This window comes from Schistocerca nitens, chromosome 2, assembly GCF_023898315.1.
Source record: "Schistocerca nitens isolate TAMUIC-IGC-003100 chromosome 2, iqSchNite1.1, whole genome shotgun sequence".
NCBI classification, from domain to species: domain Eukaryota; kingdom Metazoa; phylum Arthropoda; class Insecta; order Orthoptera; family Acrididae; genus Schistocerca; species Schistocerca nitens.
In genome coordinates, this window is record NC_064615.1 from 1,035,397,181 (window position 1) to 1,035,469,269 (window position 72,089).

General features: G+C 41.5%; 1 protein-coding gene across 1 annotated transcript; it reads left to right on the forward strand.

Annotated features, from left to right (window-relative positions):
• Positions 1-23,393: 23,393 nt before the first annotated feature.
• On the forward strand, positions 23,394-28,440 carry LOC126235520 (uncharacterized). The gene is made up of 2 exons (XM_049944237.1): positions 23,394-23,405; positions 27,754-28,440. The coding sequence occupies exons 1-2, from the start codon at positions 23,394-23,396 to the stop codon at positions 28,438-28,440; spliced, it is 699 nt and encodes a 232-aa protein (XP_049800194.1).
• Positions 28,441-72,089: the final 43,649 nt, after the last annotated feature.

The window sequence follows — 72,089 nt, forward strand, 5'->3', positions numbered from 1 at the left end:
TTGGATCACATCAAACCAAACCTAACACTAATGACTCAAATAAAAAAAGCTTGTTTGTAAATAACAATTCTACGGGATGGAATATATTGTGCAAAATGAACTACATAACCTACTTCAAATTTCGTTTTTCTATGATATGAATAGCCAAGCTGTGTTCTGGACAAAACCAAAACGAGATTGTAAAAAAAGGAAGCCTCAATAACGTGTGTTTTGTATCACGTGATCAATGAGGGGCAGGTGGAGAAGGGTCTAGGTGAAGGGAACAGTCCCATTCCCACTAACGACCTCTTGAACAGACACCTGATGCTCATGATGGGTACAAACAGAACTGCCACATCAGTTACCCACACTAAGGAGTTTAGGGCTGTGGCGACTTATGTTTCTGAATCAGCAAATACAGTTCAACACCGCCTGCACTGCGGTGCATCTACGTTAGCTCCTATTACTGAGGCTGCCCCAAATGTTTATCACAGGTTTCTGGAGCTCCAAGAGTGCAATGGATGTCGAACTTGGTAGGACGAATCCCATGTCGTCGTCGAAACCTATTCCTGCATATAGCCACACGATGGCAATATTTGCTTCTGATACCTATGCAAAGCACATCTGTCTATAATTATGTGACAATAATTTCAATTTATTAACACAAACTTAGCAAGAAACCACTCAAGACTATGGGATTAAAGTTGCAGTTTAATGCCAATGATGCCTAGCTAAGTTTCAGTGAGAACACTACGGCCACCCAAATTGGGCAGCCCATAGTATAACCGACGGAATTTATTGCTTCAGTACTTCAACACTTCAATACTTCAATACTACGAATAATGATCACGGGCACGCCTAAAACCTGACGTCGGGTTGTAAGGAAAACTTGTATAAACACATGATGGGAGTACTTTATTTTCGTGTGCACAATTTTGGAACTGAAATTAGACGAAAAAATTTTGTTCCTGTGATAACTGGAAGACGAATGTAGATATTGCCAATGATTAAGTATCCTCCAGCAATGCATTTATATAATAAGAGTTTAACATGTCAATAGCAAAAAATTCTTACACACATTCACGTTTACTACATTATTAATCACGCGTAATAATACTGTAAACAGTCTTAAATGGGTTTTGCAGCTAGTAACATTGTGTGAAATCACAGAATGATTTTTAAATATTAAATATCGTCAGGAATAATTCTTGTTGCGAAACAAAGTAAACTTTAGTACTGTTATGTGAAGTAGGGCTCTTAGGGAAAGAGTGGAATCAGTTAATGGAGTCTGGGTTAACAGTACACTATTTATCCATTCATTGATCACAAAACTAAGTAGCATCCTACAAGTATAATATTGATTTGTTCTAAAAAAATTCATTCATTAAATTGATTTAAATCGAATAGCATTCTTGCTGTACAAATTTTTAATTCATAGCATAAAAACGAAGGGTAAGAGAATAATGCTTTTAATTTAGTACCATGTTCAATATGGTAATACAAAGGACAAGAAGCTGGTGCAAGCAAATTAATAACTATATTTAGTCCAAGAGCATCAAAAAATTACCATGCAACCGATTCAAACCTCTTAAGAGCAGTAAGAAGATAAATAAAATTAAAATGAAGCTTTCCTTTTCAGGAACCAAGAAGCTTGCCATCTGAATACTGTTATTAGATACAACATGATACTCGAACCACAGTCGATTAACCCAAACATGAACAAGAAATATCTAAGAAACTAATATGAAACAAATCAGTATTACAAACAGAGAAAACCATGTCTTCTATTAGCTACAGGGACTACTACAGGTCTGCATCTGTGCAACAATACCGTTAATTGTACTGCACAAAATGAAGCATCCAAAATGTCCACTGACCACATACACTCGTTGAAGAGCTGTAAAATTCTACAGCAAACGTTACTGTAGGCCACCAATCCAATACATTCATTTTTAACACACTATGGACACACTGCATGTAGGTTGTCGCAAATAATGCCAGACATAGTATCCATCGGATTACAGTACCCATTCACATCTGAATGTTGCTTGCCACACTTATGCACTCATTATGGCTACTATATAACTGTGTTTCTGACCTAAACAGAACATAGACACTTTATCAGTAAATCCATAACCTACAGGTTGCAACGCCTCAAGGGCTCTCAGCTCAGTAACCTCACACTAACTCCATGTATGCGGATCGCCACATATCAACACCTCCTAGCCTAGCTGCCAGGCAACTGCCTCTGCTCTTGTAGCTCTTCGAAATAGTGCCACACTAAGCAAGTACTTCCTCCCTCCCCCCCCCCTCCTCCAACCTAAACCGGCAACCTGCTATGGAGAATCAGACTAGCCCTTAGAACCTGGGTTAATCTCAGAGAGGTGAACCCTAATTTCCTTCCCCGTAAATAGATCACTGAACAAACAAATGAAGGAGGTATAACCTTTTAACCTCCAATGGAACCTTAAATCTGGCAATAATTTCTTGCTCACCCTTTCAGAATTCCTAACAAAAACCTTGTACCAACTCACCTTGTGTTTGGTCACCACATTACAGTGTTTGGCTACCCTCTTGTGTGTATGCTGAATATTCCTTTTAGCCGACCCCCATTGTGCAACCATCTGTTGAACATCTCTCTTTTGAATCAATAGACCGAAATCGCACAGCACAGTCGCTGTACAGTAGCCCAAAAGCAAGGTGATTACTTTCATGAGGAATGGTGTTAAATACCATCGTTAATCATCCACTTTGGTTCCATCGTTAACCATCCACTTTGGCTACTACTGTACTACTGTGATAGGCTATTGGGGCTGTCTACGTTTTCTATGAATGTGCTCTGCATGAGATGGATTAAGGTATCAAGGTTGATGTTATTAGATGACACACTCCCATGCCCATGCAAAATTTATTGAACGTATGTGCAGTAAATGGAGTCGCATTATCAGTTACTATAGATTCCAGAGGTCGAGAGGTACTGAAAATCCCTGTAAACTTTGGATCACTACTTAAGTCGTCACCAAAAGTGTAGGCAATAATCAGACGAAGTCTGATTTTCTCACGTGTCTTATACACTGCTAAATGTGCTCCCACAAGAGAGTCATACAGCTACAGAACCAGATCCTTGGGCACAACTTTCTTAAAGTGATTATTCCTGCATGACGTACAGCATACTACCTTCTACTCTCAAAATAGAATTTCGTATTTTCACCTTTCTGAACCTTCTACTCGAAAGATGCATGTACATAATTTTATAGGTAATTTTCTTGTTTGTGGATGTCTTACGACACGCATGTAATATCTGATCGTTTAGTTACGCGCGCACAGACGCATCAGAAATGTTGCCCTCCACGGAGGCTATTTAGGTCATAATTTTTAGGCAAAGATGCGCCAGTGTTGATCACGGGCAGAGGTAGTAGGAGTTGTAGTGCGGTGTTATGGCAGTTAGCTTGTACAGGAAGAACGCAGAATATGCTCTTGAGAATTATTTTATTGATCTGATGGAAGGTATTATTATTATTATTATTATTATTATTACAAAGGGAGCATTATCATTATTCATTGAATGAGGTGGGTATACTAAGATACACGCTGTTCTGAGAAGAATGGCATTTAAGTTAACAAACATATGTTACTTGATTGCGGCAGCATTTAGTTACGCATTGTTGGTTCAATACAGACACACAAAGCAGGAATTTCTTGCTGTTTTCGTAAATTCTGTCACAATTATTGCTAACGGATCTGAAAAGAAGAAAAGAATTTAATCATTAGCACGATGACTTTTGTGTTAGAGTAAATTGTCATGTTGAGCTACGATTTCGTATTTCTCGTCTTGGTTTTACGTAACTCTAATTTGTAATGAAATATTAGGTTCTTATTGGTTGCCAGCTCTTCAATGGTGAAATTTTGTAAATGGAATTGTGTCAAGAGATTCTTTTGAGATGAAATTTTTTAATACAGTTTCTTGAGAAGAGTTTTCGTCCAGAGAGTAACTCAGATTATCCTGCGTCATTATCCAGCTCCCATTACCCGACGAACATTTTTTGAGAGGTAGATTTTATGAGAACCAAGTTTGCATTGCATGTATTTAAGACCTCGCATTGCAATACACTGATTCTATGTAGTTAGCACTCGCAAATTGAGACGCTCCTTTTCTTATGTTTGTATGAGAGCCATTGAGACACAGTTAAGCCAAATACAGGAGATAAGAGTTTTCAGTTTCACAGGGTCAATTAACAATGTTGAGCATCCTTCAGGTTAGCCGAGAGCGCTAATGCGCTGCTTCGTATGGCTTACACTAGACGCAGACAGCTGTGGTACACTAATTCCGTCCTGGGGGGGAGGGGGAGGGGGGGAGGGGGGGTGGCGACAGGAAGGACATCCGGCCACCCTCTGACATTAACATTGCTAAATCCATAGTAACATGGCCGACCCCGTGTTGAATTGTTACAAAGGCCCAATGTAGGTGAATTAACAATGTTGAATATAATTACTCTCATTAAAGTTCGAAGTTATTTTTTTTTTTTATTGTAACAGACAGTGTTGATTCAGACAAATCATATTTCATTTAGATTCACGCAGTCAGCTTTGGTTCTCATTCTCGCTGACAGATTTAGTTCTTGAGTGTAAACTGTATTTCTTTCCTATTAATGGAATTTTTCGGTATGTAATAGCTTACATTCAGAAAGAGACTGTAAATTCAGGAAGAGGCAATTCAAAACCAAAGCGAACAGGTGCACATTCACATAATCTGTGTTCTCTTTTTTATTTATTTAGTTAACTTTCATCCTCAGTTTCATTAATGCTTTCGTCTTGATCATGGAACTCCCTAATATAATGAAATAGGTGGTGAATCTGAGTCAAAATCGAAGTCAACATTGGACCTGAACAATAGTCCTGCACTAGCCTATCGTATCCTGGGTTTTTCTCACTACATTCAAACCTACGACTTCATGCCAAAATAACTGCCAGAGGTTCCAAATCAGAGTACCTTTTTCCACTCCATTTAATTGCCTCGATTCATAGGCTTTGTCTTCATATTCCCTTCTTGCTCCTGCAGCGGGACCAACTACCCCTAAAAATGCTTGGTTTAATGCCAAAACTGAGACTTCTTGGGATGACCCAAAAGAAATTTACGTCATTTTTTGCTCATGACGTCAGCAAAGAGGCACGTATGAAAAGTAAATTTATTCTGGCGCATATCAAGTAATTGTTATTAATAAATATTTGCTAACAAAAGTTGCCTATTGTCACTAGACATTAGGAGGCGTCTGCTGGTCATAAATATTATCTTTTAGTAATTTTCAATGCCAGGAAACGTTGATAGTTATAAATAAATGAATAGCTTTGGCATAATCGAAGATTTACGAACTTATACGAATTATATCTATTTTAAAATGGCTCTGAGCACTATGGGACTCAACTGCTGTGGTTATCAGTCCCCTAGAACTTAGAGCTACTTAAACGTAACTAACCTAAGGACATCACACACATCCATGCCCGAGGCAGGATTCGAACCTGCGACCGTAGCAGTCGCACGGTTCCGGACTGCGCGCCTAGAACCGCGAGACCACCGCGGCCGGCTATATCTGTTTTAAGCTGAAGTTGCAGACTGTGCGCCATAGTCGGGAGTCGTCGATGGAATGGCTTTCGATATAGCCATGGAGTAGACCATGATCTCGTACCGTTAATAGTTAGCTTATAATCAGTGTGAACAAGTTCATTTTAGGGTGTTTCTTAAATAAACGCACCATAATGGCAGCCAGTGTAAAATTTATTGTCACAAAAATACTTCTTCCCGCTTTATTACGTGAAACATATACAGCACTTTCAGAATGCGGCGGCCCTGCTTCAGCTCTGCAAGGGGAGCACCTCCACATAACAGGTAGGAAGAATTTCTAGGTGCGGCTTACTAAATCAGTCAGAGGGCGGACTGGCCTAATTATCGAAAAACTCGGGTGGGAAAGCGTGGCCACATACTGTACGGCCCTTATACCGCTACCTATGGACTCACCGATTAAACTGAGACATTTCTGGAGGTTTAGTACGAATGGGGGTTCCTGCATCTCTCATGCCTGGCGGGAAATGTATCTCGCAAATTTGGATAGATTACAGTGGATCCTTTTACCACGTCTTCGCAATTTGGACAATTTGTGGTGGATGCCTCTTGCTCTTGACATCTTTTGACTGAACAGAAATAACTTGTGACGGAAAAAACTGATTATTGCAAATTTATGGCCAAATAGGAAGTGCAATTTCGATGAAAAAGAAGCGGGAAGTAAACAATAAATATTAAAAGTGATTGAAATGTGTAACATTAAAACAGTGTGAGTCAGGTAATGTAGGAAGTGTGTCACGTAAAGTGATAAGTCTCACATAGCGAAAAATACAATTCGCGTCACTGGAGTACGAACATTTCGCGAGTGAATAGTAGTGAACGATCGTGGAGAAGAGATCGTAGAAGAAGAAAGAAGACAGCGACGTCCAACATAGTAAGCAAGCCGCGTAACCGGAGGAAGCAACGCGACGCAATGGCACTGCGTTGATAGCAACTCAGCTCAAAACAGCAGCTGAGGAGGAGTGTGCTGGAGGCGCTTCGATGCACTGTGAGTCAGAGGAGCATTACTGCACCCTGTAAAATATATAATTTTAAAAGTAGGTTAAAGTGACAGAATAGTGTTGCATGTAGTCAGTGTTAGAAGTACTAAAAGTAAAATGAGCATACCAAATATTAGCGAGAATGTGGCTTAGGAGACCTCTGACTTATCAGAAACGCATTATTTATTTCCGCTGTAGTCAGGATAAATGACATTCTAGGCAACGAGCGGCAGGAAGTCCCATTAAATGCTTTAGATACCACAGAAAATGCTGCTGAGTCAGAGACTCAGACAATGGTTAAGAAAAATATGACGACAGAAAATGATCGTAACAGAATTAATGGTTCAGACTTTAATATGCAAGCCGTGTTTTCAGTTATGATGAGTAAACTAGAGGAAAGTGCTGGAGAAACTAAACCAAAAACTGGAAACTACTAACAAAAAAACAAAAGAAACTGATCGGGAAACTAACAAGAAAGTACAAGAAAATAACCGATAACACAAAGTAACTAATAATACAATAGAGGAAAGTGCTAAAGATACTAAAGAAGATAAAAATTACGGAAGAAATTAATAGAAACACACATGATAAGCTAGATAAATTTATTATAGTTATTAAGCAAAATTTAAGAGTGGTAGATGAAAAAACTGAGAATATAATCAAAGAACAGCGGGCAGTGGCTCAAAATTATGAATAAAAGTGTCACTGCTGGGGAAGTAGCCGTAGTAAATCACAGTAAATTTATTAAATAGTTACAACAGAATGTTAAAATTTTAGACCAAAATTGTCTTGGAGAGACTGAAGAATATAATGCGTTGATCTCCAAATTGATGTCCGTGCAGCTTCTCTAGAACAAATGATAGAGAAACTGCACGGTCACCAACGGTATCTGTTCTTTCGAGAACAGTTACTATGTTCATATATGGTTGAAGGCTACCCGGCCATTGACCTTCGTCTGTGCTAATGAGCACAGGTTACCCGAACTCTTGCGGGAATCGTCACCTTAGTGGCGCGAGTAATGAGTAGATGGGCAAATATCTATAAAGAACATTACGTACGTAGATTGTGGACAGTTGGGAACGTGAGTCTCACGGGAAGCGTAGCCGGCACGGTAGCTCAGCGTGTTCGGTCAGAGAGCCGGTTGGCCTCTGTAATAATAATAATAATATAAAAAAAACTGAGTGTAAGGATCAAAAGACGAACTTGAACGGATGTCATGTGACGTCAGCAACGACCAAACACAACGATCAATAACGACCAAAATGAAAAAAAGAATAAAGGAAAAAGAAAAAGTCTGCCATATAAGCAGGAGATCCCGGGTTCGAGTCCCGGTCGGGGCACACATCTGCAGCTGTCCCCATCGCGGTATATCAACAACACCTGTCGGGAGCTGAGGGTTTCAATTAATCATCATTTAATAAATATTTGCTAACAAATGTTGCCTTTTGCTACTCGGACATTAGGAGAAGTTTACAGGTAATAAATGTTATCTTTCAGTAATTTTACAACGGCAGGAAACGTTGATATTAATAAATAAATGAATGACTTTGGCATAACCCAAGACGTACGATCTTATACGAACCATACCGACTGCATGCTCAGGTTACAGATTGTGCGCCAAAGTCGGCAGGCGTCGACAGAATGCCTTCCCATTAAGTCATACATTAGATCAAGGTCTCGTACCGTTAAAATTTAGCTTACAGTTAGTGCGAACAAGATAATTTTACGGTGTGTCTTAAAAAAAACACACCATAATGGTATCCCATGTAAAAATTATTCGGGCAAAAAACTTCTTCCCGCTTCATTGCGTAAAACATAGACAGTAGGAGGAGCAGCTTAATTTTCTCAAAACTCGACTGGGAAAGCATGGTCAGTGGTACTGTACGCCCCTTTTACCACCATTTACGGACTCACTGGCTAAATTGAGACATTTCTGGACGTTTAGTACGAGTGGGATTTCTTGCAATATGAATCCTCCAAATAAAACGTTGTAAGTTTCTACTAGCTTGGTATGCTTTTTTATAAAAGTTTTATCCATCTAAGTCTCTATGGTCCCACATTCTTCCTCTTATTATGCAGTTATCTCTCCGTTAATCCACAACTTCAGTTGCCTGTATTTGCCGTATCACCTCATATAATTGAGCCAATGTCTTAGAGCTACGACAAAATACTGCTTTCTGTCTACTCTCGGGATTCAGCCCACTAAAATATATTTTACATCCTGCTCTTCAGTTTACATCAATTCCAAGGTCGTTACACTCCTTTCAACTCGCTCTTCACTATTAAGATTCGTCAGTGCTCGGATTCTACCTTTATGACGACAGATTAACTCTTGTAAAGCTCTGAGCGAAATAAACCAACAAATTCTAACCCAGATTTGTTGCCATGTACTATTTTCCAGTATGCCCCGCAATACTTTTTCACACACATGATCCTTCACCTTAACGACGATAATGTTAAAGCATCTACACCACTCATTTCCAAGACATACTCTGTACTGAAACCCCATAGGCTCGATTAAGAGGTCAACTGAATTAAAAGATAAACGAGAACATTCACATCCTGGAACGGGTTCTCCAACATAGGAAACATAGTGTCAAGGATCATTCACCGCGACATACTGTCGAAAACTCTCTGATCAACTTTACCAAACTCACTCAATTTTTTATTACTGGCTTGGAACCCCTACATTAACAACGTTATAGATCTCCAAACACTGTTCCATATCGTTTAGCTCAATCATTCTGTCCCCATAATGTTTAAAAGGGTCCGGCCACCTCCATACGTACAACCATCCTCATCTTGCATGAGCTGAAACATTTCTTCAACTCAGGCAAAAACTGCATCGGCAGCCAAACTTACCTCACTGGGCGCTGTAAATTGTTGCACCACTGATGAATTTCTATTTTGGCATGCTTGTTCAACCAGCTCACAGACAGTACCTTTAGGTTCTTGCTTTCGTCACTATAATTCACAAATTACCTCGCCATGTCTCAGGAAGCCGGATTCTTTACATCGCCAGGCAATCTGCAAAATATCAATAGCATAAGCAAACGGAAAGCTACATTAATTCCGTAGAAAAAGCTATTACCCTCTCAATCAACCGTGCTCTGCTGCCATATGTTACATGAAGTAGAAGGGTGGAATCGATTGACTGAGTTCGGGTTGACAGTGCAACACTTATTCATTTATCGATAACATAAGTAAGCAGCTTCCTAGAATTATGAATTAAAGCGTAACAATAACAAGATAAATACAGTTAAGAACCAAGCTTCCCCTTCGTAGGAAGCTAGAAGTTTGGCATATACTGCTGTCATATACACTTGTTCAAGGTCTGTAATAATACATCAGACATAAAACACTGTGGACCATCAGATTAATACAGTCAATTGTTAACACAGTCAGTCGAAACAATGTACATAGGTAGTTATTAGATATGCCGATTAGAGTATCCCTCAGATTATAGTAGCCTGCCTGTCCAAAATTGAATGTTACTTGCCACGATCAATTCTACGCAGATTGTGTCCATAATATGACTCCATGTGTTTGACATACACGGAACATAGACACACTATCAGCAAATCCATAACCCACAGGCTGTAGCGCATCAAGACTGCTCAGCTCCACAAGGACACAAGAACCCCGTGCATGGGGCGGCCACATATCCGCAAGCCCGCTCTCAACTCGCGAAACTACGGCCGAGAAATCGCGTCTGTCCTCGCAGTTCATGGCCACCTAGAAGGTTAAGTCAAAATAGGGACACACCTCGGACCGCGGAGCAGTACCTAATAACATTGCTGAAGCCAGTTTGTATTCCCATTTCAAAATAATAAATTATATTGTTTATTATTATGGGTTAAAAATTATTTAAACGGGCAACTTTGCCGAAACCACTCTTAACCCTGACGAAAGTAAGAATTCAAAGTAATCATTGAGAGCTACGCTTTACAAAGTTTGGTGGCATACTTATTGCTGTATGCACATTTTTGTAGCGGATATAATGACTTTAGTGGTTGACTGGTATTTTTCACTTTCTCTTTCAGCGTCTCTGTGGCGGGTTTATGACTGATAACACGTTGTGATAAACATCTCCCTTCGTTATCACAATACATCGCCTCCTCACTATAGCGTTTCTTTTTAAATCAGAAGCTAAAATTTGGCACAGAATTAGTTTCTTTTTATGAGTGCCCGATGTGTAAATGTAAAGACTTTGAATACGGTGCATATTTTTAACTTAGAAACCTGCATGGCTAGATGTACGCAAGCTATTTTTTGTCCACTTTTCTTCGTGTGTCGCTTCCTTGCTCACTCATCTTTCTCTGTCCAATTGTTACACAGGCAATATGTAACAATACCAGAGAAGGAAAGTTGCTACTCACCATATAGTGGAGATGCTGAGTCGCGATAAGCACAATAAAAAGATTCACACAATTAAAGCTTTCGGTCATTAAGGCCTTTGTCAGCAGTAGACACACATACACTCACACACACACACACAAACACATAAACGCAACTTGCACACACATCTGCAGTCTCAGAGAGCTGAGACCACACTGCACTGGCCGAAAGCTTTAATTGTGTGAATCTTTTTATTGTGCTTATCGCGACTCAGCATCTCCTCTATATGGTGAGTAGCAACTTTCCTTCTCTGGTATTGTTACATTCCATCCCGGATCTTCCATTGCTTGATTTTTGCCAGTGGCAATATGTAAGTTATTCTACTGTCACTTACGAAATAATAACTTGAAAAATGCTTCGCGGCGTTTTATTTCTTTATGTCCGGTGACATTCCTTATTTTAATTCATATTTCCTGTATGAAGTATTTTACTTATGTTTATAGAGGCTGTTTTTTTTCAAAAGGTTGTTCACTGATAAAATGATCCGAGCTTTATTTGTCCTCTTTCGTTAAACTTTCTCTTATCAGAGAAAGAACCTGACTTCGTCAATATAGGAATCCGATTATCTTAATTCCTTCATTATTTTAGTGCAAGAATTTTTTTAAATTTTCACTTCGAGCGTTCCTAAGGAATGATGGCAAACAACCAAAACATGTTGTTCTGAGACGTAATACTTTTTATTTTTCACCGATGAGAAACACTGATGACATTACTTTTTTTATATTACGATAGGTTACTCATAAAAAGCGTAAATGCCGAGTATACAACACAATGAAAATCCCACCGTTGTTCTAATGCGCGTTCTTGCCACGACAAAAATATGCACGTGAAATTTTGAATCATTAGCAGTTCTTAACGTTGTTTAGCTGGAAAACTGTTCTACTGTAGAACTTTCTCCTTCGAGTGGGCACATTTCAGCTCATATATGGTATACCTCACGTAGCATCTTTTACTCCAGACACCACAAGCTTACACAGCTGTATCGAGAAAACATAGACTCTCATACAAATCACAGACAAACTCAATGGATCGATAAGTGATTCGGCAATAGTATCGAAAACCAAATGGAGGCCGCAACTGTTTTAGAAAGTGTCTGATTGTGCTACACAGAGAGGTTTCACGAGAGCAGCGTTCTGTTACGGTATGTCTGTACTAACAAACATCAGTTGCTGTTAACAAACAGTTAAGTACAGTAAAATGGGACATTAGCCACTTGCAGTGCGGACACAGAAATGAACACAGTACTTTTACGATAAGCTGCAAGAATATTTTAGTTGAGAAAGAAAAGTCATTATAGTCTAAATTGTGATATCTCAAAGCGCTAGGTGGTAACAGATTTCGGCACTACAACAGGACAAAATAAAAAGCGTCTCAGAAATTGAGATTAAACGTTTTCGTATTTCCAACGGCCAAGAATTTTTATTTTTTTTATTTTCTAGCAGTACACATTCAGAGCAAAACATGGAAGTATCGTCGATTTAAATCGAGCTCTGTTACACTACCGTACATACACTCTAAGACAAAAAAAAAAAGACGCACCACGAAGGAATTAATCAAATGGTACGGAAGCCGGTATATGTGAGCTACATGTACAAACAAACGAATGATTATAATTTCAGAAAAAAATGTACGATTTGTTCAAGAGAAAGAGCTTCACAAACTGAGCAAGTCAGTAACGCGTTGGCGCACCTCTGGCAGTCATGCAAGCAGTTACTCGGCATTGAGTGAGTTATTGAATGTCCTTCTGAGGCACAGCGTGCCAAACTCTGTCCAACTGACACGTTATATTGTCAAAAGTTCGTGCTGGTTGTAGGGCACTACCCATAATGCTCCAAACAGGGCCGTACCCACAGTGCTCCAAACATTCTCAATTCGGGAGAGATCCGACGACCTTTCTGGCCAAGGCAGGCTTTGGAAAACGTGAAGGCAAGTATTGGGAACGCTGGGAGGTGAAGGGCACGGCACAGGAGAGTAAGTCGAGATGGCCGCATAATACCAGAAAGGGAAGCTGACGGCAGGAGAAAATAATTTCTCCTGGACTAGATAATACATTTCTATAACTCGACAGTGCTCTGATCGGTGCCTTTTCGCTCACTGTGACAGAGCTATATGGACAAGGAAGGGAAACCGCAGCTCCAAAACTCTCCAAATATCCACGCAAAGTAGATCCCAAAGAGCGTTCGTTCATAAATTGGCAAGGAAAGGTAACCGACGATGCCCTACAGCTGTTCCCATCTCAAAGAGAATTTTAAGCCACAAAGTGGGTACCATGTGAGGGTACATAGTAGTTTGTCATGGTTGAATTTTAGCCATAGCTCTGATGTGAACTCGTAGGAGATCTCGTAACCGTATGCGGCGAAATACCTGTGAGACTCTTTCTTCCTGTACAGGATGACTTTTGGTGTTACATCGTCCTTGCAATACATGTTAGACAAGCATTGCGCTGCATCACCCAACTGCAGTTTAAGCCCCATTGCAATTGTGCACACTTCCTCTCCCGTATCTTCCACAGGCTCCAAAACGTATGATTGGTTTCCACACGCAGAAGAGTGATTCTTAGTATTGTGTTTAAGTAGGAACTGGGAAGAAGTTGTTTTAATATGCTGAAAATCCAAATCTTATACATGTGCTTATTGATGACACAGTGAAGCACATAATTTTGCTCATGTGCATTGTTAAAATGTTGACGTCGTGAATTTACAAAAAATGGTGCAAATGGCTCTGAGCACTATGGGACTCAACTGCTGAGGTCATTAGTCCCCTAGAACTTAGAACTAGTTAAACCTAACTAACCTAAGGACATCACAAACATCCAAGCCCGAGGCAGGATTCGAACCTGCGACCGTAGCGGTCTTGCGGTTCCAGACTGCAGCGCCTTTAACCGCACGGCCACTTCGGCCGGCGTGAATTTACAGTCTCCTAATTCACCCTAGTGTTTCTTCAAGTATTTAATATATTTTTAGTGTTACCAAAGATCAGTGACTTATGAAAATGGAAAAGGAAGGAAGATTAGGGCTGAACACCTTGTCAACGACGAGATCACTACAGTAAACGCTCTGGCTTAATAAGGACGAGGAAGGACATCGGCTGCGTTCTTCTGAAAAGAACTAGCTTTACATTCGCTTTAAGCGTTCTAGAAACACGGCAGAAAGCTCTGATATGGTTGAATGGATGAGATTTTGAACCTCACTCCGTTTTATATTGGCGACAGAAAAAGAAAGGGGGAGATATTTAAAATGCGATTTGCTTCAATGAATATTAAACTTTAGACATTAAAGTTGGAATGAATGTCACTTAACTGTTAAATTAAATGTTAATGTGCTTCACAAAGAAGCTTTCCTCTTAATTAAGAGTACCTTTTCAATGGATCTAAACTTACAGGACCGCACAATAAGCTTACTTGTGTGATGTAGGTTCGAACAGTCGCCGCATTGATCAAATGGTAGCGATACGAAGCTGTAGCCACCACACTCCGCACCGCTACTATTGCACACCGCTCTCCTGAAAAGCTTATTTATTTCTCACGTTAGTCATGCGTGGCCAACTACACTCATGACACACAGTGGGGTATACGAGGTGTGACAATAAAGTAACGAGACAGATCTGAAAAAAAATGTTGCTTACCGTTTTAGTCAAGATTAGTGTTGTCTCCTTCAAAGTAGTTCCCTTCTGATTGCACGCTATTTTTCCAGCGCTTCTGCCATTGATGGTAACATTTCTGGAACTCATCTTCTGTAATATCCTCCAAGACCCTCGTCATAGCTTTTTGGATAACTTGTGTTGTTTGAAAATTGTGTCCCTTGACTGCCGTTTTGACTCTTGGAAATAGGAAAAGTCGCACAGAGCGATATCTGGTGAATAAGGTGGCTGTGGTGGTACTGAAATTTGTTTTGAGGTTAAGAATTGCTTTACTGACAGAGCAGTATGGGATGGCTCATTATCGTTATGCAGAATCCAATTATCAGCAATGTTGGCACGGACACGAAGAACTCTTTTACGAAGTCTTTCTAAAATTTATTTGTCGTAATATTGGTTAACTGTTTGTCCAGGAGGCACCCACTCTTTATGAAAAATTCCCTTTGAATCAAAGAAGCACACAAGCATGCATTTCACTTTTGACTTTGTCATGCGTGATTTTTTTTGGTCTGGGTGGTCCCTTTCAGCACCATTGCGAACTTTGGCGTTTTGTCTCTGGATCGTACTGAAAAACCCAACTTTCATCACCAGTGATAACACGGTTCAACATTTCTGGATTGATTTCCGTTTGCTCTAACAGATAGGCTGCCACATTTTGCCGTGTTTCTCGCTGTTGTGGTGTGAGATTTTTGGGGACAATTTTTGCACAAATCTTTCTCATACCAAGATCTTTAGTTATTATTAGACGAGCCGTTTCTCGATTGATGTTCAGTTCTTCTGCAATCATTTTCACGGATTATCTTCAATCGGATTGTACGAGATCACGCATCGTGGCCAAGTTGACATCCCTCCGTGAATTTGATGGTCGCCCACTGCGGTCTTCATCTTCAACATTCGTTCTGCCTTCACTAAACATTTTATGCCAACAAAAAACTTGAGCTCTTGACATAACCTCCTCTCCAAAAGCTTTCTGAAGCTTACCGTAAGTTGTCGTCTCGTTTTCACACAATTTAATGGAAAAAGAAATGGCATACCGTTGCGCAATATTATGCGGTTTCATTTCCGTGACGAGAGACACAAACACGTGTTAACTTATTACAGCACAACTCACGACTGAGCAGTTGCATCGATGTGCCGCTTGAACTAGAAGCAGCTTATAGACCAAGGTCAAAGATATCTTGCCTACACAAGCCTGCAGGGTTGCCACATATTGCAAAGAAAATCAGTCTCATTGCTTTATTGTCACACCTCGTATGAATGTGGTCCTCTCAGTTTTGGGGGGAGAAAAATAATATTAAATTACTGTTCCAAAGCAAAGACGGCCTCTTGCGACACGTACAGGCTGAAACTAATACTCATAAAGCCACAGAGACGAATGTCTAGTCATGTGTGTATGTAAACCTGAAGCACAAACTTCCAAAGGGGTTAAAATGGTGAAATTTCTAACATTTGAATAGATATTTAGACAGTAGTTCTCTTTAATCAAACAAATACTTTCGTATTTCTATTCACAAGATATTACGTCTCCATGTTTAATTAAACTTCACTCTCGAAGCAAATGCGTAATGGCTGCCGTGCAATAACACAATTAGATCCGCTCCGACAACACGTCTTTCTAGTCCAGTATTTCAAGCCATAGTACATTATTAATGCAGTGTCAAGGATACTGTATCGGCAAAGAGGAGCACCGGCTCCGCAGAGATAACTCTCGCCGTCTCTTTCATTTGCTGCAGCACATACGTTGATTCTCAAGGGCGCACAGCGCCGAGTTCGTTGAATTACTTCGTGTCATAAAACACTGCCAACACAGCTGATACACACAACCCATCTCAAAATTAGCTGAAGTACAACCAGTGCCGTATAACACTGTCGACAGTGCTGACATACACAACCCATCTAAAAATTAGCACATTTCTCATCTCGTAAGTTGATTCATGTCTTTAGATTCGGATACAAATCATATGGCATAACTGCCGTTTTACCTCACTGTGTGCTGTGACAGGTACTCTGTGCTTCTATGGCGCTTTTTTCAAACACAAACAGGTGGATGTTTCATGGACTCGTACATACAAATACGAGTGGCGTTCAGTAAGAAATGCAACACATTTTTAGATTTCCGCGGTTCAATCTGTTAAAACGGGCTCTTATAGGGTACCTCTGTTGTCCGTATGTCTGTCTGGCAGACAGTTGAGAACCCTATCACTCAGGAACGTGTGAAAGTATGAAGTTCAAATTTATGTCACATATTAAGGTCTACGGTCCCTTGGAAATGTAAATTTTTTAAGCGTCTTACTTAATTCAATCAAAACTTTCGGCCTTTAACGTCAAATATTTTATGCTCGAAAACTCACTCATAAACTTATCGGGTTCTTTCTGTCGACCTAGAATCGTGAAATTTGGCAAGAACCACGTTTCATAGCACAAGTAAAGGGAAAATCCCAAATTTTTCGTTTGTAATCATACCACACGATGGAAAAAGTTTGGGAATTCCTGGTACCGATGTCTCTTCAGTGTCGCAACAGGCAAACACGATGAATATCCTCGCTTTCCGGAATGGATTAACTGTCTACATATATATAATTAAGTTTCTACTGGACAGTTGATTTTCTCGGCCAGTTTCGGTTGAAAAAATGCGGAATTTGTTGTGGGACATCGAGGAATATTCTCGCTTTAGTCCCTAATCTCATGAAGTTCCGATAGGTGGCGGCGCTTTAGGTAGCCTTCAAAATGGTGTCCGCAACGGAGGTGCGTTCCAAGCAGGGAGCTGTCACATAATGTGTTAATCGTGAAACACTATTAGAACAACAGACTAACATGTTATCAGAAGTCAATGTAGCCCCATAAAAAGTCGCTTAACTGTTGGGAACGGTTTATGAAATACACATAGCTATCCTACGATAGGTCCTAGTGCACAAGAATTTATGTTACCTCGCACAAAACCATTATGTAGTGGATATAATGTATTTGCTTTGTGTGGATGACTGTGAACAGCGCCTGGTCAAAGTACTCTGTCCTCTTGGGTGCATATATACAACGAAATAAACAGAGATAATGAAATCTTCTGACTGGTTTGATGTGACACTCCACGAATTTCTCCTGCGCTAACCTATTCACCTCAGAGCAGCAGTTGTAAGCAACGTCCTCAATTATTTCTTTGATATATTCCAGCCTTTGTCTTCACCTACAGATTTCGCCCTCTTCAGCTTTACACGTGACCTGGAAATTATTCCTTGCTGTCTAAACACGTTTACTATATCACCCTGCCCCTCTTCCTGTCACTGGTTTCCACGTGTTCTCTAAGTGTATTCTGTGCAGAACTTCTTCGATTTACACAGAAAATTTTGTGTATAAATGCGTCATGGCCGCAGACCTCTATAGGGAGTTCCTATTCCCCATTATATCTTCGTCATTTTTAAATGAGTTCATCTAATTTACCTTCACTATATGTCAGACGCTTCGATTCTCTTCTTTTCCAGTTTTCACCCAGTCCATGATTCACTTCCATGGAAAGCCGCGCTACAAACGTGCATTCTCAGACTTTTCTCCCTGAGATTAACGCCGATACTAGCAGACTTCTGGTTAGCAGTGGCTTGTTGACCTGTTCTAGCATCTTCTTCATATCCTCTGTGCTTCGTCGTTCATGTGTTATGTTGCCCCCAGGGCAAAGACATGCTTTCGCTTCGACTGCAGTGTGGTCCTCAATTTTCTCGCTAACTGCATTGCTGCTACTCTTTATTACGTTCGTCTTTTTTCTATTTACTCTCAATCTACAGTATGTGCTCACATATTCTCCACTCCTTTCAATAGGTTCTGCAATTCTTCCTGATGTTGTACGTACATATTGCTCATATGTATATAATTACATGTTGTATGTTACCCGTCTTTTCATACAGATCACATCGGTTTTCCTCCGAATCTCAAACATATTACATTGTCGTACACACACACACACACACACACACTAATTATCTTGCGACAATGTTGATGGTTTCATGTGTTCATTTACTAATGATTCGTTCATTTCACGGTTATTAAATGAACATAGGGTATTGCGTGAAGTAATTTCTAAACCAAAACCTGCACTTTATCAGTATTCTTAGTTTTTAATACTCTGCTGCGACGCTACTTACAGTTTTTCATTTGCAATTATATCGGTTTTCTGATTGTCCAACTTTTCTTAAATATAAATCTATCTTCTTTCTTATTCTGAACCGTAGATACAACGGTATTATCTACAAGGAAATTACTTTTATTTTGTGCATATGTAAATAGGTATTTCATTGACATCCACTGAGAATGACGTGTTCTGTTTGCTAGAAGCTCTTCAGTCGAATCACACAGTTGATCCGATATTACGTACGTTCGCATTTTCCTCTTTAAGCGGAATTGAAGAACTGTATCTACTGTCTTACGTAAGTCAAGGAACACGGCATTTATCTGTGCGCCGGTACCTACCGTCTTCTGGATCTCGCACACGAACACAACGAGCTGCATTTTACACGATCGATGTTTTCGGAACCCACGTTGATTCCGTCAGTGGAGATTTTCGGTCTCTATAATGTCATAACACGCGGTCATAAAACATGTTCCAAACTTCTACAACTGATCGACGTCAGAGGTATATGACTGTAGTTGGCTCGACTGTTCGATGAACTTTCTCGAAAACGGGAATGACTTGTACTTTTTCCTAATAATCAGGAACACTTCGCTCCTGCAAAGACCCACGGTACATTGCTGTTCGAAGGAGGGAAAGTTCTTTCGCATATTCTGAAAAAAAATGTTCAAAGTGTGAGTTCTTAAGGGACCAAACTGCAGAAGTCATCGGTCCCTAGACTTAGACACTATTTAAACTAACTTAAACTAACCTACGCTAAGAACAACACACACCCATGCCCGAGGGAGGACTCGAAACTCCGGCAGGACCAGCCGCACAATGAGTGACATGGCGCCTCTAACCGAGCGGGCACCCCACACGGCTCGCATATTCTATGTAGAATCATTTTGGTATCCCATTAGGTCCAGTGTTGAGCGATTTCAGTTGCCTTTCTATCCCGTGGCCACTTATTCCGATATCACCTACTCTGTCGTTCATGCGACGAGCTGAAGGAGATGCTCAGTACGATTTTCCTCTATGAAACAGTTTTGGAAAAAGACTTTTAGCATTTAGGCGTTTTCTGTGTCGTCCTCTGTGTCGACACCATTGAGATCGCAAAGTGACTGGAAAGATGGTTTCCATACGTTTGCTGATTTATCGTAAGACCAGAACTCCTCAGTGTTTCCTGTCAAATCGGTAGCCAGAATTTTACTTTCGAATACATTGGAAGCTTGCTCTCCTTGCGCTGTTTTTGGCTTCCTTTGTTTTTTATTTCTCCGCGAGGCTTTATCTACATTTAAATTTGCAGTGAAGCTGTCTTTGCTCTGGTTTCTAACATACCTGTTGAAGAACAGTCGGTCTTTCTGAGCTCCTCACAATTTTTCTAGGCTCATATCCATCTAAAGCGTATTGTACAAGGGCGTGCTGAAAAGTAATGCCTCTGTGTAAACTCTTAAGGCTTTTTAAATGAAACAGACGTTATTAACATACTACGAGGGGCGTTCAGAAAGTAAGCTCCGATCGGTCGCGAAATGGAAACGACTATGAAAATCCGATAAAGCTTTGCACAGATGTGTTGGGTAGTGTCTCTAGTATAACCCCAGTTAGCATCACGTCGCTCTTCTCATTTCTGAGCTCGCAGTGAGTGCGTAAAGATGTCTAGAAAATAGTGTCTGCCGCCAAGTACGAGGGCCTGGTGAGAAATTTCGCCTGAAGCTATGCAGCTAACATTACATAACTGTCGTGCTGTTTCTTCTTCAAGACAATTCTCAGCCGCATTCTGCAGGGGCAATGAAGATGCTCCTGCATCGTTTTCAAATGGAAATGTGAGATTACCCACAATACAGTCCGCAATTGTCTCCCCCTGGGTTTCATCTCTGGTCACATGAACCGCTGTCTTTGAAGACAACATTTTGACACAGACAACGAGCTGTAGGCCAGCGTGGAGAATTGGCGGAAAGCACTGGCGGCTGCCTTCTATGATGAGGCTATTGAAAAGTTGGTACAACGCTATGACAAAAGTCTAAGTCAGAACGGCGACTACGTAGAGAAGTAGCTGAAAGGAGTAGCTAATTGTTACAAGTAAACATTTCTGATGTTCACTGTGGTTTCAATTTGGCAATCAATCGGAGCTTACTTTCTGAACAGGCCTCGTACATCTTAACTCTTTATACCTACATATTTATTTCTCGACATGTTCGTCCTATCGACGAACACATTTCTCTCAACGAGAGATCAGTTTGTTAACACCGTCACTGTAGAATTTTTTTCGTTGTTGGTGGAGCCACAACCTCACCTCTGCTTGCACTGCTTCATCATTATCAAAACCAATTCCTCGAAAGCGTTCAAAAAAAGTTTTGTAAATCGGATGGGGCCAATTCAGGAATTTATGGCGATTGATCGACGATAGTGGACACAGGGTGTCGCTGCGCTCGTGTGTGTCTGGCAACGTCATGCTGCACAAGCACAGGCGCCGACTCCATGGGGCCTGAGAGAGCCCGAGCCCACTCAAAAATTCGTTTGGGCGAGGGAGAAGGGGGGGGGGGGGTCGGAGCCCCGCCCCAATAATTTAAGAAAATTATTAGTTATATTATCCTTTGTAAAATCACAAAATTATGTCGGAAGCCAGCTCATCGCACACTTTCAAAACCCCAAAGGAATACTACAAAGCTATTTACATTGAAGTTTGTGAAACGGTGCAGTCTTGCTTTAGTGAGCGCTTTGCTTCAACTGGGCTCACACAGATCATTCCAGTTGAACAAGAGTGCCTGCTTTTAGTAAACACAGGTGAAACAAATTTCGAAAAATCAAATGAGTTATTCGAAAATGACCTAGCCATTGAGAGACTGCGCTTACACTTGCATGTGTTAGTCGATATTTGCTAACAAAAAAAAAAACTGGTCTTAAAAAACATGGTTGATGTAAGAAAGTACATTACACAAGATCCTGCAGTTGGAGAAATGTTATATGAAGTAGTGAAGTGCATTAAGCTTCTCCAAGTAGTTACAATCACGACAGCAACAGCAGAACGGTCATTTAGCGCCCTTAGACGTCTGAAGTCATATCTTCGACCAACAATGGGACGGAAGCGAGTGAAGAACTTTGCTGTTCTTCATCACCACCGAGATGTTTTGGATGAACTGGATATCCGACCAGTCATCAACGACCTCATATTCAGTAATCGAGTCAGACGGTCGACATTTGCGCCTTTCTAAAGACACTCTAGCCCTAATAATGGCATTTAGAGCAATATTAAAAATCTTTCTAAAATACATAATGTTAAATTTTCAGTTTCGAAATATTAGCACTAGTTTAATACTGTATTACTATTTTACTATAGTACTGTATTAGTTATTTTGAAATACTTAAATATTTTTAGGGTGTAAGACCCAATTAAAACCCACTATTTACATACTTTTTGACTGAAAGTATTAGGCGTTCTGTATTAAAGCATTAACTTTGAGATACTGTTTTTATTTAATAAACCCTGCGTTTTATTCAAAGTAAGCTTAAATTGGCTTATTCACTTATTAATGAAAGTGCTATTACTGTGCGACAGCAATATATTATGCTTTAGTCTATTAATGATAGTTTAGGATTTATTTAAATATAATTTCAGTCTTTTCAGAGCTACATATTCACTGCTCTGTAAAAGTCTATAAGCATGGTTATTACAGTAAATTAAATTAGCTTTTTACGAAATTACCGTGCGTGTTTAGGTTTTGTTTCTTTTTTCAAAGCCAAAAAATGTGACAGGCTTGTCGAGTTTCCCGGAGTGTTGAGTTATCGAGAGTTCAGTTTTCTGTGTCCTAATATTCATCATATGACTATAAAATACTTAAAAAACTTTAAAACTCACTATTTTTCGCCTAAAATTTAGAATATTTCCCGGGGCAAGACCCCCAGTATGCCCGCACCCTCCCCACAATATTTTATATAAGTCGGCGCCCCAGTGCAGAGGAGGCTGCTCCATGTGTTGAACTCTCTGAATTCCAAACTCAGTTACAGTACACTTTCCCCATGTGCCGACATAGTTATGTCACACACCTCCATGTTACAACCTGCAGTTCTGAGCCCTCTAACGGTAGAGCGCTGCAAATATGTGGGCATGAACAATAAAGACGTAGAATGCTAATAACATTTGTTTCAACTAAAACGCTTTAAGAGTTTTGACATAAAATATTCTGAGCAACTACTTTTCATCACGCCCTCTTCAATTTTGTCTACTGATATTCATCGTTGTTCGGGTCGAGATGGAAGTTTCGTACTGGCCGCTCAGGTAATATGAAATCTGTTTCTTGTCGCTCTTGCTAAGAATAAAGTTCTCCCTGCCTTTCTTTATATTAATATTTACAGCTATATCCAGTGATACACTAACGGCATTGTGATCAGTGATTGCCTGTTTTACGCTAAGTCGAAAAGTTCGCGTCCTTTTGTCACCGGCACATCAAAGATCTAAGATCTTCTTCACTCTCGTATTGACAACCTACTACCTTCCATCGCTCCACTTAGCTTACGTATCAGCGGAGGTAGTTACGTCGCTGTGCAGTTTCTGTGAAACCGGACGCCGTAATTGCGGACTGGTGAGCGTCGGGGATGCGGATGTTGGCCTGCTAGAGGTATAAAAGCTCACCAGCACCTCGCAGAGGCATCAGTCATTGCTCGCTCTCAGCAGAACACACAAGCAGCAATGAGGATCCTGGTGAGTACTGACAGTAAATACGTGCTACAATAGAGCGCAATGTTTAGGATCTATTGCAGATAAGAATGGATACCGAATGAATTGTTTTTGCGAACTAATGCATTTATGTTTTACGTATGTGACCATAATTGAATAGAAATATCAGGGGACACCGAGTGAGTGCAAAGAAGGGCAATGTGAGGGTTCATAGGATTTAATCTGAATAAAAACTCTTTTTGTCATTAGACGTTGTCTCTCGTGATACTTAATAGGAATTATAAAGCCAATATTTTGAGCAATATGCAGCACTGGACCCAGAAGGAGCAAATAGGCTAAAGTTTTTTTGACGGGGAGAGGTGATGGCAAAAATACTAAAAGAACTGAGCTGTCAGAAATTCGAAGCAAAACAGACAACAGAAGCAGAATTCCGAGACAGCCCTTTACAAATAGAAATCAAGATTAGAATTTAGCATAAATTTAACGTTGACGTTTTTAGAACCATGTACTTGCTAAGGTCAATAGAGGAAGAAATGGACCGTGGTTTTTTCTGGCAACCATCTCGGTAATCGTCTTACCAACTTTATCGACAAAAGCACCCTTTGCTTCTGACCCTGAACATATTTACAGTGTACGAAATCAGAGGCTGATATTTGTTCAAGAAGTGAGAATAAACTATTCCTATTGTTTTCGCGTTACTGCTACGTGCAGCTAAAATATACAATGTGAACATCATACATTCTCAGTTTAATTTCATTCGGCTGTTACTTAGGAAAGATGTACTTATATTTCAATAGTGTTAGTCAAGTCTCTGCTTTCATTATTTCACAAAATTTATGCTTCACTATCCCTGTTTGGTGATGGGATAAAAGGACTTACTTTATTGTCTTCACATACACTCCTGGAAATTGAAATAAGAACACCGTGAATTCATTGTCCCAGGAAGGGGAAACTTTATTGACACATTCCTGGGGTCAGATACATCACATGATCACACTGACAGAACCACAGGCACATAGACACAGGCAACAGAGCATGCACAATGTCGCCACTAGTACAGTGTATATCCACCTTTCGCAGCAATGCAGGCTGCTATTCTCCCATGGAGACGATCGTAGAGATGCTGGATGTAGTCCTGTGGAACGGCCTGCCATGCCATTTCCACCTGGCGCCTCAGTTGGACCAGCGTTCGTGCTGGACGTGCAGACCGCGTGAGATGACGCTTCATCCAGTCCCAAACATGCTCAATGGGGGACAGATCCGGAGATCTTGCTGGCCAGGGTAGTTGACTTACACCTTCTAGAGCACGTTGGGTGGCACGGGATACATGCGGACGTGCATTGTCCTGTTGGAACAGCAAGTTCCCTTGCCGGTCTAGGAATGGTAGAACGATGGGTTCGATGACGGTTTGGATGTACCGTGCACTATTCAGTGTCCCCTCGACGATCACCAGTGGTGTACGGCCAGTGTAGGAGATCGCTCCCCACACCATGATGCCGGGTGTTGGCCCTGTGTGCCTCGGTCGTATGCAGTCCTGATTGTGGCGCTCACCTGCACGGCGCCAAACACGCATACGACCATCATTGGCACCAAGGCAGAAGCGACTCTCATCGCTGAAGACGACACGTCTCCATTCGTCCCTCCATTCACGCCTGTCGCGACACCACTGGAGGCGGGCTGCACGATGTTGGGGCGTGAGCGGAAGACGGCCTAACGGTGTGCGGGACCGTAGCCCAGCTTCATGGAGACGGTTGCGAATGGTCCTCGCCGATACCCCAGGAGCAACAGTGTCCCTAATTTGCTGGGAAGTGGCGGTGCGGTCCCCTACGGCACTGCGTAGGATCCTACGGTCTTGGCGTGCATCCGTGCGTCGCTGCGGTCCGGTCCCAGGTCGACGGGCACGTGCACCTTCCGCCGACCACTGGTGACAACATCGATGTACTGTGGAGACCTCACGCCCCCGTGTTGAGCAATTCGGCGGTACGTCCACCCGGCCTCCCGCATGCCCACTATACGCCCTCGCTCAAAGTCCGTCAACTGCACATACGGTTCACGTCCACGCTGTCGCGGCATGCTACCAGTGTTAAAGACTGCGATGGAGCTCCGTATGCCACGGCAAACTGGCTGACACTGATGGCGGCGGTGCACAAATGCTGCGCAGCTAGCGCCATTCGACGGCCAACACCGCGGTTCCTGGTGTGTCCGCTGTGCCGTGCGTGTGATCATTGCTTGTACAGCCCTCTCGCAGTGTCCGGAGCAAGTATGGTGGGTCTGACACACCGGTGTCAATGTGTTCTTTTTTCCATTTCCAGGAGTGTATATCACCTGTGGTGCGCTAATCTACTGGGAAATTATTTCGAATATTTACAAGCGTCACAATCCAGCAACTTTTGTCGTAAATTCTCTTAAGAGTTAACAGTGAAACTAATTATCAATACATACATCATCTATAGAAAAGCTTTCTCTATAGTAAGTCAAGCATTCTTCCTGCCTTCACATCAAGCATTCTTCCTGCCATCACATGAAGAACATCAATTAGTTGTACATGGAAGAAACCACTTAGAAATAGTAGGACTACTCTTTTGTAAGAAGAAATCTGGTTCTAATTACTCTCAGAGAACTTCATCTTGTTCAATAGGTTAATTAAGTAATCTAAAACGGTGAAAATATAGTGAAACAACAGTTTCGTATTTCCTACCAAGAGTCTCAAGTTTCTTTATCATCTCGCAATAAGGCAACATTTTCTCTTTATGCTTGCGTATCTTGAATCGTAAATCTATACTGTGCTCGAAAAGTTGGCAATCTGCTGGGTGCCTATTTTATGTAACATGATCGCCCATAGTGGATGACACCGACTTCATGATTACAAAGGCTCCAACTACGCGAAAGGACGAGTAATCTTGCTGTGTAGCTAATATTACTGTAAATATAAGTAATTTCACACTACAACAGATACGAGCATTTTAAACATAAATCTGTACTTTTCTTAATAACATTTAAAAAGTCTTACGAACAACAGGAGAATGATACAACAATGATATTTTACTGCAAAAGCAGTTCCGAAATGTGTAAATGTGATATTGACAGCAATTTAGTTTCAGCTAGTCCACGTCCAAATGTACAACATTTGCCAGGCATTAGGACTCTCAATTCCGTGTCGTTAGTTTTCCAGACAAATTATGCGAAAAGATACCGTAGAAATCAAAAACTCTCGTTTGGTCCGTCCAATCTAGGAAAATGCAGCTGTAAGTCGGTACACAAAAATTAACGATTGTAAAACTTATAGCAAACTATTCTAAACTTACAATCCACACGTATGAAAGTTTTATCAGTCCAGATGTCTTACTTTCAGACAAAATCTGTTATAATCGTACTACATAGGCTTCCACGACTAGTGTTTACTTCAGTTAAAACTCATGAGCTGATAGGTAGAGGCCAATACATAACATTTTTGCCTGACGTTTCGTCTCAGACTTTCGGGGACGCCTTCGGAGGCAAAAAGGCAACTACCTTTTCCCTCCAAAGATGTCTCCAGCAATTAGGAACGAAACGTCAGGGAATAGTTTTATATGTCTACCAAAAAGACTTTAACCGGCAATTTTAACCGATGGAAATCTGTTATACATCAGATTTCTATTGGTTAAAACTGCCTTAGGTATATAAGGTCCGATCGGTCGCCAAAATGAAAACCAAAGCGAATATCAAAAATTTTTATTCGCGACAGTTAGCCATATATTCCAGCTATCTCGATAAATAATAACCACTCCAACTTAGACATCTGTCGTGGCGTTGTAAAAACTTTCCAGCACCCTCGTCACAGAACGCAGCCGCCTGTGATCTCGCCAATTCTCTACGCTGGTCTGCCTTTCGTTGTTTGTGCCAAAATGTTGTCTTTGTAGCCAGCGTTTCGTGATCACTTCGCGCTCTGAACTGAAAAGAGCAACGGGAAGCGATCGATAGGTACACTACAGACACTGCCCAACACATCCGTGCAAAGTTCCATCAGATTTTCACAGTTTAGTGCCTAATCAGACCTTACTTTCCGAATACGCCTCGTATATACATCCCTCTAAGCTCCACTACAATACACATCTGTTTGGATATGTGTCACAGTTTCTACGTTCTGCGTCGGATTTTCGTAGTTTCATTGGAAATTTAACTGCATACATTATGTCTCATTGAGTGACACTTGCATTTTTTGCATACGGAAACATATGCTTCACGGAAAACAGTAAACATGTAATAGTTACAGTACTTTCTATAGAAAAATGAGAACACTTTTGTAGTGCGTAAGCATACAATGCTACAAATTTGTGTTCACTGCTCTATTACCTATCTGATAGTTTGATTACAAACGTTTGATTCTCAACAGGTGTGCGTGTATCTGTGTGGTCTGGCCCTGTCCGTCCTAGCTGAGGAGGAGCAGCCGGTGAAAGAGAAGCGAGGACTCTCCGGTTCGCTGGGTGGCTATAGTGGCGGCTATGGTCTGGGAGGTGGCTACAGTGGTGGCTACGGAGGCGGCTATGGTGGAGGCTATGGAGGTGGCTATGGAGGCGGCTATGGAGGCGGCTATGGAGGCGGCTATGGAGGTGGCTATGGAGGTGGACTCGGAGGCGGCATTGCAGGCGGCATTGGGGCTGGAATTGGAGGGGGACAACCACAGATCACTGTCAACAGAATCCCTGTCCGGGTCCCAGTCCCTGTGGAGAGAATCGTTCGAGTGCCAGTGAAGGTCCCATTCACGGTAACTGTGGACCGGCCTGTCCCTGTGCAGGTACCACAGCCGTACCCTGTCCCTGTAGACAACCCTGTGCCCGTCCCCGTCAAGGTCCCCACCCCAGTGTCCGTCCCAGTGCCTCAGCCCTACGTCGTTAAGCGTCCAGTGCCCTACGTCGTCAGCGCTGGCCACGGCGGTATCGGAGGAGGACTCGGCGGTGGTCTCGGAGGAGGCCTCGGTGGAAAATTCGGCGGAGGCTACAGCAGTGGCTTTACTGGAGGATACAGTGGAGCTACTAGTGGCTTTGGAGGACTTGGGGGCTATGGAAAATACGGCCACTGAATTCTGGAGCCAAACCCAACAACTTGACCCATACATGCCACCAGTATCCATAGTAATGGAATGTAAAAACTTAAAAAATAAATTTTTCACAATAAAAATTTTCCACATTTGCTTTATTGTCCCGAAAGTACACCTTCATATCCTCTCAAAAAAGTGAAGCAAAGTAAGTTATGTAATCATTCTATCTCATATTCACTGCTTCAGACAACATCAGTTTCATCACTTTATGTACCAAAATATTTGTCGTCGAAACAGTAATGTATTTTTAATTTTTTTGTTGCTTCAAATTATACAAATGTAGCTTATCTGTATTTGGCGCGGATGACAGAAAATTTCAATCGAGTAAATTGAAATCCTTCAAGACATCAGGACAAGTCATGTAAAGTGATCCTCTTGGTGTTGTGGAAGCTAGACTTAGACTGATGCTACGTGCTTATTTGCTTTTTTATGGTTGGAACATCTCGCTTTGCTGATAGCATATTTACTTTATAACTGAGTGGAGACACATTACTTGACATTTATGACAGTTATAGTTCTATTGTGTATGGACACGACCAAAAGACATCACAGCAGCTAAGAAGCAGCACCATGACACACACACACACACACACATCCAGGCCCATGTAAGACTCGAGGCCAATACTCTATGACCTCTGAAAGCACACCAGCGTAGTTAACTGGAGTAGCTGTTAGCCAAAGTATTCAATGTCATTCCATCTGTAGCGCTTCATAGTTCCCATACAGTCTGCAGCTCGTGGTCGTGCGGTAGCGTTCTCCCTTCCCGCGCCCGGGTTCCCGGATTCGATTCCCGGCGCGGTCAGGGTTTTCTCTGCATCGTGATGACTGGGTGTTGTGTGACGTCCTTAGGTTAGTTTGGTTTAACTAGTTCTAGGGGATTGATGACCATAGATGTTAAGTCCCATAGTGCTCAGAGCCATTTGAACCATTTTTTAGTTCCCATACAACATCAGTTCAGAGAATAAAACCTTTAAGAGGTTCCAGTATGAGATAGCTGATATCAATAATTATATGTATACCGTACATGGTTTTCTAAAATTTTTTCAGCACCAACAAAATCAAACACTTCCTGTGTAATTAGGAAGTCTTTGGAACAACTGTTCACGTTTCATACCGTAAAACCTGTATTTAAAATCAAAATAATAATAATAAAATAAACAGTCTGTCCAAACCTGCTTCCCAATTTGATAGTTGCACGTTCCAAGTGTCACTTTTCACGTTAAACAGTAATGTCATGGGACAAGTTAGTTCACAGAGTATTAAAGCAATTGGTATTGAAATACGGCTGTTTCCTGAGCATTTACAGATGAGTTCATATAACAGAATACAATCTTTAATAAAAAAAATAGTTTTTAACACTGAGTACTAAATGAACTATGACGTCAGAGTACACCTTCCATTTTATTAGCAGGAACCATAAAGGGTAACACAGCAAGTGGAATATATTCCACAAATAACTGCAGATATTTGGTGTAACTACTGCTCTGACATGGTGATGTTGGCACAGGAAAGAAGGTCGTGGCATGCTGCGTCACATCATACGGAACACTAAAGACCAAAGGAAAAGAAGCTAGTTTCTAAGTAAAAATTCTTCGGTATAGAATGAATTCGTCAGAGGAATCCACTTAAGCTACTTTCAAATTTAGTTTTTCTGCGATGTGAGCATCGAAACTGCACTGTGGACAAAACTATGATGAAACTGGAGCTTGGTCTGTAATAAAATAAGCCTGATAGCGGATACTGTATCACATGATCGACGAGGTACAGGTGCAGAAGTTTCTAGGTGAAGGCAACGGTCCCAATCCCATTAAGAAGCGCAGGGCAGACACCTGTTGTGCATGACAGTTACAGACAAAGCCATCTCATCAATCACGTGTGCTCTCAGGGTTTCAGTAGGGCTTTGGCGAGCATCACTCTAAGGTGCCTTGCGCCTCATCCCCCTGGGATTGCGCTTGCCCAGCAAGCAATTAGATGCACGCTTGTAGATGCAAGCCTCTTTCTCAATGTGTGCGTGCGAGTGATTACCTTTACGCCTGTGTTCAAACTCAGCGCCTCTACTTACGTGTGGGACAAGCTACAGCTGCACGGCGACTATCCACAAGCCGCACAGATGCAAATGCACCTTAAGTCGGCACTCACTGTCCCTCACCGCCCGCAGTCGCATTGCGCCTTCATCGGCCTGCTATTACTGAGGGTGCACCAAATATTTACCACAAGTTCATCGTGCTGTAAGAGTGCGCTGGATGTTAGACTCATCGTCATCGAACCCTGCTTCTGCTTATAACTTGACGACGGCAACATTTGCTTCTGATACCACAGCGGACAACATCTATACAATTCTATAGTTATGCGGCAGTACTTTGTATCCATTAACACAAACTTAACGTGAACTCAGTCAGGAATTTGTAACCAAAGTTGCAGTTTAATGACACGTCGACCGACTATCCTTAAACTATGTCCGTCAGCTTTGTGGGTCGGAGAGAGAAGGGAGAGGAGTGGCAGGGTTTAGAGCGACTGCGAAATTGAGGGTCTACTGCTGGGCTTATCCTTTGAAACGTCCCCTTTGAACAATTATACACGAGACTGTGCTTAAACTGACACACAATATTTTTGTTAGCGCAACGCAATCTGACTTTCAATAATCCCTACAAAAGAATGGGCCCTGACTAACATTAAACTATACCTTTCACAAATCACTTACCTCACAAAAATCTTCGCTACTCAAGCTACTGCAATACAGCGAGCGCCACTACTGCCAGCTAAATAAAAGATTCAAAGTACTGAAGGCACTAACTACTCATAGGCATAGTTAGCAAATGAAAGATTTTGATAGAGAACAAACAATGTATTTACCTCAAAAGTCATAATATATATAGCAGTTCATGACAAATTTCAAAACTCCGCCATCTCTCTCCCCACATCCACCACTGCTGGCGGGTCACCTCCAACTGCGCAACGCTACGCACTGTTCACAGCCAGCTGCCTAACACTACAATGGCGAGTATTACAACAATGCAAAGCAGCCACAGACTGCACACAGCACAGCCAGTGATTTTCATACAGAGGTGGCGTTACCAATAAAAAAACCTAAACAGCCTACTTACATAGCCCCCATGCTCCCCACAAAAAATTTTACAAATTGTTTTGGGCAGTGCCCAATAATGATTTGATAAAATTTTTCATAATTACAATAACAAAGATTTCAAATGCACACACTTATTGATACTATGTTGGTCAAAAGCTAAAATTTTCTCACAATCCATAAAGACAGTCCTGATCGTTCACCACAGTAAAATATCAGTGTTTTTCTAAAAGTCTGAGCAGTAAAAGAAAATGCACACGGAAGTAGTGGATTTCCATGCAGTCTTGAAGAAGTAGCGTTGTCCTTCCAACGGAAAGACAGTGCTGACTCTTGACATGCAGACAGGTAATGGGCCACAACAGAGCAAACCCACACCAGAGTCAGTCGAAGTTTTGAAGAATATTGGTAGGTAGGTCATCACAGAGTAGACCCACTGTAGTCCTGGTAGAGATTATGGTATTGGTGGGCCATCAGAGGTGCAGACCCACTGCAGTCCTGGTAGAGATTGTGGTATTGGTGGGCCACCAGAGGTGCAGACCCACTGTAGTCCTGGTAGAGATTGTGGTATTGGTGGGCCACCAGAGGTGCAGACCCACTGCAGTCCTTGTAGAAATAATGGTATTGGTGGGTCATCAAAGATGCAGACCCACTGTAGTCCTTGTAGAAATAATGGTATTGGTGGGCCATCAAAGATGCAGACCCACTGTAGTCCATGTAAAGGCGGCCAGCAGCCATCTGTTGCAACTGTGCAGGTGCACAATCACCATCGAAGAGACTTGCGGACAATATAGCAAGTCCATAAACCACCACTTGTGCACTCACAAAGTTTGGAATTGTCCTCAGAACCAGCAATGCTGTTATCCAGTCCCTTGCTGAATTATTAACACACGTGCAAACACTAACAGTCCCTACTTCTCACATATTGTCCATATACTACGACCAACAGAAACGTGTGCACTGAAATGGAACTTACAAGTTACTTAATTTGATGAACTGGTGTCAATTACAATTTTATAACATAAGAATACAATTACAAAGGTACAAAATACACCATTAAAGAACATAACAATACAGATAACTCTGTAGTAGTACAGGCTTTACAAAAGAATAGAAATAAACAGATACATCAGTGTTACAGGAATTATGACATAAGTACATACATAAAGATCAGAATAGCTTTTGAAACATCACCTTCACATATGAGCAACAAAACAGAATAAGTAATGTCTAAACATTTTTACAAAGTAAATAACATAGTATTAGAAAAATTCTACAACATAGCTCTCATCAGCTAAACACATAAAGACAGGAAAAACACAAATACACAAGAGAACACAAACACATAGTGGGATAACACAAGGAAAGTACAGGGTTTGTTTTACTGCAGTATTTTGCAAACAAAACTTTCTTTACTTCTTGGAGATCTCCCTACGTTTTTCATTATTTCCAAAAAGTCCTATCTATACCTGCTTTCTATATTCTATTCATATTTGTTTCAAAATAATTATTTCTCAGTGTACAATACTCATTTTTGCCAAATCTGTTTCTTATAGCTTCTCAATGCATTTCTTCCAATTCATCATAGTTAGTTTCTTATATAGTCAAGCCGGCAAAAGTGGCCGCGCGGTTCTGGCGCTGCAGTCTGGAGCCACGAGACCACTATGGTCGCAGGTTCGAATCCTGCCTCGGGCATGGATGTGTGTGATGTCCTTAGGTTAGTTAGGTTTAACTAGTTCTAAGTTCTAGGGGACTAATGAGCTCAGCAGTTGAGTCCGATAGTGCTCAGAGCCACCATATATATTCTACCCCCTGTTAAGCTAACTTAAATCTACTGAGCTCAGATGCTAAACTAAGGGACGAGGCAATGCAGCAGCAAAAAACAATTAACACAAACAGCAATGACAAAATATTCAAATTCGCAAAGCAAGCAGCAATATTACAACTAATACACTCCTGGAAATGGAAAAAAGAACACATTGACACCGGTGTGTCAGACCCACCATACTTGCTCCGGACACTGCGAGAGGGCTGTACAAGCAATGATCACACGCACGGCACAGCGGACACACCAGGAACCGCGGTGTTGGCCGTCGAATGGCGCTAGCTGCGCAGCATTTGTGCACCGCCGCCGTCAGTGTCAGCCAGTTTGCCGTGGCATACGGAGCTCCATCGCAGTCTTTAACACTGGTAGCATGCCGCGACAGCGTGGACGTGAACCGTATGTGCAGTTGACGGACTTTGAGCGAGGGCGTATAGTGGGCATGCGGGAGGCCGGGTGGACGTACCGCCGAATTGCTCAACACGTGGGGCGTGAGGTCTCCACAGTACATCGATGTTGTCGCCAGTGGTCGGCGGAAGGTGCACGTGCCCGTCGACCTGGGACTGGACCGCAGCGACACACGGATGCACGCCAAGACTGTAGGATCCTACGCAGTGCCGTAGGGGACTGCACCGCCACTTCCCAGCAAATTAGGGACACTGTTGCTCCTGGGGTATCGGCGAGGACCATTCGCAACCGTCTCCATGAAGCTGGGCTACGGTCCCGCACACCGTTAGGCCGTCTTCCGCTCACGCCCCAACATCGTGCAGCCCGCCTCCAGTGGTGTCGCGACAGGCGTGAATGGAGGGACGAATGGAGACGTGTCGTCTTCAGCGATGAGAGTCGCTTCTGCCTTGGTGCCAATGATGGTCGTATGCGTGTTTGGCGCCGTGCAGGTGAGCGCCACAATCAGGACTGCATATGACCGAGGCACACAGGGCCAACACCCGGCATCATGGTGTGGGGAGCGATCTCCTACACTGGCCGTACACCACTGGTGATCGTCGAGGGGACACTGAATAGTGCACGGTACATCCCAACCATCATCGAACCCATCGTTCTACCATTCCTAGACCGGCAAGGGAACTTGCTGTTCCAACAGGACAATGCACGTCCGCATGTATCCCGTGCCACCCAACGTGCTCTAGAAGGTGTAAGTCAACTACCCTGGCCAGCGAGATCTCCGGATCTGTCCCCCATTGACCATGTTTGGGACTGGATGAAGCATCGTCTCACGCGGTCTGCACGTCCAGTACGAACGCTGGTCCAACTGAGGCGCCAGGTGGAAATGGCATGGCAAGCCATTCCACAGGACTACATCAAGCATCTCTACGATCGTCTCCATGGGAGAATAGCAGCCTGCACTGCTGCGAAAGGTGGATATACACTGTACTAGTGGCGACATTGTGCATGCTCTGTTGCCTGTGTCTATGTGCCTGTGGTTCTGTCAGTGTGATCATGTGATGTATCTGACCCCAGGAATGTGTCAATAAAGTTTCCCCTTCCTGGGACAATGAATTCACGGTGTTCTTATTTCAATTTCCAGGAGTGTATAAGGCAATGTGCAGCAAACAATAAAAATAAATCATTAGTAAAACTGGCTTAACAGAATAATACAAAGTCAAATTCAGTAACACTATGCCTGGCAAACAGCAGATATCTAAACATGACATAGCTCAAGCAGAAAAAAATTATTACACTAAAAATGGCCATGTCTAATACCTATGTCACATCTTAACACTAGAGTGATGCATCACAATTTATTCTAGAAAAGAAATTTCCAAGTACTTGAAAAGAAAATTATATATGCCGTTACTGTTATTAGTCCCTTCTTATTGTTCTTTCCATTCCAAGAGCTCCTTTTTCGAAGAATGTGGGTCATAAAATAATTATTTAACAGATCTGTTGACAGAAAGTGTTCACATTAGCAAATGCATTTAATTTTATTTTACGAAACCAATGCTGCAAGACAGCTGGAAACCAGATATCAAATGAAATAAGCAAGTATGTACAAAGTAAAGCATAAAATAATCATTCAGTAGTCATGAGGGATTTCATAAGTTAGTAGAAATTCTCCCAATTCTCGTAGATAGACACTTGTCCTAATCAGGTGTGCAGATGTACGAATGTTTCCAAGTTATGAGCGTGTCGTATTTGCGATGCTTTCTACAAAGGAATGTCAATAGCGAGGATAATGGCCTCCCCCTTTTTTTTCTACCTGTGCATCTGAAAGGCACACGCTAATGGCTTTTTCTTTTTCAGGCGACTGTCGCCCAGCTGGGTGCCCACGACGCATTACGTGCAGGTGGTCACTTAACTTTCTTACTGAAATATTTACAACAGCAGTTTCCGCTACAATGACAGTCTCATATAAAAATATTTTCACAGGTTGAGAATTTGCGTTACAAATGTGTAGAAAATAAAATCCTTTAAATATAACAGTGTCCAAAAAATTTTCGCCGGCATTGTGATACATTCACGCATTTACACACATTTCATAACTCTTAAAGTACGATTCTTGGTTTCCAACATCCTTTTCATAAATCAGAGTCCCTAACCACTTCTCATTATTCCTTACCTTATTACACATATACATATTCGTCGACACTTCTTCAGTATTTCATCACAATAAATAGATATCATAATAAACATTCCTCATATAGCATCAGCTTATTGATCATAAACATACCTTAACAGCAAAATACACATGGTCGTCATAATAATAACGTCATAACACCTCAGTCAAATCTCAAAATCGTCGTAGATTTCTGCAATAATGTCAAAACCTAAAAAAATTCTCTGCTCATTTCAATAGTGTCATCTACCTCAAACGTACTTTAAAATCATGCTCCCATACCAAATACATCATTCAAAGCTCTCATAGTATCACAATGGTTCCGAAAAAATATGAACAGTTCACAAAGTACAGACAAAATACAGTTTCATAAGTGTGAAGTTATCCAACTGTGTAATTGAGTAAACATCTGTCACTGATGTAATAAAAAAAATGTTTGTTTCTCAGTTAAATGATCAGATAGCTGTGTAATTTTGTGTTGGAGAAATATGGTATCGATGTGTAAAGTTGTATAAGCAAATACCATACCAGCTAGGGCTCCTTGTGCTTGCCAAACACATGGTACACAAAGTAAGCGTGGACCCCCCTGAGGATTAATGTAATTATACCCTCAGGTGTTACAGATTACAGCAATGGAATGAAATGTATCACGGAAAACCCTTGTATCATTGTACTTCAAATATCTTAAAAAAATAAATATTTTAAGTGCGAAATTAATCACTCAAATACGTGTACTGTAGCGCTAAACTGTGCGTCATGTTGTAAGATAACCTCTGTGGAAGTCTCGTAGTTATCGTCCTCGGAAAGCTAAGTTCTGCAGAAGTCAATGTACTTACCTCATGATAAACAAAAGTGAAATGCTTTGTGTATAGATATCGTAGTTATTACGCTTATTGTTGTGATGAAGAAAGTACTGTACTGTAACGTATTGTTGTGCCACGAAAAAGGCTGTCTCATTGTAGCTATACCACAAAAGTTACTACTAAAACATGTTTTTCTTTCCAGAAGAATTCAGAAAACTGTGCAGATATAAAACAGAAACACCGCAAAAGCAACATAGTAAATTGTCAGTCATTAGTAGCGTCGTGATAAAATCGTGTAGCTGTCACATAAACTAACCACTGTGTCATCTGATATCTCTCAGAAAGTACTTTAAATCCAGAATGTGTTTTCAAGTAAACCAAAATGTTGCATTAAAATCTCATTAGCAGTACAAGTATATGTTCTAAGTATGTAAGCTTTATAGTCGTTACGTAATCGTGCAACTAACAAGCAAGAATGTACACACACATAACACTGTGTCGTCTGTTCACAATAACAATGCATTCGTAATTTCTGTTTAAATAAGTTCTCTTGGTTCTTGATTGGATATTTAACTTCAAACATTGTTGCATGGTAACAGTTTCTAAGTCTGACAAAGCATACTAGAAATGTGAAGTGAAAAGTTTTATGGCAAAGACAAATTTAAAAAGCAGATTATCTTTCAATAAACGGTTTTACATGTGAAATGTGTCGCAATCCTTTACTCTTCCTAGTGCACAGAGTTTCAACTTCAAAGCAATTATCATGTTGTATACATCAGTAAAGAATGCTAAAATTTTTCTCAAGGCTAGTGTCTTATGTTATTTTTCTCGGAGCCAGCGGGCGCACCCAGCTGCCTGCTGTGCGAGTCATTGTCTGTCTCTTTGTTGGCGCGCGCCGTTATTGGGGTTAGGAGACCTAACTTCTACAAATTCACTCTGACGAGAAGGCCCTGCCCTGTTTAAATCCCGCCAGTTCTGATGCAATTCAGGTCTGTCGTTACGATCATATCGTGTGTCGTCATGTCAGTAGATGCGATAGTTTCTTTCTTGTCAGTCTCGTGGTGGAGAATTTCTCCCTGAATCGTAACTGCGCGCTGGACCGTTGCGTCTAAAGTTATTCTGTCTCCCCTGATTATATTTATTTTGGTTCCCATATTGTCTGTTTCTCTTATTGTCTCTGTGATAGTCATTACCGCGGAGAGGTGATCTTTCCCTGTAATTATTACTACTCTGCCAACGGTTGTCATACGGGTGGTGTCTGTTTTGGTCACGATTTGTGTTGTGAGAATAGCCTTGTCGCGTCCAGTTATTATCGCGGAATTGTGACGGATGTGACCTGTAATTGTTGTGTTCCTGTTTCCGCATTCCGCGATTGTCAGTGTCAATTTCCAATTCTTGTAACAGTCACTGAAAAGCTTCAATGTCGTCTTTGCAACGTCCTGCCAAAATAATGTGTCGTACATGTTCAGGCAATTTGATTAAGCAAATGCGGAGAAGTTCTGAGGGGCTGTATGGGTTTGACAGGTACTGATTCTTGTGCAACATGTCTTCAAAATATTTCATAAGACTGGAAAATTCAGATTGTTCGAAACATTTCATCATTATGATGCTATGTTTTACTCGGTCTTGTGTGGCTTGAGACCAATATGCTGAGAGGAAGGCATGGTAAAACTCTCCTTCACTGTGGCAATCGTGAATGACCGACCGCATTCTTACAGCTGGTTCATTCTCTAAGTAGCCACACATAAATTCTAATCTGTGCTGTAATGACCAGTTGGGAGGAAAACAATGAGAGAATTGATGAAGCCACGCTTGTGGATGAATGTCGTTGCCGGAATTCTTAAATGTTTTGAATTTACTTGTAGTAATGAACAGCTTATAGTCAAAATCATCATGTCGGCGAGTCGCATGTCGGTCATTATTACGTCGTTTCAGCGGTTCCATCTCAAAATTCGGTGTGCCTTGCCAATTTCTTTCATAATTTCCGAAGTGTCCTGTGTTATTATTTTGTGGTTGTTCCGTATTTCTAAGTCCCTCTTCCCGTATTGGAGCGCGAATGGCCTCTGAAATACGTAATTCTTGTATTACCTGAGTCAGCTGATCTTGTACTTCCCGGATTTCTCTTTGGTGTTGCGTATTAATTTGATTCTAATTTTGTTTGAATTTCCTAATTTGTTCGCACTCTTCTGTGTCATTAAAGACTACCGGTTTTGTGTCGTTCAGATTATCATCTACCTTCGTAGATAAGTTAGTGAACTGCTCCGAAAGTTGGGCTACTTTATCCGATAGTGTACTTATTTCCTCAGTGTGTTTTTCTGAACCAAGTTTCAGAGTATCTACTGTGTCCTTTAAGTTTTCCTGAGTTTTTTCAAGTTGCGTAACCGAATCGGTAGATGCAACTGAGTCAATTTTAGCTTGCAAGGTCTCATGATTTTCATGAACAATAGTTTGCAGTTCTTTTATGGCTGCTTTGTGATTCTGTAATGCATTTTCATGCCGCGAAAAAATAGGTTGAAAATGCTCACAAATTTGTGTTTTTACGACATTACAGACTTTTTGACATTTCGATTCAATGTTATGTAACTTAGTAGTTAAATCTTCACGTGTTTTTTCAAGTGTGGTGTCTAACTTTTGAAGCTTTTGCTGTGTTTGTCTCTGATTTTGTTCCATTGTGTCTAACTAGTGAAGATTTTGTTCTATTGAGTCTAACTTTTGAAGATTTTGTCCCATTTGTTTCTGATTTTGTTCAAGCTTTGTGTCTAACTTTTGTAGCCTTTGTCCCATTTGTTGCATTAATTGTAATAACAATGCACTGGTGTCTGAAACATGTTCCTCAGTGCTTTTAGGCAGTGAAGTTGCACCGGCATCATTCACATTTTGACAAGCAGAAAATGTGTCTTGACTCATTTGAGAAAACGGTGAGAACCCAAAACCTGAGTCTACAGTATTTGCAATATTGTGCTCTGTTAATCCCCATATTCCTGAGGCGAGCTGTTGCCGACCGATCGATCGATAATGCTTCCCTGTTCACTACCTGTTTCACTGTCTACACCATTATTTGACGCCCGCTCCATTTCCCTATGCACAGTTACAAAATTACTACTTTGAATATTATTTAATTCATTACATGGTGGCGCTAACACACTGCTTTCGTCTTCACTGTCATTTCTCAGTTTACTTTGGAGCCTAGTATTACGTTTTTCACACGCCATTATTGTCACAATATTTCACACGATAACACAGAAAAGCACAATTTGAAAAGCAAAAATAGAAGAACACATAAACATAGCACTGAAAAAAATATCTAGTTAATTGCAAGCGCAGCTGCGAAATACTTGGTGCAAATTTACATGCATGCCACAACTGTTTTACTGTACAACAATGAAAGACTGCAACTACAAAAAGATTCTCTCTACAATTACGCGCTAGCAAACTAAAGCTACACTAATTACACAAACTACAAGAAAAAAATCAGAAGATTCCAGTGAGGTATCCTCGGCTAAGGGTCGACATATGAAACGTCCCCTTTGAACAATTATACACGAGGCTGTGCTTAAACTGACACACAATATTTTTGTTAGCGCAACGCAATCTGACTTTCAATAATCCCTACAAAAGAATGGACCCTGACTAACATTAAACTATACCTTTCACAAATCACTTACCTCACAAAAATCTTCGCTACTCAAGCTACTGCAATACAGCGAGCGCCACTACTGCCAGCTAAATAAAAGATTCAAAGTACTGAAGGCACTAACTACTCATAGGCATAGTTAGCAAATGAAAGATTTTGATAGAGAACAAACAATGTATTTACCTCAATAGTCATAATATATATAGCAGTTCATGACAAATTTCAAAACTCCGCCATCTCTCTCCCCACATCCACCACTGCTGGCGGCTCACTTCCAACTGCGCAACGCTACGCGCTGTTCACAGCCAGCTGCCGAACACTACAATGGCGAGTATTACAACAATGCAAAGCAGCCACAGACTGCACACAGCACAGCCAGTGATTTTCATACAGAGGTGGCGTTACCAATAAAAAAACCTAAACAGCCTACTTACACCTTCACACGTTCGTAATGACGCCTTGGTCCATGCACTGACTGATCAAAACAGTCTAGACACCTATTATTGAACGTAACTCTTTGTCTTTATGATGAATTCTGCTAGCGATATTTTTTTAATATGATTTCCCTAGGAGGTCAAATGAATTCGGTACATCGATTTCAAGTACCGGTATTCAAAAAGTCAGTATAAATTTGAAAACTGAATAAATTACGGAATAATGTAGATGGAGAGGTACAAATTGACACACATGCTTGAAATGACATGGGGTTTTATTAGAACCAAAAAAATACAAAAGTTCAAAAATGTCCGACAGATGGCGCTTCATCTGATCAGGCTAGCAATAATTAGCATTACATAGTAAGACAAAGCAAAGATGATGTTCTTTACAGGAAATGCTCAATATGTCCACCATCATTCCTCAACAATAGCTGCAGTCGAGGAATCATGTTGTGAACAGCACTGTAAAGCATGTCCGGACTTATGGTGAGGTATTGGATGTTGTTTTTCAGCACCCCTAGAGATGTCGGTCGATCATGATACACTTGCAACCTCAGGTAAACCCAAAGTCAATAATCGCACGGACTGAGGTCTGGGGACCTGGGAGGCCAAGCATGACGAAAGTGGCAGCTGAACACACGATCATCACCAAACGACGCGCGCAAGAGATCTTTCACGCGTCTAGCAATATGAGGTGGAGCGCCATCCTGTATAAAACCCCACGTCATTCCAAGCATGTGTGTCAATTTTTACCTCTCTATCTACATTATTCCGTGATTTATTCAGTTTTCAAATTTATAGTGACTTTTCGATCACCCGGTATATAGCGGAGATCCTGATGGTACTAGTCGCTTTTAATCATAGTCCTCGTGTTGGCCATTTTTAAAGCTTATTTACACTGCGAACAATTTGACTGAATCGTAAGATCATATCTGTTCACCCTCTTATTTCCTGTTTTAATTTTTCCGGTGCTGTTGTTATCTGAACTGCAACGATTATGTGAGCTCTTTGTACAGTCTAATACTATACAACTCATCTCTATAGCTTTGTATGTTATGTTACGGTTTGTTGGACAATATGAAATGTAGTCAGATTTCAGAGGCGTGTGTATTTCCCACTGCATTGTTTTTATACGAATATTCTTTGTCTCAGCCAACAGCTGACAGACTTCACAGAGTAAGCTCTTCCTCGCACGCTACCGAAAGACTTAACAATGTTAACTTGGTACGTTTGTCTTCGAGGGACACAAAAGGGAAACAGTGATTGAGAAGGGAGTGAGACAGGGTTGTAGCTTATCCTCAACGTTATTCAATCTGTATATTGAGCAAGCGGTGAAGGAAACAATAGAAAAATTGGGAGTAGGAATTAAAATCCATAGAGAAGAAATGTTTGAGGTTTGCCGACGACATTGTAATTCTGTCAGAGACAGCAAAGGACCTGGATGAGTAGCTGAACGGAATGGACAGTGTCTTGAAAGGAGGATATAAGATGAACATTAACAAAAGCAAAACGAGGATAATTGAATGTAGTCGTAATAAATCATGTGATGCTGAGGGAATTAGATCAGGAAATGAGACACTTAAAGTGGCAGATGAGTTTTGCTACTTTGGGAGCAAAATAACTGATGATGGTCGAAGTAGAGAGGATATAAAATATAGACTGTCAATGGCAAGGAAAGCGTATCTGAAGAAGAGAAATTTGCTAACATCGCGTACAGATTTAATTGTCAGGAAGCTTTTTCTAAGAGTATTTGTATGGATTGTAGCCATGTATGGATGTGAAACATGTACGATCAATGGTTTAGACAAGAAGAAAATAGAAGCCTTCGATTGTGGTCCTACAGAAGAATGCTGAAGATTAAACGGGTAGATCACTTAACTGAGGAGGAGGCATTGAATAGAATTAGGGAGAAGAGGAATTTGAGGCACAACTTGACTAGAAGAAGCGATCGGTTGGAAGGACATTTCTGAGGCGTCAAGTGATCATCAATTTGGTACTGGAGGGCAGTGCGGAGGGTAAAAATCGTAGAGGAGGACCAAGAGATGAACACACTAAGCAGATTCAGAAGGATGTATGTTGCAGTAGTTACTTGGAAATGAAGAGCTTCCACAGGATAGAATAGCATGGAGAGCTGCATCAAACCAGTCTCTGCACTGAAGGCCACAACACATATTTGTCTTTGCTTCAACACTGATTATGTTTGATCCTTACCATGTAAATTTTTGTACGAACATTATATATGATCTGCAACTGTTACATTTCTTTAATGCTGTATTCATTGGTACCGAAGATATCATTACACTTAGCGCCAACTAGTTTGGAATATACGCACCAAACTCCTTAGAATTACCTGTAAAACAATTAATTCAAACCGTCAAAAAATGATATAAGAACACTGGCTAGTCAATATTGCTTGATGTGCATAATGCAAAATACCTTTGTAATGCCAAAATATGATGTATCACAATCCCCACTTGTAAGTGTACCTAACGGTCTCCGCTTCTTACGACGCACGTGAGTGCAGCCAAATCATTTTGCACTTGCTGCCATGATATTTAGGTTGATAAAATACTATATATTTATATTAGACAGATCCATTCTGTTGCTTTTTATTCATAAAACATTACGTTATGTTTTTCGTTAAGTGTTAAGTTTTATTCGCTTTTCATAAGGCACTTATTATTTTGTATTTTATCATATGTTTCTGATAGACACTCATTTCATTGTATATCTTTTGAAAATTGCTTAACCCCGAAACGCATAATGTGTACTAAAGTCAATAAAGTACCTTGGTGAACACAAACAATTTCATTACAGTGAAAATACGAAAGAAAAGAGAGTTTATTTCATGAACGTAGCAATGACCGAATAATTTCTAGTACTGTTTTATGAATCGATACCCGAACCTACAGTGAAAAATGTAATCAGAGGAGTGATATAGACATACTAGCAAAACTATATTACCGTAAGAACACTTTATGTGACATTCCCGCTCCCCCTGACGTCATTAGATTAAAGGAAAATGTAAAAAATCAATGGACTTCAATCACGTACCTACAGCTACACAATACGTTAAAGTATCCGTCGAAAATATAGAATTGCTCATTTTGTATTTACCTCGTTAGTATTTACATTCTGTTCATATATTGCACTAGACCGTGTCAAGTTATGCTTCCCAAGACCTACATACGTTTCAGGTTGTAACAGTTTAAAGTATACCTCATACCAATTTAACTCAATATCTTCATGAGACACCTAATCAAATATCTTCGTGGGATACCTCTCAACGGTTAATACATCATAATGTACGTAATCACTACGTTTTTAGTTTGAAGGGCCATAATATCCGTTGCTGCTGTACTGGTCACGAAACTGCTAACATCGTATCTTTCGTCACCATATACATTTCATGTTATTTGGTTGAAACACCGTCAGTGATCTAAGAGTTACAATTAGGTATATGACATGCTTCTCGTAGGGCCGAGAAGTGCAAAAGCTGCTGCTTCCTCAAACTACTGAAGTGGCATTGCAGCATTTCCTCGCATGTTTCTCGCTTAAATAAAGTTGTCTGTGCACTTTTAGTTAAAGCAACAAGTATTTCTGACATGTTGCCCACATTCAGATACTGAACATGTGGCTCATTTTGAATACCTCCATTCATAGGGATCTGGCCTGATGTAACCTTGAACTGAATTCCAGGATGACATTTAAATTGAATGCAATTATACTTTGTCTTTCCTCTCTGTGACGTATAATTTGCACCTTACGACAAGATCACCTATTTTTATACATATTTGTCATTTTTGTGTTTTATGTTTTATTTTCATATTAATTGTACTGCATTATGTTATCTGAATCATTACTCAAATAACACGTAAAATAACACTGTAAAAAACAAAACAAAAATTACTTGCTAATGCACGCAGATCTCAGCCACCACGCTCTGGCTGTTGCGTGATTTTTACTAGCGTCGTTTTCTTTTCACTCGATATTTTAAAACGTATTGTAATTGATTCTGTTGTGATATGGCCATCAGTGCACAACAAAGTTCATATTATCTAAAGACTGTTTAAATAAATTCCAGTGGATTGTTTTAATTTCCATAAGATCATTATAATAAGTTTCTGAATTAAATAGGAGAGAAGATATACTGTAAGACATCCATGTAAAACTCTATAGGTTTTCGACGTCATAAATCATATGCCACACCTCTTTCTTCTACGTATTTAGCCTTAGGAGATCCCTAATTATAGAAAGGCAGTTGTTCATTATATTCACAATGCTTTTCAGTCACGTATTGATTGCTACAGAGATTATTAATCTCTTCTAAACATATTTTTCTCCTGTGCCACAGTTATTACAAGTATACACCTAAGTCTGCTGCTAAGCATTACCACATATACTTTATATGTGACATTTGTCAAGCGTTTTCCTCTACCATTATCACAGTTACCTCCGTTTTTAAAAGCCGAAGCAGCTGGCGGATAATAGTTTGCTGGAAGGTCTACCGATAAAGAGTAGGAAGTAGTGAATATTCCATAAGCTTTGTTTTTCAGGTGTCCACCACATTTGCTTTACAGCTTTTCAATTGAGCTATTACTGTTTACAAATTATTATAATCTTCTTTCATTAAAAGAAATGTTTCATAGATTCATATTTTCTTCCTTTTACAATGTTGGATCGAAAGACCTATAGGTTCTATGTGCCCCTCTCTTGTTTCAAGTTAAAGCGAGCCTTTCTTCACCTTCGTTTACACAATTTAGAGGCCTTGATTTGGTCCGTCCTGTATATATTCTTGTGTTGCTTTCTCTCGAGACGTTACCGACGATAGGAAAGCAGGAAGTTAGCTTCATTATTGGTGTAGTGACCGTGTGGCCGGCATAATAACGCCGGGAACGGCGTTGTTAGGCAAATGGCTCGATTAGGATGCGGCGTGGGCCCTATACGGACTCAGCGCCCTAAGTGTTCGATAGCCTCGAAACGCAGTAGCGGCGTACACCCAATTGAGCGTCAATGAGCGTGTTGTGAACTGCTGGCCGTTCTGGGTTTAAACCCTGCGCGATGCCGGACATTTATTTATTATTATGTTAATTCAGTACAGCCCGTCAGCTAACCACAAAAAGTGACTTATCAATACAAATGCAAAGGGTTATACAATGAAACACGAGTCCAATATTTATCAGACTTTGTGGAGATGTTCCTCACGTAATGTGTATGAAATGATTAAACTTTCATTCCATTCAGGTCTGATGACAATTATACACGGTGTTACAGAGGCACGAATACATTGTTGCATTCATTGTGGCATGTAAGCAGACAGCCTCCGAACGTCAATCTGAGGTATTTCTTGCCACTCCTGAAACCCTCTGCGTATTAGGTCGTGAAGACTGCTGCCTTGAGGCTGACTTGAAAGTATATACCACTTCCCATCATATCCTAGGCATGCAAACTGGACGACCGATCAAGTCAGTCGAGCTTCCTTACTTCCTTAATGTATTTATTGTGTGAACTCCCGCGTGATGTCATGCGTTATCCTGTTGAAATATGTTATTTGGTACTTTGTTCATGAAGGGTGTGACAACATGTTGTACCATTCTCGTTCTTCAATATTTGCCAAACAAATTCTGTTATCATATCCACTAGTACTCCACACCATGGTTCCAGAAGTTAGAGAGATAAGGGTCTACAGAATTAGAGCTTCATTGATTTTTCACCAGATCCTCTACGAACTTCTTGGCGTCTGGCGGTCGCCACAAAAAGAAGTGAAAACCAGCAAGTGCCACTCCGAGTCCCAGTGGACCCTGACTGTACACTAACCATGTCTCTGTTGTCAGCGGTAAATGGCGCTTGGCAACAAGAGGTAAACCAGCTTCCAGCAATCGGTCCCCGACTTTTCGTGGTAAAACCCTGCCGGTAACCTCTTCCCAGTTTCAGCTGTTATCATCCGTCTGTTCGGCAAAACTGGAAGAATTAATCCTATAATCTTCTAGGGCTGTATCACTTCTGGAAAGTCCATGCCTACTCTACTTGGCACGCTGTTGTGTGAGTACACCTCGCCGCTACTCGTTCTGCAGTCCAATGCGGTACTGACAGCTGTCTGCAAGATTTGTCGGTATGGTGCCCCAATGTCCATCATGCCAATAACTCGACGTACAATAAATTCCGAAAGATGAACGCCGTCTGGCCGTTCTCTACTGTAAATTCCGCGTGAAAATTACTAATAACAGTAGACACACCTCTCAGTCATCATATACTCACACCAAGCCTCATGTGTACGAATGAGTTTTTTAGAACTGGAATTAAACTCGCATAGGGAAGATCTGTACTCAATCTATCTTCCTGGGATGAAAAATGAAAGCGGTTGCGAGCTGGTGTTGAGTGATAAGGTACTGGACCAGAATAAGTTTATCAAAATTTAAACAAATCACTTTATTTAAACAAGGGAAAACTTTCACTCGAAAATAAGCTATGAGACTAGCTTAAAACTTATCGGCTCAAGCAGTACACAACACCAGAATTTATTAATACAACAGGCTGTTGGTGGCAAAACGTACTAAATGGCCCAACACAGCAATTAACTGACGTCAGTATTAAGCAACACTGCCAACAAGATTTATTATTACAATGTAAGAAAAGCAACTGTTGGCAGAATTTAGTAGAACATGCACAAAGTTAAACAGCAACTGCCAACAAGATTTACTACTACATCAGGAAAGGAACTGTTGGCAGAATGGAATGGAATGATCAGATGACTTCAACGTCATACAGCACCTGCCAAGAAATGAACTATTTTTCAATAAACTCACTGGCGTAACTAAAAAAGAAATTATTTTAGCACTGTCAATTTAATTGAAAGTTAAATTTAATTCAGGGTCGGTAGCCGAGCGAAATACGGAACCAAATGTCTTTACTCGCACCGGACCAGCAAGACGCCCTTAAATTATAAAAGTCAAACCGAAGAATACACACTTTCAACCAGACAACTTAATACAGAATAGGCACTCAAATTCAGCGTGACCAAAACGCAATACCTGAAATCGTACAAAATTCTGTCTGTAAAATGAGACCGTCGGATGGTAACAGAAGTAGAAATAGCAGGAAATTGTCTTAGCAACACCAGGATAAACGGCTGGCCAGCCTAACTAATTTCTCAACTTACCCTCATTAGCGCAGATTATGGATATAACAAACCCTAGTCAACTATCTGTTTGAGTAGAGGCGTTACTTATAATATTGTGATACTGGCTCTAGGGTCCGTGGAATACACAAAAAGAACAGACAGAATTTCAAGTCCCCATTCCTGTTGCACGGTAGACAGATAAAAAAATTATGCACTACCAAGCCGAGGTAGACACTGGTGCAGTGTTCCAATCAGGATGTAAAGAGGAAGGAAAGTCAGTCTGGTAATCAGAAGTCCCTCCGAACAGGCCTTAAGAGACCCAACGGTACCGACCGACAGCCGTGTCATACTCAGACAAACGGCGTCACTGGATCCACATATGGAGGGATATTTGGTTGGCATACCGCTCTTACGACTGTTGTCAATTTTCGTGGCCATAGCCGCCATTTACCAGTCAAGTATCTCCTTAATTGAGCTCACAGACGCGAACGGTCACCCATCCAAGTGCTAGTGAAGCCGACAGTGCTTAACGTCGGTGATCCGACAGGAACAGGTATTACCAATGCTGCAAGGTCGTTAGCAATGGAGCAAATAGCAAGGCACAGAACTGGGGCATTGGCACACCAATTAGAACAGAAAGCACAGTGTGTCACCGCAGTGGATTCATTGCTTCATAACGTCATTTTGACAGTACAGCAAGTGCCGTATCAACAAGTGAATTATGTACAAGAAAGACTTTTAGCCAACTGGCACAGCAGAAAGTGACAAGCTGAAGAACTGAAAGCCAGTGTTGGTACTCCGCAGTTTGGTGTAACGCGCCAACAAACTTAGAAAGTGGGACCAAATTCGCTCATAACGACAGCTCGATAGCGTCATCAGTATGACCCAACCAGCATAAACACTGGGACTTCCGAAGTAGACATTCCATTCTATTCAGTTGCCAGCAGTGAGTTACAGCGAATCCACTTCGAGGCTGTCCCATGATGTGCTGCCCAATAGTTATTTGTTGACTTCAAATACAAGACACCAGCCAGACTGATGCACCCCACTGCTGTGGAATACCGCTGCTGCCTAGTTTGCCATTGATGTGAACACCTGAGCGTCTTCGATCCGCTTCCCGCTAGAATTCCAACGATGATGACGTGCTATCTTATGGCCACACACTCCTTCAAGGAGAGGCGAATCAACGCTGGTCCTCTGGTTGCATCTGTAAGCAACTACCGTAGTCTTGGCCGCCTCTTGTTGGGACGCCAGGGCATACTTCTGCATAGCTATCATCATCCAGTGTGGAGCTGCTGGCCGCTGACCTGTGTGCGAACTCATCTTCGAGAGGAGCACGCCAGGACGTTGGCGCCCGGCTGGACGGACAACGCCTGAAGACCTCGAGGTCTGCATCCTGCGTGACGTCGCCCCTGCTGAAGGTGCTGGTGCGACATGCAACTTATGAACTCCACTGTGCTAGAACTAGATAGTAATTCTCAGCCTCGCGCGCCACTCTGCTGCCTTCGGTCAACGCCACAGAGAAGATACTTGCATTCTACACATCCGACACTGCGTCAATGAGGCCGTAGGGCGTTTCAGCGGACCGCAGTCCCCCACCCTGAGCTCGGCATCCTGCGCCCATTAGAGACCATAGCTTCCTGGATCTCCACACATGTATTGACGCTCAATGGGTTTCCCGTTCGCTAATCTATGTGTTAAGTACGTCATAACTTGATCGGGCACAATAACGTCTTCGACATGAGTGTTGCGTTGCATTTAAGCAATCTTTGGTGGTAAGTTTCTGGCCGCTGCCGAGTGGAAATGCAGGAGCAATTTGCGTATTGCATTGCTCAATGCTTGATAGTGTGGCACCGCCCACAACACGAAAACAAAGAAGTTGAAAGTATCGCTCGTAAAACAACCTTGCTAATTTCCATTTAGCTGTTTCCCTCCAAGAATGTTACAGTGCAATCTTTATCCTCTCTATTAAAATCCGTTTTAACGAACAACACAGCGAAGTAGTCTACATATCTGATCCATGGTCAGGAACACCCAGTGTAACGGAAAAAGCCATAAGCATCTATCTGTGCAAAGCTTAGAAGTTTTCATACACAGGCTACTGATTTTGTATAAATCAGTGCGGACACCTCACATTATTTTGGTACATAATGTGATACCTTTTCTTCAGGAAGATGCAGCGTGTGATCCGAAATCAGGGTTTTAGAGCTGTGTTTACGCCAGCTAATGAGGTGATAGATTTAGAACCAAGTGTACATTTTCTGTAGGCTTATGACCTAGCTCTGTCCGATATCCAATTTCTGCTCAATTTTTTCAGTTAGTCGTCGCAACATTCTGGTCATCACGTCCAACTGTTAGATAATCCAATGAACATAGCTAACAACGTGTTCACTGTTGCGTTTTGCTCCTTGCATCCTCTAATGATGCACTATGCGCGTGTTCACCTTCTCAGCCAACATTTTGTCATTTTTACGTCGTCTGTTTAGGGGAGTATAAACAAATACACAACTGATCCAAGTGGGTTTTTAATGTTTGTGAGTACACAAGTCTTACATAAAACGTTATATAAAATGTTACTGGCACGTGCGTATCGATGTAGATTCAGTCGTACCCTTAGCGTCCAAAGATACTTACGCCACCAGGTATGTGCTGATGGCGGGATGGTCCTTACAGTGGTGGGCCTTTAGAAGGTAAGGTGTACACGCGTCTGAAGAGTGAGGGGACGGAGAAGAGACTTACTGGCGAGAGGATGCGTGGTGCTACAAGGGAGGTAGGTTCCCTGGCACCACTGGGGGTGAGCAGGAGGAATGACCAGTAAGCGGACGTGTACGGAAGTCGGTGGTTGTGGCATGGTGGAAGCGTGGACAAGTGCCAGAACTGGGTTCCGTGGTAGCAATGTGAGCGGTAGCTACGCACGGAATTGCCGTCGTGATTGTCATCCATCTCTGAGGTGGTTCACTGCACTTAATTGCTGCTGCGCTTTGCTGGTTTTCGCCAGGAGCTAATTGCTGAAGAAAGAACTTCGATACTACTTAGTGAGCTGCTTGAATTTAGGTTTTCCTCTGTCACGATTTCATCAGGGAACTGACATCAAGCAAATCATTACCTTGTGCTTAAGCCACTTTATTACTGGTCGTATGCGTACGGCACCCCCCGAAGCTACTTTGTATGTGGTAATTTGGGTTCACTGTGCACTCATTCTCTTAACATTAGATATTCGCTGAATAGGTCACGTGTCCACTATGCGCAGGAGGCGGCTACACGGGTAGCAGGGGCAGTGTGGCATGGACTGGGCGATTTTTTTAGGTTAGAGGGTCTCGGGAAAACACAAGAAGGGCATCAGTCACAAAGGGGGCAGGCTGAACACAGGAAAAACGTAGATACAGGATCATCGGTATAACAGTTGTAAACTGTCGTAGCTGTGTTGGGAAAGTACCAGAGCTCCAAGCGCCAACAGAAAGCACTGATGCTCAAATCGTTATAGGCACTGGAAGTTGGCTAAAGCCGGATGTAAGCTCAGCCGAAATTTTTGCGATGAACCTAACGGAAAGGAAAGGCTAAACACGGTTGGCAGTGGAGTGTTTGTTGCCGTCAGAAGTAGTTTATCTTGTCACGAAACTGTAGTAGATACGTCCTGTGAGTTAGTATTGGCAGAGGTCATTGTGGCAACGGGAATAAAATAATAATTGGATCCCTTTACCGACCTCCCAATTCAGATGTTGTAATTGCTGAAAGGTTCAAAGACAACATGAGTTTGATTTCAAACACGTACCGGACTCATACGATAATAATTGGTGGTGACTTTAATTTACCCTCGATATGTTGGCGAAAATACATATTTAATTCCGGAGGTACGCATAAAATATCATCCGAAATTGCGCTAAACACATTCTCTGACAAATTATTTCGAGCAGTTAGTTCATGAGCCCACGCGAATAGTAAACGGTTGTGAAAACACACTTGTCCTCTTAGCAACAAATAATCCTGAGTTAATAACGAGCATCAAAACCGATTCAGGGATTAGAGAAAATAGAGTTCTCGTAGCGAGATTGAATATTGTAATCCCCAAATCATCGAAAAATAAGCGAAAAATATACCTATTCAAAAAAAGCAGATAAAATTTCTCATTACGCCTTCCTCAGAGACAATCTCCACTCATTCAAAATTAATAATATAAGTATAGACCAGATGTGGTTTGGATTCAAAGAAACAGTATCGGCAGCTGTTGAGAGATTGATACCAAACAAATTAACAAACGACGGAGCTGATCCTCCTTGGTACACAAAACGGGTTAGAACATTGTTGCAGAAGCAACGAAACAAACATGCCAAATTTAAACAGACGCAAAATCCCCAAGCTTGGCGATCTTTCACAGAAACTCGAAATTTAGCGCGAACTTCAATGCAAGATGCGTATAACAGTTTCCACAACGAAACTTTGTCTCGAAACCTGGCAGAAAATCCGAAGAGATTCTGGTCGTATGTGAAGTATGTTAGCAGCAAGAAACAATTAATGCCTTCTCTGCGCGATAGCAATGGAGATACTATCGAAGACAGTGCTGCCAAAGCAGAGTTACTAATCCCAGCCTTCCGAAATTCCTCCACAAAAGAAGAAGTAAATATTCCAGCCGGCCGAAGTGGCCGTGCGGTTAAAGGCGCTGCAGTCTGTAACAGCAAGACCGCTACGGTCGCAGGTTCGAATCCTGCCTCGGGCATGGATGTTTGTGATGTCCTTAGGCTAGTTAGGTTTAACTAGTTCTAAGTTCTAGGGGACTAATGACCTCAACAGTTGAGTCCCATAGTGCTCAGAGCCATTTGAACCATTTAAATATTCCAGAATTCGAATCGAGAACAGCTGCAACATGAGTAACGTAGAAGTAAATATCCTCGGAGTAGTGAGGCAACTTAAATCACATAATAAAAGCAAGTCTTCTGGTCCAAACTGTGTATCCAATTAGGGTCCTTTCGGAGTATGCTGATGCATTAGCTCCATACTTAATAATCACATACAACCGTTCGCTCCACGAAAGATCGATACCCAAAGACTGGAAAGTTGCACAGGTCACACCAACATTCAAGAAAGGTAGTAGGAGTAATCCACTAAATTACAGGCCCATATCGTTAACGTCGATATGCAACAGGATTTTAGAACATATATTATGTTCGAACATTATGAATTACCTCGAAGGAAACGGTCTATTGACACACAGTCAACATGGGTTTAGAAAACATCGTTCTTGTCGAACACAACTCTCTCTTTATTCACATGAAGTGTTGAGTGCTACTGACAAGGGATTTCAGATCGATTCCGTATTTTTGGATTTCCGGAAGGCTTTTGACACTGTACCACACAAGCGGCTCGTAGTGAAATTGCCTGATTATGGAATATCGTCTCAGTTATGTGACTGGATTTGTGATTTCCTGTCAGAGACGTCACAGTTCGCAGTAACTGACGGAAAGTCATCGAGTAAAACAAAAGTGATTTCTGGCGTTCCCCAAGGTAGTATTACAGGCCCTTTGCCGTTCCGTATCCATATAAACGATTTGGGAGACAATCTGAGCAGCCGTCTTCGGTTGTTTGCAGATGACGCTGTCGTTTATCGACTAATAAAGTCATCAGAAGATCAAAACAAACAGTAAAACGATTTAGAAAATATATGTGAATGGTGCGAGAAGTGGCAGTTGACCCTAAATAACGAAACGTGTGAGATCATCCACATGAGTGCTAAAAGGAACTCGTTAAACTTCAGTTACACGATAAATCAGTCTAATCTAAAAGCCATAAACTCAACTAAATACCTAGGAATTACAATTACGAACAACTTAAATTGAAAAGAACACGTAGAAAATGTTGTGGGGAAGGCTAACCAAAGACTGCATTTTATTGACAGGACACTTAGAAAATGTAACAGACCTACTAAGGAGACTGTCTACGCTAGTGTTGTGCGTCCTCTTTTAGAATACTGCTGCGCGGTGTGGGATCCTTACCAGATAGGACTGACGGAATATATCGAAAAAGTTCAAAGAAAGACAGCACGGTTTGTATTATCGCGAAATATGGGAGAGAGTGTCACAGAAATGATACAGTATTTGGCTTGGAAATCATTTTCGTTGCGACGGAATCTTCTCACGAAATTCCAATCACCGACTTTCTCCTCCGAATGCGAAAACATTATGTTGACACCGACCTACTTAGGGAGGAACGATCACCACGATAAAATAAGGGAAATCAGCGCTCCTACGGAAAGATATAGGTGTTCAATCCTTCCGCGCGCCATACGAGACTGGAATTGTGGTTCGATGAACCCTCTGCCACGCAGTTGAATGTGATTTGCAGAGTATCCATGTACATGTAGATGTAGATGGTCAGAATGTATCAATATATTACTGATAACGTGTAATAATAGAATAAGACGAGGAAGTGTCTTGCCTTGTCGTTTGGTACCCTATTTAAGTAACCTAGGCAGACGTGCATTTCATGTGTAAGTGGATTTTTTAAATAACTTAAGCATCTTGTGTAGGTGCCCATTTTGCGGTTTATTTTGTTTATTTTCAATGGCCAAAGCAAATAATTTAGTTTTGGTTTATTCTATATTTAGTCTCACGTACTCATAAGCTGCCATCTGGTGTGTTACGCACAGTGGTGTGATTAGAGCTACACAAGCGGGCAGCTACAGGGCGTCAGTGCTCCTGGGAGACTGTAAATTGTGTGTTACCTTGTAACCGGTTTCTCATGAGATACTATATTCTTGTTTGTTTAAAAGGGTGTGACTATTGGTTATACGAGGCCTGTTCAGAAAGTAAGCTCCGATTGATTGCCAAATTGAAACCACAGTGAACATCCGAAATGTTTTACTTGTAAAAATTAGCTACACCTTTCAGCTACTTCTCTACGTAGTCGCCGTTCTGACTTAGACTTTTGTCATAGCGTTGTACCAACTTTTCAATAGCCTCACCATAGAAGGCAGCTGCCAGTGCTTTCCGCCAATTCTCCACGCTGGCCTACACCTCGTTGTCTGTGTCAAAATGTTGTCTTCAAAGACAGCGGTTCATGTGACCAGAGATGAAACTCAGGGGGAGACAATTGCGGACTGTATTGTGGGTAATCTCACATTTCCATTTGAAAACGATGCAGGAGCATCTTCATTGCCCCTGCAGAATGCGGCTGAGAATTGTCTTGAAGAAGAAACAGCACGACAGTTATGTAATGTTAGCTGCATAGCTTCAGGCGAAATTTCTCACCAGGCCCTCGTACTTGGCGGCAGACACTATTTTCTAGACATCTTTACGCACTCACTGCGAGCTCAGAAATAAGAAGAGCGACGTGATGCTAACTGGGGTTATACTAGAGACACTACCCAACACATCTGTGCAAAGCTTTATCGGATTTTCATAGTCGTTTCCATTTCGCGACCGATCGGAGCTTACTTTCTGAACGCCCCTCGTATATATTTATGTTAAAGAAATAGTTACGTTGTGTGTTTGATGATGTACGTCGGTTCTTTTGGCACAGTGTTGTTACTTACACGATTAAAGCGTGATAGTTCTTCAGTAAACTTCAGCTTGGCTGGGTACACTGGCGAGTTTTAAATGTGCATTGCTTTTCGCTTAAATGCTCGGTGGTTCCGCAGCCTTGTAAATGATTTTAAAAAAAGTCAAAAAACCTTTCGCAAGACCACAGTCCCTGCAAATGTTATATAAGCCTGAAGTAGTTCTGTTAGTGTTGCGTGTTCTTTTTTTTTAATTCGCCTTCTTATAGAACATTGATGTTAAAGTGTTTTTTGCTCTATTTGATTTAATTTTAAAATGGTGTTCAGATTGTTAGTGAAAGAATCTGTTGTCTGTTGCTACTACCGTGTATCGTTAAGTATCGAAATAAAATTTATGTACACGCTGTTGAACACAGTGATTTCCACTCAATGGAACCCCGTGTACTGCTATCCCACTTCAGCTATGCTTTTGGGTAGGAGAGATAGGGATGGAACAGTGGTATTCTTCATTTCTTACACAAACCCCGCTCTGTCTTTAAACACAGCATCACTTTCATATCTGCCTCACCTACTTTGACATTATTAGGTAAGAACCGACCACTGCAAGCGATGGAATACAAGAACTAAGTATGCAGGCTGTGGAGTGGTTCCGAGTCTCGAGCATGCCTGCTACAGTACAGTACATGCCAATTTGTGCGAATTAGGTTGACAATCAGAGACGCAATGTAGAGGACATACGATACAGATATGAACTGGTTACTCAATATATGAAACTGCTTTGCATACACAACATCGAACATCACTGCAAGTTTCCCTGCGCTGGTGACGATGTTCTTTCGCATGTGGCGCTTGTGCCGCCAAAGTGCTGGTGCAGCGGGATATGTAATAGACGTGAGCACCACCGCCGGGCAGGTAGGAGAGTGCACGGGTGGCAATGGTGAGTCTGCAGTGCGGTGAGGAACTGACAGCATCTTCTGCAAGCCAGCGCCGGCACCGCGGACGAAGCGATCGGCACACCTGTGGCACTTTTTTGCGCCGCAGCCAGGCATTTGCACTGTTATATGACCGGCATAGAGGTGTTGGGAGTGAGGGGAACAGTGTGCTGTACCGAAATGAAGCGGCGACTTCAGCTTGAGCCAGGGCCGAAGGCCGCTGCGGCTACTGGCTAGTGTGTTGTGGGTCGGCACTGGGAAGTTGTTTGGCGCACTGGCAGCACTTGTTTGGCGTCGGCGTGGCTGGTCAAGCGAGTCGCCGTGAGTGGTGAGTCAGACGCGGAGAGACGCGAAGGATTCTGGTCTGCGAGGAGCAAAGCCCAAGGGCCCCTGTGGAGTTTCTGCGGAGTGATGCCTGACGGACAACGATCAGCACGAAAGGCGGTCGCGTCGAGAGAAACCTGAGGGACAACATTCTCTCTTCTCGGGTCATAAGCACTACACTGGAGTGAAGATGAGAAATGGCTTCAGCATACAAGGAGCAACTTTAGAGTGTTTTCGGAATTATATTGGTATTGCAGTTACCTGAAAGTGTCAGAAGGAGCATCTCTGTACGAGCGTAAAAAATCTTCCAAAACAGAAGTTTTATTGCCCAGATCGCACTTGATATATTAAATATTGACTTCTAGTGTCAGCAAAGTTATGTCGCCATCTTCAGATCTGTAAGTGTTACAAATATGTTGCAAGTTGATAGGTATCATACGTAATTTGGTGAAAACTTTAGTTCAGTTTTAAATACCATCGGGTATGTGAATTAAAAAGCCCCTATGTGTGGCACATTGCCATCTGACCACTGGAAACATGGAGGCAGACTGTGAAATAAAAAATATTACGTAAAAGAAACCTCTAAAAATGCTTGTGGTAACTCCACCGTCATAGAGCAAAATAATGTTTACCTCACAGAAAGGTCGTCCCCAAGGAACACTAAGTACTCTGAAAATAAAAGTCATAACAGTATCAGCAAGGCACAGAGGTGTCAAATGCATCACATCCGCGGCTGTCAGATGTTTGTTGATAACTGGCTACGTACTTCCGGAGAGTTATAAAATATTTGCAACACTCTTTTTCAAACATAGGAATAACGTAGCCAACCGGTTAAAAATAACTGTTTGCTACATTAACCTGTCCGCTCCGATAGCTGAGTGGTCAGCGCGGCGGAATGTCACGCCAAGGGACCCGGGTTTGATTCCCGGCTGGGTCGGAGATTTTCTCCGCTCAGTAACTGGGTGTTGTGTTGTCCTTATTCTCATTTCATCATCATCAGTGGAAGGCAACGGGAAACCACCACTGTAATCACTTCCGTAGACGCTCATGCGGTGGACCTCTCTGACGAGGCTTCCTCCATAACACGACCTGCCGTAAGGCAGAACACCAAGATTTTTTTTACATTAACCTCGGTTTCGACACCTCTAAGAATGTCTTCATCAGAATGAAATTTTGAGAAACCATAAAATTACATTGCGAGAAAGCAATGGTCAGAGTTTAGAGCACCCTTGTCGCAATGTAATCTTACAGTTTCTCAAAATTTCATACAGACGTACTTAGAGGAGCCGAAACCTAGGTTGGCAATATGTTTCCTTTGTTTGAAAATGGTATACGCTTGCTGAGAAACAGACGTCTTTAAAACTGTAATTTTCAACACTTTCAAATCTGAAGATGGTAATACAACATCACTGAAACTATTAATCAGGATATGTATCAACTGCGATCTGTGCAATTTAGATTAATATTTGTATCTTGTTGACTTTGGATTTAAGTCAAATTACAGTTTAGCATGCAAGTGCATGAAGGTTCATTGCTGCCAATTGTATTGCACTGTGCTACGGAAGTTTATGAGCATAATGTTTGTTTGTGGAGTGCACACGGGGCATGCGATAGTGTACGTTGTGTCAGTATGAAAGTCTGTGAAATCAGTATACGCTGGGCACACAACTGTGCCGATTAAATGACAGTTCAAATAGTCGCTATTACGACAGTGAGTCTGCCCTCCAAGCAGTGATTTTGGGTTGTGGTATAATCTTGTTTTTATAAAACAAGTGGTTCATTTAAGTGTACTGAAAATCGTTGTATTGTTATGTTGTTGTTGTTGTGGTCTTCAATCCTGAGACTGGTTTGATGCAGCTTTCCATGCTACTCTATCCTGTCCAAGCTTCTACATCTCCCAGTAACTACTGCAACCTACATCCTTCTGAATCTGCTTAGTGTATTCATCTCTTGGTCTCCCTGTATCATTTTTACCCTCGATGCTGCCCTCCAATGCTAAATTTGCGATCCCCTGGTGCCTCAGAACATGTCCTACCAACAGGTCTCTTCTTCTTGTCAAGTTGTGCCACAAACTCCTCCCCAATTCTATTCAATACCTCCTCATTGGTTATGTGATCCACCCATCTAAACTTCAGCATTCTTCTGTAGCACTACATTTCGAAAGCTTCTATTCTCTTCTTGTCCAAACTATTTATCGTCCATGTTGCACTTCCATACATGGCTACACTCCACACAAATACTTTCAGAAATGACTTCCTGACACTTAAATCTCTACTCGATGTTAACAAATTTCTCTTCTTCAGAAACACTTTCCTTACTATTGCCAGTCTGCATTTTATATCCTCTCTACTTCGACCATCATCAGTTATTTTCCTCCCCAAATAGCAAAACTCCTTTATTACTTTAAGTGTCTCATTTCCTAATCTAATTCCCTCAGCATCACCCGACTTAATTCGACTACAATACATTATCCTCGTTTCGCTTTTGTTGATGTTCATCTTATATCCTTCTTTCAAGACACTGTCCATTCCGTTCAACTGCTCTTCCAAGTCCTTTGCTGTCTCTGACAGAATTACAATGTCATCGGCGAACCTCGAAGTTTTTATTTCTTCTTCATGGATTTTAATACCTACTCCGAATTTTTCTTTTGTTTCCTTTACTGCTTGCTCAATATACAGATTGAATAACATCGGGGAGAGGCAACAACCCTGTCTGACTCCCTTCCCAACCACTGCTTCCCTTTCCTGCCCCTCGACTCTTGTAACTGCCATCTGGTTTCTGTACAAATTGTAAATAGCTGTATTGTTATATGTAACCGATTTATCATATGTGTAATTAGATTAACGTTCATTTTGACATAAGTGTGGGTTGTTGGGTAGTGTTGTTAGTAGCTGATTTATTGATGATTTGTTATAATTAGTATTTATAGAGCGAGGAGTAGTTAGTGGCTATAGTACTTAGTCTCTATCCTAGATAAGTTGAGTATTAAGGAGTTGCTACTGTCGCGAACGTTGAGTGTCGAGAGTCATATACTGTTACTTGTTATGTTGTATTTGATTGTCCAGTGTAGGGCCATGTTATTTATTCAATAGTGGATATTGTTATTTAAAAGGGATTATGTTCCGTTGTTATTTCAGACACACTAAGGTTTAGTCGGGCTGTAAGGAATTAATTGTTTATCCAGAGACACTTATTTTTTGTATATTGATATTATGCTTGTGAAATAAATTGTTATTAAAACGGCGTTCACGTCTGCATAACCCCTAGTCCGAATTCCACTCCATCTAAATCCTACAAATCACAACAACATTCAATAATCATTTAAATTTAGGAAAATTATTATGTACAACGGCGACCTGTTCTATCCAATGCAATACCAATCAGATGGTTCATACGTGGCTGAAGAAAAAGAGATTAGGAAAAATAAGAAACCCAGAATATTGTGGTACAACACAACGTCCACCACGAATTTATTATACATGGAGCGTAATCTCCGAATGAATAATTACGAAGAAATAAATTGGTCGCATCCTGTATTTACCTCTAATGATTTAGGGAAACTTAAATCTGGATGGCAGGACGGGAATATGAACCACGTCCTTACAAATGCGAGGCCAGTGTGTTATCTCTGCGTCACCCTGATCACTAAACGCACAATGAACTGCACTGGGAGACATAAAAAAAAAGAAAACTTCGAGAGCCGCAGAGAGACTGAACCCCAGAGCCTGTTTCCAAAATGAATAGTTATATTAATGCTTTAAATATACAGGGTGATTCACTAATATTTAAATACGTTATTCTACAATTAAAACTAAAGAAAAAATTTCATATAAACGTAGGTCCGCAAATATTTAGTTAAGGAGTTACAGCTAATAAAAGATTGACTACTTCCCATCACCCTTATTTTATTTTGTTGATGTTCATGTAGTAACCTCTTTTCAAGACATTATCCATCCACTCAACTGCTCTTCCAAACTTTTTTCGTCTCCGACAGAACTGTAGTGTCATTGGAAAACTTCAAAGTTTTATTTTCTCTCCCTGGACTTTAATTACCTTTTCTAACCTCTTCTTGGTTTCTTTTGCCGTATATTTGGACCACCTTTTTATTGTTGACATGTTACAGTTAGTACATGTAGGGTCGCTAGTAACCATTGTATGCTTTTTATTGTTTTTACAATTCTCGTGTTGACATACTTTTCTAAATAATTCGTATTTCAAACATTTTAAAATTTTCACGTATCACCTTTTCAATAATGTATGTCTTAAAGACTGTTAATTTTTCACGTCAGCTGGAAGGCATTTTACGTTTACTTCCTTAGTTCTGAAGTAAATAAAGTTACGATGGTGTGAACATAGACACTGAGTCTTTAGTAAGATTGATTCGTTTATCGCTGTTTTACATCTTAATTTTTTATCTACTGCATGTTTGTAAAGACTGTTGAACTCACATTATTGGAAAGGAAATTTTCTATTTATTTTAGTAGATCTGAATACGGTCGTCAGGCACCCGAAACTGGTTATCAACAAATTTTAATTGTATATTTTATTCCGATCAAGACTTTAAAAATTTTAACATATAAATTATGTTGCAGTATCTCCGTCATCCGACGATGAAACGGTTACAAAAGAATGTACTGAGCACAAACAATAATGAGTGTAGAGGCGTAATTTTTCTTCCGTCGGTAGTATTTCACTGTTACTCAAATATTTCTATGGTGCGGGATACTTCGATTAAATACTTATCCTCAGACCAGCTTGTTTTCAGTATTTTCAGTACAGAAAAGAATCATTCTTACAGGTGGTGTGGGTACATATGACTGCTGAGTGTGTCTAATGTTATGATACTTTTCAAACGGAAATTAGAATAGAGCATGTCCAGAGGAGGTACGCGTGTACCTTTTACCATCATTCGGACTTTTCGAAAAGTCGAATTGTTGACATGAGGGACAATGGAGCATGACAATGACCGTTGCACTAGACTAGCGCAATGACTGCAGAACGCGTGCGCTGCCACAAGATTAGAACTTAGTGCTGGCCATCAGTGGAAGAAGAAACAAGAAAATCCTGACACAGTACATAGAAACTATACATTTCATTGGCCCGTAGGAATGGAAATTGCCCCCAGGTTAGGCAATGAGTTACAAATGTAATACTTAGCACAGTTACAGTGAATTAATATCTCTCTTTCACCCTGCAGAATCAAATTATTGGGGTATATTTGGCGTGTTTGTTTCTGTAACAGTACCATTGGAATTGGAATTTGTATGCCAGAACCAGTACTTGAACAAGGAATTCCAACTTATCGCGAGCAAACGCCTTACCACCTACCTAAACACACCTTCAGGTCCTGTACAGTTTCTCATTTTCACTTGGCATTTAACCTGCGTGTGCTCAACATTGCATTTTCCGGAATGAGCTCCTGTTAAAACTGAAACCCTCTCCACCCCGATCCAAGTCTTCAAAGCACGTAAGGAAATTCAGAAACACACTGCACACATATGCGATCGAAAACCTTATGTTTCCCTCTTCTGGAGCTCATATCGTTGATTTGGTCAACGTTGAATTTTACTGATGTTCTCTGGCTCTAGATTGTTAGACAATAACAGAAGGTAATGCCTGCCATTTCGTGTGTGGAATTATAAGCCTCCATTATTTTGGTAAGTGCTAACATAAAACTAGAAAGTAAAATCATTTAGCAAACTAATCAGAACACAAACTGGTTCCATTAGAACTAACTGTAAACGACACACTTACCCAGAACTGTGATTACGGTTCGCAGTAACAAAACTAAAAGATGTCTACTACTTACTGTATCCATGGACGTAACAAAGAATTTTGCCCTCGTTTGCATACTGCATTCCGTAGCTCGTTCGTAACAGCAAAGCAGTTGCAGCAGAAGATATATTTCACAATAGCGAATTGAACAAGTGCTAATAACTTCTTGTTTTGGTGCATACTACCACCATTCAAAATTTGGAATTTTTAACATACTCTGTACCAGATGTATTTGAGGTTCGGGCTGGCAACCCCTAAATCGAACATGACACAATAAGAAAGGAACTGAAGATTATTTTTGAAGTCAGGGGTAAATTTATTCCCAATATCATCTTAACGGTTGTTAGCTTTACTTGTGAGATTACAAGCAAAAACAACTGAATTAAATTTACTGTAGAATCAAAGGATATAAAGCTGTACCTCTAATACTCGCCCTGTATCTTTACTTGCATGCAAAAAGGAGTAGGGTCTATCACGTAAATTAGAGAAACGTCTTTCTCTGACATTAAATATAGTTCCCACAAGCATATACACTGAAGCGCCAAAGAAACTGGTATATGCATGCGCATTCAAAATAGGCAGAATAAGGCGCTCCGGTCGGCAACGCTTATATAAGACAACAAGTGTCTGGCGAAGTTGGATCGGTTACTGGTGCTACAATGGCAAGTTATCAACATTTAAGTGAGTCTGAGCGTGGTGTTACATTCGGTGCACGAGCGATGGGACACAGCATCTCCGAAGTAGCAATGAAGTGGGGATTTTCCCGTACGACCATTTCACGAGTGTACAGTGAATATTAGGAATCCGGTGAAACATCAAATCTCCGACATCGACGCGGCCGGAGAAAGATCCTGCAAGAACGGGACCAACTACGACTGTAAAGAATCGTTCAGCATGACGGATGTGCAACTCTTCCGCAAATTGGTGCAGATTTCAATGCTTGGTCATCAACAACTGTCAGCGCGCGAACCATTCAACGAAACTTCATCGATATGGGCTTTCGGAACCGAAGGCCCACTCTCGTACCCTTGATGACTGCACGACACGAAGGTGGCCCCGAGGACACCGACATTGGAACGTTGATGACTGGAGACATGTTGCCTCGGCGGACGAGTATCGTTTCATATTTTATCGAACGGATGGACGTGCATGGGCATGGAGACATCCTCATGAATCCATGGACCCTGCATGTCAGCAGGGGACTGTTCATTTTGGTGGAGGCTCTGTAATTAATGGTGTCAGGCGTGTGGAGTTGGAGTGATTGGGACTTGGGACCCCCCCCCCCCCCCCCCGATACGTCATATACGACTCTCATACGTGATACGTACGTAAGCATCCTGTTTGATCACCTGCATCCATTCATGTCCATTTTGCATTTCGACGGTCTTGGGCAATTCCCGCAGGACAATGCGGCACCCCATACGACCAGAATTGCTACAGAGTGGTTCGAGGAACACTCTTCTCAGTTAAACACTTCCGCTGATCATCAAACTCCCCATACATAAACATGATTGAGCATATCTATGATGCCTTGCAACGTCCCGTTCAGAAGAGATCTCCACCTCTTCGTACTCTAACGGATATATGGGCAGCCCTGCAGGTCTCATCGTATCCACCCCCTCGGATTTATGGACAGCCCTGCAGGATTCATGGTGTCAATTCCCTCCAGCACTACTTCAGACATTAGTCGAGTCCAGGTCACGTCGTGTTGCGACAGTTCTGCGTGCTCGCGGGTGCTCTACATGATAGTAGACAGGTGTACCAGTTTCTTTGCCTCTTCAGTGCAGTACGAATGTGTTGCATAACACGTGTGCATGGAACCATAAACGTATTCAGTTGCTCGAAATACAGTGACGCCCCTAACCAATGCAACTCGAGTAATATTGTAAACAAACCGGCGCCGATCACGTGTATCAGCTGTGAAATTCGAATACAGCGCGTGTTGTGGTTCTCCGTCAGTGAGAACAAAGTATATTTATGATAGGTAAGCGCACACGTCATATAATGTCGGCTGGCAAAAGCACTCCCTTCAGATAAATACTTACTTGTGTTTACAACGCACGAAATCAGAAACTATAAAACATGGTTAATGCACTGAACTTATGGGAGCACTGTGGCTATTGTTCTACTAAATGGTAGAAAAATTCTAGGAGGGGATGGGGAGTGGAACAGACACTATATTCATATGTTGGGATTGTTCCAACGACAACGCTGTTGTAGATAAATAAATCACAAGACTACGACTAGTACTACTTAACTTTTTCAAAAGACAGCATTTTCGTAGCAGTCCTTTTAAAAAATCTCCTCTTTGGCTGCATCTCTCCTCGTTGCCGGTTTCCGAGAAAGTATGGTGACGATGACACTTTGCTTGTATTCGGCGACTGTGCGTTGAAAATAACGTCATTAGATATTTTATATATCGGTTGCAGGTAATGACAGGACTCTTCTATGATCGTAGCTGTCGTGCCTTGATGTCTGCAACCCTGACGTATGTGCGGAGCGCATTTCTCTACTGAGCACATTCCTCCATACTCCGTGGCACACGTGGAACAATTTCAGTTCAGTGACTGATAACAACACAGTTCCATATTTATTCACATCAGAAAGCAATCCTCAGAATGTTCAAGCCTGATATTGTTTAACGCAGTGTTTCACCAATGACCCAACGATTTGCGTCCATTGGACCCACGAAAACTGTCTTAGCTAATGGGGAGACCAGAAAAAGGAAGTGAAACATTCCCCAATAGTAAATTTTCAATGCATAGTAACAACGTAGATATATTGTGAGTCATGCTGCGAATGGTGATAGTATAACTGATTCTGAAAAAAAATTCATTTAAAAGGTTTCCGAGACAGAAAACATTTAATATCACTTTTGTACGTTTTTCTTGAATAACTTGAAAAACCACACCCTCCAGCAAAAACGTGTCGCTGTACAAAAGTGAACTAAATTAAATTTCATAGAAAAATGTTATATTCACTTTTTCCCTGAAATTAACAGTTTGCGCGGAGATAGCGCAAGCATATTGAAAATCTCGAGCGACGTGCATATACCGTAGCCTTGGTAGTTTTTGTAGGCCAATTTAAGAAGGGTTCCTGACTTGATGGACCACAAGTGCCCTGCATCAGTCTGTTCATATCAACTTCATTAAGATTATTATTGTATGTTGATAACAATGACAATATTTGAAACCATTCGGAATAGGGTATACGTCAACATGAAGTTTTTTGTTCATAATCGCTAAAACTAAGAACCCCTCAAAGCATGCACCTTTCCTCCTGATTCTCCTGGTTCACGCCATATATATTTAAAAATAAAACCTTGTTTGAAAATTTGTGAACACTTCCTTAAAAACTCTAATTATTTATGTATGCGCATATACGAGGACTGAATGGAAGTAAGGATCGATATGTCTCGAAACGGAAACCACAGTAAAAAAAAATTTAAAAAATTAAAAAAGTTAAAAAAATGATGCTTTGGACAGCTGTGTTGGACAGCGTCTCTAGTTTGCACCTAGGTAGCGTCACGTCGTTCTTATCAATTCTGAGCCCACAGAGAGCGCGTAAAGCTGCCAGTTAAATAGTGTGTCCCTCCAAACATAGGTGTCCACTGCAAGATTTCGCCTGATGGAACAATGCTACGACAAGTGTTAAGACGAAGCGCCGACTATGCAGAGAAGTAGTTGGAAGGTAGGAAGGTGCAGCTAATTGTTGTAAATAAAACAGTTTTCATTTTCACTGTGGTTTTCGTTTTGCGGTCTATCTTTTCTTACTTCCCGAATAGCCCTCGTATTAAAGTGAAAATAAAGAAAAGCACCGATAATGCTGTAACTTCAGCGAAACATTTCTGGGTACGAGAAGGTAAAACTGTCTTTGCTCAAGTCGAATGCTATCCAAAAACACTTTTGAAACTGTCTTAGTTCATCCAGGATTATAAACGCTGCGCACTGTTCGCAATTCATTGAATATTAAATATCGTCTTTCTGCAGTTATGATACATGGACACATCGAAACACAAATACAAGCATATTGGAACATTTATGTCCATACGGGTGTAATATTTTAGAGTACTGACGTTTACTGCTTAACGTATAGTACAGAACAAAGTAAACCAATAATTAACGTTAAAAGAAAATAATAATATAAAAATAACACAAAAGTCACTAATAACTCATCTTCTATTGTCAGTTAACACTTACCACTACCACTAAGATTCACATGTGCGCAGGCACAGACGAATGTCTTAATTCTGATTAAAATGTAATAGTTGTAGGTGAATTATGTAAATACAATAGTAGTCAGTTAAGTGAGATGTAAAGAGAAATCCTTGTGATCAGATGAATATAGGGTACGAAATACCCTGCCAGTTAATCATATATTGGGTGTTGTCGTCAATACGAAGAATAAAGCAGTTTGTCCGCCTAGGTAGCTGGGGTGTCGACGTGGCATATTGGTAACCCAAGAGGCCCAAGTTCGATTCCGGGCCGAGACGAAGATTTTCTCCTCTCAGGGCCTGGGTGCTGTGTTGTCCATACATTCGTATCGTCATTACTGGCGCGGTAATCGCCTCAAACACACTTTCGTATCGTTTTCCCACTACCGAGGTGGCTGCATGGGCACTAATGGAAAGCCAATTTTTAAAAAGTCAACCACAGAAGCGTACCTTGAAGTACCTAATTACTGATCCCAAAATCGATCTGAATGTAACATTCATAATTGCTATGCAGATTTGTACGTCTAAATCAGAGGCTAGCTCTAATGATGAAACAGAAAAGAGTGCAGGTCACAAAAAAATGGGAAAAATCAGCGCAGTGTGAGTGTGTCTGCAATTGTGTTGTTACTTTAGTGGAATATGGAAATCTTCTTTCGACAGCTATATCACTCCCTCCTGAACCAGCCAATGTGTTTGCCTGTTGCTGAGCAAAGTGTTACATGATAGCATCAGATACGATTGTTCGTCAGAATATATACAAAGATCATTGAGAGAGAAAGTTTTTCCTGAACATTATGCAGCATCGTTAGATCAACTGTAGTATGACATATTGCTCCCCAATCTACTTACGTGTCTCTTTAGCACTGAACACATAAGGGAAGTGCATTCTACAACGAGGACTAGATAGGTTACACGTAGTGTCGAAAAGGAGCGTATGAAATAATAGAGTTAACTTTCGTCGATAAAAAGTTTTTAAAGCGTCTTTGTGATGAAATGTAAAACCGCTAAATGTGGATGAAGCGAAGCTCGAAAATAAAAATTTACCTGAAAAGTTGTGACACCATTAAGTCTAAAATTGCTTCGGAACGTAATGAAGCCATTATCTCTTCTTGCTTTACATAGTTCACGTTTTCTTCTGTTTTAAAATACTACCTCGGAATGAAATATACGGGGTGACCAGTTTGAGAATTATTTCATGTCAAAAGCGATAACAGATAAGACCACGAAACTTTTTAAATTAGCGGAACAACACAGTTTGTATTTTGGTGAGGGATTGCTTTTAATCACACACACAATCTTAGTTATTGCATCCGCATACTTAATTAGTAGTCGAGTTCTTAGATAAATCGTTAATCTTAAATCTAGACTCTTACCCGCACGTACACAAACAAACAAACACACACACACACACACACTCGAATAAATAAATACATACACGCTTTTTATATTGACCTGGGACAATGGAAATGCCAGAAAGGAATTAAAAATAGTTAAGATTCCCTAGTGCCGAGGAAGGTTGCTTACCTTGGTGGTAAGGTGGATGCTGAAACTGGTAATCCCTCCCCACTTACTGATGGATCAATTTGGACAATGAATTGCTTATGCAAATCTGGTAACGCCAACAGAGGGGCCCCCACCGTAGCCTCCTTCAAACCCTTAAATGCCGATTGCTGGGATTCGCCCCACTGCAATTCACAACTCTTTATGCGGAACTCACTCAGTGGCCTGGCCTGGCCAACAGCGTAAAATTCTGAACGAATTTTCTAAAGAAATTAACCATTCTGGTAAATCTTGCCATTTCTTTAACATATCTGGGAGAAGGACACAATCACGTCTAGTAGCCTCAATACGTTCAGAATCGGTTCTAATTTCCCAACGTGATATGACACATTCAAGAAATGACATTTCTGGGAATCCAACTGTCACCTTCTTTAGATTAACTACCAACCCCGCCTTTCTAAGAGACTTAAACTTTTCTCTCAAGTATTCCACGTATTCCTGCGATTGCTTGCTGAAAGTTATGATATGGTCCAGATTATGATATAGGAATTAAAACTTAATATCAAAAAATAACCTATCCAAAGCAGGAGACAACACCACCGCACCAGTTTCCATACCAAAAGGCAAGTTGTAAAACTCAAATTCCAATCCGTAGCTAACGCCATAATGTGCTTCCACTCTTCATGTAGCACGAACTGATGTAAGTCAAAGGTGGTAAAACATAGGTGCCTGTAAACCAGACAATGCAACGGAATGGAGGCCGACCTTATTCTTACGTTCTCTTTAACCAGCCACAGCTCTCTATTTGCCCGATCGTTCAGGCAAGAAGGTGTTGTGGTGTTGAGCGCAATTGGGAGTCAATCTACACTCCTGGAAATTGAAATAAGAACACCGTGAATTCATTGTCCCAGGAAGGGGAAACTTTATTGACACATTCCTGGGGTCAGATACATCACATGATCACACTGACAGAACCACAGGCACATAGACACAGGCAACAGAGCATGCACAATGTCGGCACTAGTACAGTGTATATCCACCTTCCGCAGCAATGCAGGCTGCTATTCTCCCATGGAGACGATCGTAGAGATGCTGGATGTAATCCTGTGGAACGGCTTGCCATGCCATTTCCACCTGGCGCCTCAGTTGGACCAGCGTTCGTGCTGGACGTGCAGACCGCGTGAGACGACGCTTCATCCAGTCCCAAACATGCTCAATGGGGGACAGATCCGGAGATCTTGCTGGCCAGGGTAGTTGACTTACACCTTCTAGAGCACGTTGGGTGGCACGGGATACATGCGGACGTGCATTGTCCTGTTGGAACAGCAAGTTCCCTTGCCGGTCTAGGAATGGTAGAACGATGGGTTCGATGACGGTTTGGATGTACCGTGCACTATTCAGTGTCCCCTCGACGATCACCAGTGGTGTACGGCCAGTGTAGGAGATCGCTCCCCACACCATGATGCCGGGTGTTGGCCCTGTGTGCCTCGGTCGTATGCAGTCCTGATTGTCGCGCTCACCTGCACGGCGCCAAACACGCATACGACCATCATTGGCACCAAGGCAGAAGCGACTCTCATCGCTGAAGACGACACGTCTCCATTCGTCCCTCCATTCACGCCTGTCGCGACACCACTGGAGGCGGGCTGCACGATGTTGGGGCGTGAGCGGAAGACGGCCTAACGGTGTGCGGGACCGTAGCCCAGCTTCATGGAGACGGTTGCGAATGGTCCTCGCCGATACCCCAGGAGCAACAGTGTCCCTAATTTGCTGGGAAGTGGCGGTGCGGTCCCCTACGGCACTGCGTAGGATCCTACGGTCTTGGCGTGCATCCGTGCGTCGCTGCGGTCCGGTCCCAGGTCGACGGGCACGTGCACCTTCCTCCGACCACTGGCGACAACATCGATGTACTGTGGAGACCTCACGCCCCACGTGTTGAGCAATTCGGCGGTACGTCCACCCGGCCTCCCGCATGCCCACTATACGCCCTCGCTCAAAGTCCGTCAACTGCACATACGGTTCACGTCCACGCTGTCGCGGCATGCTACCAGTGTTAAAGACTGCGATGGAGCTCCGTATGCCACGGCAAACTGGCTGACACTGACGGCGGCGGTGCACAAATGCTGCGCAGCTAGCGCCATTCGACGGCCAACACCGCGGTTCCTGGTGTGTCCGCTGTGCCGTGCGTGTGATCATTGCTTGTACAGTCCTCTCGCAGTGTCCGGAGCAAGTATGGTGGGTCTGACACACCGGTGTCAATGTGTTCTTTTTTCCATTTCCAGGAGTGTATTAACCCTCATATCGGCTCGTTATTTATATCGCAGCTGACAAAAGGAGTTCTACGCCGGTAATCCCGGTATCTGACCTTTATTCCAACCTGGGTAGTGATGGAACGGATCTTCCTCGCTGCGCCCTAAGGACACAGTCAACTGTTATTATTGTTCAAAGCTTTTTGCTGCCGGCAGTCTCTCCAGAAGCGTCAAATCACTTCACATAAGAAACAACAACAGTGTTTACTACACATCACTCGCAAACCCTTGTCATTTACCGCATTCACTTGAGATCAGCACTCTCTTCGTTCGTCCACATACAAATTCCTAAATCTGATACGCTAAATCTATGAAAGCATTAAAGTTACAAGGGGAATGCGCCAACAACACCCGAATCCCATCAACATCTTGTAAGTAGGCTGTTTAGATTTTTATACTGGTAACGCCACGTAACGCTCTGTATGAAAATAGGTCGACATATGTAACGTCCCCTTAAAAAAAATTACTGGATAATTGTGCTGATAAACATCTTCTGTTATTTGATTTTCAAACAGCTGAGCAAAACGGAACGTACTCAGACATTCACTAAACTGACACACAATATTTTTAGCGCAACGCAATCTGACTTTCAATAATCCCTGCAAAAGAATGGCCCTGACTAACAATAACCTATACTTTTCATGAATCACTTACCTCACAAAAATCTTCGTTACTCGAACTACTGCAATACAGCGAGCGCCACTACTGCCACTGAATAAAAGATTCTAACTACTGAAGGCACTAACTACTGATAGCCTGATAGGCATAGTTAGCAAATGGAAGATTTTGATACAGAACAAACAATGCATTTACCTTAATAGTGTTCGGAATTTTGAGACCGGACGATCTGGACGTGTGTCCATCAGAGACAGTAAATTTGTAAGACTGGATGTCATGAACTGATATATATTTTTCATGACATCCAGTCTTACAAATTTACTGTCTCTGATGGACACACGTCCAGATCGTCCGGTCTCAAAATTCCGCCATCTCTCTCCCCACATCCACCACTGCTGGCGGCTCACCTCTAACTGCGCAACGCTATGCGCTGCTAACAGCCAACTTCCCAACAGTTCAATGGCGAAATCCAACAATGCAAACCAGCAACAGACTGCACACAGCACCGCCAGTGAGTTTCATACAGAGCGCTACGTGGCGTTACCAATATAAAAATCTAAACAGCCTACTTACAATCTTCAATGTCTTCAATACGCTGATGAGCCAAAACATCATGACCACCTGCTTAATAGCTTGTTTGTCCGTCTCTGGAACTAAATACGTAATTGATTTTGAGTATCAGAGGTCCGAAAGTTTGTTGGTAGTTTTGTGGAGGTATGTTGCAGTTATGTGTCTACGCGCAGGTCACCCTAGATGAGTTCCATAGAATTTACCTTAGGCTTATTTAGTCGCCTAGACATCAGCGGCAGTTCGCGACAATGCTCTTCAAATAACTACATCACGGTTCTGGTCCCGAGACACAGACAGTTACACTGTTGAAAGATGACATCGCTATCGCTGACCGGGAAGACATCAAACATGAGCGGATACAGGTGGTTCGGAGCTCTCACTGTTTGGTGTTTATTTAATTTTTTATACTTTGGTTGCTAGATTACCTGTAT